This window comes from Canis lupus, chromosome 16 (genome assembly GCF_048164855.1).
Source record: "Canis lupus baileyi chromosome 16, mCanLup2.hap1, whole genome shotgun sequence".
NCBI lineage: Eukaryota > Metazoa > Chordata > Mammalia > Carnivora > Canidae > Canis > Canis lupus.
The window spans coordinates 23,572,487-23,639,465 of NC_132853.1; the positions used below are offsets into that span (position 1 = coordinate 23,572,487).

At 44.1% G+C, this 66,979-nt stretch overlaps 1 long non-coding RNA gene across 2 annotated transcripts; it reads right to left on the reverse strand.

Moving 5' to 3' along the window:
• Nucleotides 1-619: 619 nt before the first annotated feature.
• LOC140606339 (uncharacterized) lies at nt 620-33,532 on the reverse strand. Of its 2 annotated transcripts, XR_012008678.1 has the most exons (4): nt 32,046-33,532; nt 30,419-30,578; nt 4,049-4,211; nt 620-3,733 (listed from the first exon to the last, which is right to left on the reverse strand). It is a non-coding gene; the product is annotated as an uncharacterized lncRNA (long non-coding RNA). The 2 variants fall into 2 exon arrangements; XR_012008677.1 differs by having other exon boundaries at nt 620-4,211; nt 32,046-33,525.
• Between the last annotated feature and the right edge of the window lie 33,447 nt (nt 33,533-66,979).

Genomic DNA, 66,979 nt, shown 5'->3' on the forward strand with positions numbered 1-66,979 from the left:
CATAGAGATACTCATCACAACATTTGAATGGTCAAAAGTGGAAACAATCCAAGTGCCCAACAGTTGGGGAATGGTTAAATCCACTGTGGGGCTTTTCTGTGTTAAATACCTGACAGCCATTTAAAAGAATGTGTATAGGGATCCCTGGGTGGCTCAGCGGTTTAGCGCCTGCTTTCAGCCCAGAATGTGATCCTGGAGTCCCGGGATTGAGTCCTGCATCGGGTTCCCTGCATGGAGCCTGCTTCTCCCGCTCTCTCTCTCTCTCTCATGAATAAATAAAATATTAATAAGTAATGTATAAAGTTTAGAAGGATATTGGGACACACATGTACTGTAACACTAGGGAAATACAATTGGCTACAGAAATAAAATACATACATGGTAGTAACAGCTGCATTGGTGCACCAAGGAAGAAAAACTTACCAGTGCATTAGGAGTGGTGACTTGAGAGACAATGCATGGATTTTCATTCTATATGTTTTTCTATATTTTCTCCTTTTGTTCCACATGTTTTTCTATATTTCCAAGTTTTATACAGTAGTGATCAGGAAAAGGTAATCATTTATTTATTTTTTATTTATTTATTTTTATTTATTTATTTAAAAAAAGAGGAGCTCCTGGCTGGCTCAGTGGGTTAAGCATCCGACTCGATCTCAGTTCGGTCTTGATCTCAGGGTTGTAAGTTCAAGCCCTGCGTTGGGCTCCATGCTGGGTATGGTGCCTACTTTAAAAAGAGAGATAGAGAGACCTGAAGCTGAGTTACCTACTAAATCTAAATGAAGCACTATTGTGAAGTTCAGAGGAACCCCCCCCCTCATCTTACATTGGGGAATGCCTCCCTCCAGTGTTTCTAAACCCCAGGAAGCATCTGCTCTATGTTGTCATAAAGGGCATTACCTTATACATTATTACTTAATATTTTTATAGAAATTAACTGGTTTAACCTAAATGCATGTATTTTAAATTTTTCACTGCTCTAAATAGGAACATAATATCCCTTTCCATTAATTATCCACAAAAAAATGCAATTTAGCAAAATACCATTACCAAATTCTAGACTGGCAAAGTTTTCTGAGCCTCAGCCATTTTGAATCTGTTTAATAAAAAGTGGGGGTCAGAAGAGAATGTTGCCAGGGAGGAAGGGTTAGCAAAGATTTGAATATTAAGATGTCTTAACCCAACAATACACCCCTTAAAGGAATCAGAAAGATCAAAAGATAATTGAACATGATTTTCACACTAGAGGTTTTGATTCATGTTTAATGATTTGTGCATGTATCACCCAAACTGCCTACTCTGCCCCACTCTGGGAGGACAGGCTGTACATTACTCTAGAACTTGGGGCTGAGGGAGCGGGTGTTTCCTGAGTCTGTGGTCACTCACCCAGCTGGCTTTCCACTCAAAGGCAGGTGTTCCTACCATCAATGTAGGAACCTTTCCTCCTACCATTACAAAGTCCTGCTCTTATTCAAGACCTTGGTGTTACCATCATAAACTTGCTGCAGCTGTGCCAGTTCTGATCTGAAACAGGCCAGGCAAATTTAAAAGGGGCAAAAAGACACCACCAGTGTTGGAAAGTGGTGGAGGCCAGAGAAAAGCTTAGTGAACTTAAATTCACTCATTATACAGATCAGGAAACAGAGGCCCGACAGAAGGAAGGGGCTGATGATCAGTGACCGAATTGGGATAAAATCCAGGCACCTGAACCCCAGTCCAATGTCACCTCTCCTCTATACTCCACCTTAAATTTGCTCAGAACCAAAATCACTGTTGACTTTTAGCATGAGAGGTTTGCCTACTTTGGAATCTCTTTCTGGCTGCAGGATCAGACACTATAATCAGACCAAAAAGAAGAGAAAAAGTCTTCCTGCAGGTGTTTCTCTTCAGGTCCCTTAAATGCCAATGACCCCACTCCTCTTCTGACTAATACCCAGCTGTGGGCTTGCTTGGCTCAAGGAAGAATTATGGATCTCTGAGCTTCACCAGGAGGTAGGGACCCTATAGCACTCCTTTGACCTACATCTAAAGAGACTTTCCATTTGCTAGTGTTCTTGGTCCAACCACCTCATTTTTTAGAAAAGGCTGAGTCCCTGGGAGGAAAAATAACTCGCTTTAGATCACCCAGCTAGTAAGCAGCAGTGCTAAGACTGGAATAGGAGTCCCAAGGCCAGTGTTCATTTTAAAAATAAATTTTTTAAAATAAAATTCACTTGTAAACTTGGGCAAGCAGAACTATTATGCCAATAGGACCCTAAACAAAATTCATTTATTCAATCCATTCATTCAACAGATACTGATTGAATAGGAGAGGCCAATATATATTGACCAGGGATACATAGCATAACTGCCTGGCAGTACTAAGGAGCCTCTTGGGGTTTGAGGTTGTGAATTTAGTGTGTGAGCCACCAGCACGATTGCATGTTTGTCTCCAACCTGGTTCAGCTACATGGGGTTAGGCGTGAAGTGAGCTGAGTCAGATCTAACCAAGATTGTGGCTTTGCCAAAGGACCGTGATGAGGTGAAGGGCTCAGAGAGAGAGTTGAAGGTACACAAGGAAGGGGTTAAGGTAATAGAGGATTTAAAAGTGAATTTTATTTTAAAACCTTTTATTTTTTTTAACTTTGCAAAAATGAATTTTGAAGCCAGGCTGTGATGCTGGTTCAGGCTGAAGTGGAGAGAGTATCATCTTTGCCCAGAAGCTGTCTTGAGGCGGGTTTTACCTGGGCTCATTCAGCTTGTTGGGGGAGGTTCTACTTGACTTAAATTGTTGTTTGACCAGTGCTCAACCTGCGAGCTTCAGGACCTTCCTTCCTCTGGAAGGAGCCTTTTGAGACCAATCCCGGGGTCAGTCCAAAGCTCAGGAGCAGCAACTCAACTTATAAAGCCCTTTTATAGCATTACTTGCATAAGTAAAGAGTTGACTTCCTATTTCTGGAAAGGACATACTTGTTCTCAAGGCTGCCTATGTCCTGGGTGGAAAACACAACCGTTCCTCTCCCGATGCTGTTTGGAAACAGCAGGGCAGTTTGCATCCTTCAACCACAAAAGCCAACCGTGTGCCAAAGCTGCAATACAAGCCACGCTCGGTTTTGTATCCCGTCTGTCCCCTACCTCATCACAGTACTTACCGAGAGCCTGGCCTCCTTTCCACTCATTGTAGGTACCCATGCAGGTTTTCATTGATGTCAGCAGTGGTAATGATTAAGTGGAAACACCCCACCCCATTCAAACGTCTCCCTTTCCTGGCCGCTCCCCATTCTGAGTGAAAGTGCAGGTGCCATCCGACATTTCTCCTAGAACTGCAGCTAGAGAGTGCAAATGAGGTGAACCTGTAGAAAATAAGTCCTTTTGACTCGAATCATGCCACCACCCTTTCAGCGCCCCCCGACGTTGGCCTCTGCCCCACTCAGAAGCGGCAGGCCGTGGAAGAGCCCAGAACAGATCTTGCAACCACCAAGTGGTACTACAAACAGTAACTGAAGACACAAGGAAGCTGAAGTGCATTTATAAAAGCCCATCAGGATGTGCATTTCAGATGTGTGCCCCTTACTGTGTATAAACTCTAACCCAAAAGAAAACTTTTTGATAGAGCACAATTCTAGATCACGTTCTAACTGACATAGGATTTAGGGGAAGGGGCAAGCAAGGATGATGCCCTCACCCACTTTAAGGTCCCAATGTTCTGGGTTACATTTGACAAGAGGACATCCACACAGGGAAGAACAGGTGCCAACTGTTTAAAAAACAAACAAACAAACAATAAAAGGTCAGTAAGGCACCCCACCCCCTACTCTCACATTCTTAGTCCCTACAAGAGATTTTAAAAAGAAAAGCCCAGGAAATTCCAAGCACGAATACCTCCCCAGATAAGACAGAAATGGAAGAACACAAAACTTTTTAAAGTAAGCATTTTGATCTTCATGCAAACATGGAGTTAATCTTGGGGCAGCTGAGCACAATTACACAGATGAATTCATTGTGTGAAATGGTCATTGAGCGTCGAGAATGTTAGCGCCGGTTCAGAGTCCAAGCTCTGTAGGGGTCATACCTGAATCTGCTGAGCTGAGCACACGAAAACCTCAGTGTGCATTCAGGCTTGACCACTCTTTTTAATTTATTTCAGAGTCGCTCACAGGGTGGCTTCAGGAAATGCAAATCTTGAACGTCCATAGTGGTGTCTGAGGACATGCAGGGTTTTTATGTGTGTTAAGCTGCAAATATAAATAAAAAAATCTTTGGGCCTGTATTTACATATATTATTATCTTGAGATAATAGTATGATTTTTATAATCTTTATACTCTTCAAGTCGGCTCTTATTTGTACAGAGAGGATACAAGCTGGCTCCAGGTCCATCTCAAATTCTCCAGGAGTCCTGGGGTACTTCCCTCCTGGACCCTGGGCCTCCATACACCTATAAACTGAGGAGTTTGGACCACATGGTCTGGCTCTTAGTTCTGAGGCTACAATTCAGTGGAATTTGGAAATACCACTTTATCTCTAGGATTTTATTTTTTGCAAGCTGAATATACTTTTATAAGGTAAAATGCATATGACTCTATAGCGTGATTGGCCTCCCAAGCCCACAGACTTAGGGCCACGGTTGGAAAGAACTCAAATCTTTGTTTTTAACACCTGTCCCTGTTCCATCCAAAAAAAAAAAAAAATTCTAAACTCATCAGGTATCACTGGCCACAGCGAATGTGCAAAATTCAGCACTACAAAGGAAGTACATTTCTGAGCGTTTCCTTCTATATCTATTACAGCGAAATATGTGTGCTGAAAGAGGCCTTAGCAAGCATGGAGGCCCAGAGAGGTTAATCAACTTGCCCAGGATCACACAGCAGGAAGGGAAAGAGGAGCAAAACTTAAGTCTCTTCTCCCGGCCTGGTCAGGACTCCTACAGAAATGCTCAGGGGGTCAGAAACGCTCACCTTTTTGATTTCTCTCTCCATGTTTACCCACATCCTTCACAGGGCACGGAAATGTTGAATTTTGTTTTTTAGAGTTAGAGCTTGGTGAAACTCACTAGAGAAGTGGATACTGATGAAAAACTCACAGTTGCCTAATCAGTAGGAGAGTTTCACAAAAGAAATGAAAAGCCCACAAAACAAGGGCTTTGTTTGGAGCTGCCCCTTCCTTATCCCCAGAAGCGCAGTAACTAGGAGACAAGAGAAGGAAAGGCAGCCCGGACCCCTCAGGAGCCAAGCAGGAGCAGCCTCAGCTGGAGATGTCTGTGCCCACGTCCTAAGTTTGAATCAGAACAGGGCCCTGGCGTGCCAGTGGAGCCTGGGCCTTCGGAAAACAAGTTGGGGTAAAACCAAGCCTGGGTATGTCCCACAATGTCTCCTGATCTTTCATCTTTGGAAAAGGGACCCCCATTTCCAGCATTCTCAAATGCTTGAGCTGCCAACACATTTGTCTGCCAAAATCAGGGCTCGTGCACAAAGCACCATGCCCCTACTCAAAGGCACTTGAATTTGGGGATCGTGTCTGCTCCGTGTCCTCTGGGAAGGGAAGGCAGGGCCGGGAGGCAAGAAAAGGAACTGTCAGCTGGAGCTGCGGAACTTCTGTTGAGTCTCAGAGAAGCCGGCATGGCTTGGAGGATAGCACACCACCAGAAGAGCCCAGCTTCGTGGCTGCCAACCTGTCTGACCCTGGGCAGGAAACGTCTCCTGTTTCCTCATCTGTGAGTTGGGGAGGATCACACCTCATGAAAGCATTGCTGTGGGGATAAAAGGAGAAGGTTCTTTTCCTTCACCCCTTTTCTTAGCAGGCTCTCTATTGAGAGATGCTGTCATTTATTTGCTGAGCACTCATTAGCTCATCTTATCCTCACAACTGAAAGCGTTTCACCAAGAACGACCTAGAAAGATACAGTATCCAAAGTAGGATGCCCCTTTGACACCCAACCCTCCCGTACCCCAAACCGATTACCTCCATCACTTATGAAGCAGCCATGTGGCATGTGGTTCACTGTGCATTCTATGGTGTCTGTCAGATGGGCTTCCATCCTCCCTTACTTCCATTCCCAGTGTCCTCTCCTGTGCATGATGCTTATCTCTAACCCTCGTAAATAGGAAGAACAGCTTCCCATATCTGAAAGAGGAGGGGCCATGCTGGCCTCGGCCAGATTCCGTGTTTTAACCCTACACACCCACTTCTTGCCTTCCCCATACACACAGCCACCCAGTTTGCTTATACCATCTTCATACTGGACACGGTTAGCCACCAGCAAGGTTTGGGCGCAGAAGAAAGTACCTGTCAGGTGTCAACCTGGCTCCGCCACTCACTAAGTGAGTGAGTCCACCTTCTCTAAGCCTCAGTTTCCCCATTGGCAAAAGTGCTTCTCAAGGGCCACTCCAGCTCAAATCCTCTGTCTCTAGCGTGTGATGAGAGTTTTCTTCCACCTGAAAATGCTGCTTTTCCTAGCTCCCAAAGGTAACAAGGACCCTTCCACCCATTCTAGGTAGTTCGGACTTGCTTTAAAAAGATCTTTTTTTCCCAGGTTTCTGAGGCCCCCTGCCACTCAGAAGCCAAAATTAGCCCAATGTCAGCAGCTAAAAGCAAATCAGATCAAAAAGCATCCCTGTGTCTCATCTGAACACAATTTCTGCTTTGAACCTTATGCCAAGTCTAGGGCTTATCAGCCAGAGTGTGCATGATTACCATATGAAAGAACTCTCTTGGATCATATTTAAAAGAATCCTCTTTTCAATTTAGATAAGAAAAACACCCAGCCCTCCAGAAAATACATATAAATTCCTCTCTAAATGTCCAAACAGATTTATGCCCATAGAAGATGTAATTATCTCCTTCTAGGATAAAGGAATCTTCCAGCTATAAGGGAGAGCCAAGAAGTCAGAACGTTCTGCTTGAGATTGCAGCAGGGCCACCACAGAAGGTTGTCCAAGTTGTTCACTGCACAAGAGTGCTCCACTGATGAGGGGGAGGGAAGGTGACTTAAGTCCAGCCTGTACATCACCAGTCGAGCCTGGTGCCCAGTGCAAAATTATGTCAAAGTGAGGCGCATGTACGTTTATAATTCAGCAAGGGCACTGTACATGCTAGTAGGCAGCCCCCAGTATAAAGAAACAGGTCTTTCTTCTACTTATAAATACATGATCTCCCAAAGGCTCATAGCAAGAGTGGATAGCAGAAAAGTAGAAGTGAAAGCTGGGTCGTGGGGTAGGGGTAAGGAGAAGTTCCTATTGGAGACTATGTTGGTGTCTGGAGGGGCTTATTCCCTCAATGCCTCTCAGCTGGCGTCCAAAAGAGCATGGTTCTAAGACAATCCAGTAAGAGACTATTCCCTGCTTCTCTGTGTCCTTTAAACTCATTTAAAGTCCAGTCTGGCCTTCTCTGGCCTCCCAGCCTATGCCAGAGTGCCTGTTGCAGGGTTTCTGAGCAGCTTCACTTTTCCTTTCTAACATTCACATTGCACTTTGCAATAACACGTGTGTGGGTGATGTGATTTGCCTCTGCCTCCCAACTAGTCTGTAAGCGGTGTGAGGGTAGACCGTGGTCGGTTTTGTCTTATATCCCTAAGACCGTGTCTGGGACACAAGGCAGGAGCTATGAGTGGATGGAAACAGTATGAACTAAAGGGCATGGGTCTTGCACTTCTGCATCCTTTTCTGCCTAGGGGGTGTTTGGGCACAGTGACATGGGTCTCCATGACCTAACCCCTATGCCCAGGCCCAGGGGACACAGACTAAACAAGAGATACACAATCCTGGCCTGGCATCCAAAACACATGTGAAGGCTAATAAAACACATCTTCTCAAGCCCTGCTCCAAGAGATTCGGGCATCTAGGATTTGTATTTTTGACAAGGTCCTCCAGGCAATGCTGAATTGCCTATCAGGATTGGGAACCCATAGACATTGCTGCGATATATATATAAGGAACCTAAACACCAGAGAGAAGGAGCCCAGGGTCTAACCTGAGGGTTCATGGGAGGTTTTCTGTTGGAAGTGATGCCTCAGCCAGCAAATATGAGCTATGTGAAGAAAGGAGAGAAGGGCATTCTGGGTTGAAGGAACCACATGAACAAAAACAGAAATGGGATACTGCAAGGGCTGTACTTCTCAGGGAAGGGCAGGGAGATTGAGTCAAAATGACAAGGACTGGGCTCCTGGTGGGCAATCACACATAAATCACCCACATTTCAGCTGGACTCCCAGAACACTTTGGGTGGGAAGTCCGCATTTCAGCATCCCCACTTTTAATCTGGCCTCTTTCTTATTTTTGGTTCCATTTACCGTCTTGCTTTTTCTTATCTTCTTTCTCTAGTAAGACTATAGCCTCATGAAATAGCCTTCTGAACCCTGTGCCATCAAGGCCGTATTGCCAGGGGTTTCCTTGATAAATAGACTTGACTTCAGAATTCCAAACTGTCCTGGCTAGAAATACAAGCCTCCTAAAGCTGGCAAAACAGCAGCATCTGCAGATAACATCTATAGCTGTGCGCGTCCCATGTTGCAAGAAAGTGTCCTTATACTTGATACAAAAGCAATGTCTGGAGTATGACGTTCGGGACCCAGGAATTCATTTCTATCTTTTTTTTTAAAGATTTTATTTATTTATTCATGAGAGACACACACACAGAGAGGCAGAGACACAGGCTGGGAGCCCGACATGGGACTCCATCCCGGGTCTCCAGGATCACACCCTGGGCTGAAGGTGGCGCTAAACCGCTGAGCCACCAGGGCTGCCCTCATTTCTATCTTTTTGGGGCCCAGAATGGGATGCTCATGTTGGGAGTGACAGAGGGGATGCATGTGGGATGGGAGGGTAGATCCTCAAAGACCTGCCTTTACTTTAAGTGGAGTGGGAGCAGTCCATGAGCTAGGTGCTTCAGGCTGTAGGAACCATCTCTTACCACACAGCCCACTCCAGACTCCCAGCTCTCCTTCCACATCTTTCCATTGCCTCCTGTCTCCTTACTTGTCCCCTCCTGCCCTCCCCTCCCATACAGTTTAGCCAACGGGGCTGGGCTGCATTGGCAGGCTAATATTCCCTTCTAACTGGACTTTTCCAATAAGCTCAAATGTGTCTGGACAGGATTTCTAAGACCAGTGAGTATGCTACAGAGAGGAGAGTCCTTGGCACAGTTTCCCTCTCTTTTTTTGTCCAGGCAGCCTCTAGGAACTGGTGTGGATCTGAGGTTCTCAGCCTCTGCACCAAGGTGCAGACCAGGCGTCTTCTGAGCAATGCCCCATGCCACAGTTCAGTGCCACCCCACCGAAGCCTGAACTATCTTGTCTGCTATCCAGTTATAAATTAATCTCCTGTTATCAGTGATTAACTTATTCAAGCCATAGGAGCTGCTGAACCAAAACAGCCCCTTGGGGTGAAAGAGTCTCTAACATCGTGTGGCGTGTGGATCTGCCTGTGACCCTCATCACTCTGGCCCTTGTGCTGTGTCAGCAGGGGAGCAGGGACAGCCAGGACAGGGGTCCTGCTCCGGGCACTGCCGTTCTGGAGTGCTCACCGGATTCCTCCGAGTGGAGATCCTCATAGCAAACTTCTAGGTTTTGTTTTCTTTGTGTGTTTGTCTGCAGAGAAGGCTTTAAAAATGGGGTTGGGCGGGCATATTCTCTGGGGGGTAGGGAACATATGTCGTGTGAATCCAACCACCTGAGACTAATATGGAAGAAAAGGGAGCCAAACTCTGGAATGTGCTGGATGTTGTAGAGACTAAGGATCATCTCTTAGAACATAACTTGTTGTAGCAGGAAGAAACCTTGGAGGTGGGATCCCTGGGTGGCGCAGCGGTTTGGCGCCTGCCTTTGGCCCAGGGCGCGATCCTGGAGACCCGGGATCGAATCCCACGTCGGGCTCCCGGTGCATGGAGCCTGCTTCTCCCTCTGCCTATGTCTCTGCCTCTCTCTCTCTCTCTGTATGACTATCATAAAAAAAAAAAAAAAAATTAAAAAAAAAGAAACCTTGGAGGTGACTGGTTCCAACTTCCTATTCTATGGCACCAAGAGAGAGGGCTTGAATCACCCAAGATCACACCATAGAGCCAGGGGGAGAGAAAGAACAAATGTCAAGTTGTGTTTACATGTCAGATAAAGGCTTTCTTCACCACTCTGGGGATAGGGGACATACAACTCTCTTTGGGTAAAAGGCCAGGCGATCCTTCCATATACCACTTTTAGCACTTGAAAGTCTCAAAAGTAAAGTCTCTCTGTGGTGGTGTTTTGTTTTGTTTTGTTTTTTTCCTGAGTAATCCAGGCAGACTTGGTTTCACTTCTTAGTCTTAGGGCTTCTCACAGCAGTTTAAAAACGATGTCTTTACTTATCGCTGTGGCCATCCCCCTGTAACCCATAGCCCCAGTTTAACCAAAAGAAACACAAAAACAGACAAACTCCAACTGAGGGACATTCTGCAAAGAACCTGACCAGTACCCCTCAAAAAAAAAATGATCCTTGCTATGGGGCCTGTAGACCTTGGTAATATGATGCTACGTAAAAGAAGCCAGACACAAAGACCACATAGCCAGACACAAAATTAGAGACAGAGAAGCTCCTGTGCATTTGTACCTTCTCTGTAAAACAAATCAGGCCTCTGCGGATATACTGAGGATGAGAGATCCCATCCTTAAAATATCCCAAGCTTTAAAATGAAATCTGATTTCAAAGTCCATCTCTTACTAAGTCTTCAGCACTGTAAATATACTACTTAAAAGTAATGCCATGAGATACATAACACAAGATTCAATAGAACGAGAAGGAGAAAAAGAGAAGGAGGAAGGGGAAAGGGGGCACGAGAAAGGGGTAAGGCACAGGCATTGGTATTTTTAAAAACACCCCGAGTGATTCCAGCGTGCAGCCACTGGCTCATTGGATGGTACCGGTTCCCTTTGGCACCTAACCCCATACCCCTGGTAAACAGTAAACAGGAAATACTTGTTTCTCTGTGTCTCCGTATGGGCCCAGTTGGGTTTAGTAAAATTGCACCAGCCTGACTTATGTCTTACTAGATATTGCTGGCAGCCACGTGCTTATTGTAAAACAATTACTAGGAGCGCTGGAAGCCCCAATAGATCAAGGACAAGGCTGCACGTTCTCATTTATGTGTTAATGGGGGAGCCCAAGGCCTCAGGTGGGTGAGTGTTGCCCTTTAAACACTGGATGACTTACAAGGAATTTCAGATATTTGCTGGACACTTTAAGCTGTTGATTTGGTCACAGGCACTACATCGAAAGAAAGAAAGGAAGAAAGGAAGGAAAAAGAAAGGAAGAAAGGAAAAAGAAAGAAAAATTTCAAGAATCTTACAAATGAAAGCAGAGTTGTTTCTTTACGGTGTTCTCGCATAGCTGTTTTCAAGTGATTTCCTGGTTTTTTTCCCCCCGTTGGTGTGGCCACTAGATGGCACACAGTACAAAACATTAGCCCTGATGGGGCTGCATTTATTCTCTCTGCAAAGGGAATCCCAGGGAGGGGTGCCAGACGAAGCAAATAAAAATGGAAGACTCCCAATTAAACTTAATTTCAGACAAACATGTATTTCATGGGACACCACATTTACACTGAAAAATAACTTGCCGTTTATCTGAAATTCAAATTTAAACAGGTGTTCTGTATTTTATCTGGCAATCTCAATCAGAGGGGACTTTAGGGAATAAGTAGATAATCCAGTGGCTCTCAGCTTCTCCAGATACTAGAATTTTTGGTGGCATGCTTGAAGGAATCAAAGATTCAGAGCAACAAGAAACAAGCCAGCAATTATTATAACACAATCACAATTATAGGGTAACAGAGTTTTCTGTCCAAACCCCCTGACAGTTAACCCTTTACTCCTTGGTTTACCTAAGCCATTGTGTGAGTCCAGCTATCCCTGCCCTGATCACATCTCAAGTAATCAAAGCAAGTCCTGGAATACTCCAGCAATCACTCTTGCTTTCTCAGCAATGGCTTGAGTGTGACTTTGCCCAATGCCTCCTTGCTCTTAAAGTAAGCTGGACCTACATTACTTTGAGAAATAGGATCAATGTTCAGTTTGACAGAGAATGGCATAAAGAACCATGTGTAAGGAAAGCAAATGTTACATGTTGAACAAAATTTGGTGGCATACATGTAAAGGTTGGTGCTGTGCCTCCTGTTAAGCTGACATCCCTCATGGAGATGACCCTCATTGGCCAGCCTCACGTTCAATCCCTCATGGAGAAGAAAAAGCAGAAACACCAGCATCCTGAGCTCTTTCTTGATGTGAATTGGCGAATCTCCCTACTTGACCACGAGCTTTCTCCAGGAAAGGACTATACTTATAGCTTCCTGCACAGAGAAACCTGAAAGCTAACCTCAATCTCAGGGCTCTGTACCTCAGATCAGTGTTGTACTCAACACACTTTTTAGACAGATTGGTTGCCCCAGTTTTGTGGTCCAAGTTCTGTCTACCTGTGGGACAACTGGGTCCTGAGAAGGAGAAAAAGGCAGAACGAAGGGAAAGAGAAAAGCAAAAGTTAGCAATAGTTTAAAAAGTTAACCTGAAAGATGACCCAGCTAGAACCCACTGTGATAACTGACTTCTTTCTACTGAGTGGGGAGAGGAAGGCCTGGTGGTCAGAAATCCTAACCCACTGTTAGGATCTTGATTCTTTCTCCTGCAGAATGAATGCTTATAGTAGGAGATATGTGAGAGAACACAATCCAGTCTCTTTTTTCTCCCCACCCCAACTTCCCCTAGATCTATTTCTTTCTAACACCTTTATTGAGCTCTGATTCACACATCTCAAGTGTAAAATCAATGGGTTTTGATATATTCACAGAGTTGTGCAACCAACAGTACAATCAATTTTACAATGTTTTCATCATCCCAAAAAGAAACCCTACACCCATTAGTGGCCACTCTGCATTACTCCCCAGCCACCACCCCCAGCCCTAAGCAACCACTAACCTGCTTTGATCCCTATAAATTGGCCTACTCTGGACATTTCATATACGTGGAATCATATAGTATGTGGTCTTTTGTGTCTGGCTTTTATCACTGAGTGTAATGTCAAGATTCATCCAGGTTGTAGCATGTGTCAGTACTTCATTCTTTTTTCTGCTAATTAATATTTCCATTGTAAGGATATACCATATTCTATGTAACCATTTATCAGTTGATGGACATTTGGGTTGTTTTTGCTTTTTGGCTATTATGAATAAGGCTGCTGTGAACCTTCGTGTACCAGTTCACAATCCATTCTGTGACTCTGCTCCAGGTCTTGTAAACACATTGAGAAGGATCAACTCTCTTGCTTCTAGAAACTCAGTTACAGTAGAGCAGCCCCATGGGGATGCTGCCGCCACCATAAGAACAAAAAAAGAATATTCGTTTAACTGGGGGAGAGGAAACACCTGTTGGGGCTGCTGAAGACCTCTTTTGGGCAGACTTTTGACAAGTTATGTGAGTTCTTGGGCTCAGAGGAGTTTAGAGAAGATTACAAGGTTTTCCATCTGCAGAATGGGTACATGATCCCTTTGCCTCCTCCAGACAGTCTATAACTACCACATCTACACCTAAGAAAATTTGGGTCATAAAGTAACATCATGGTTAGATAGTTTTGTAAGAATGATCAGACAATGATATGTTTGGGAAATTCTTACCTTCTGAGATATCCTGAATGCCTTAGGTGAACACATGGATAAACATGAAAAAGAAAAGAGCCTGCATTTTTCAGATTTTCCCCCACCACCCTCAAGGCATAACGGTCCTTGAGAGGAAGCCGAGCACTCCTTCTTGGGAGGGGAGGGGAGGAATCAATCATGAAGTGAGTCATCCTTACTCCCCTGCTGAGAGGCTCTTACCCTGGGAACTGTGCACATCTGCATGGATTCATTCCACACAACTTACGGAGCACTTTCTGTGTGCCAAGTGCTGCAGATAAAAATACCTCATCACTTTGCAAGTGAGGAAATTGAGACTCAGAGTTCCCAAGATAACATAGTAAATGATGTAGCTGAGATTTTACCCAAGTCTGACCACAGAGAAGCCATCATAGAAACTTCAACAACTTCAATCAGTTCCAGGGCACCTGAGTGACTCAGCTGGTGAAGTGTCTGACTCTTGATCTCAGCTCAGGTCTTGCTGTCAGCATCATGAGTTCAAGCCCTGCATTGGGCTCCATGCTGGGTATGAAACCTACATTTAAAAAAGTGGGGAATCCCTGGGTGGCTCAGCGGTTTAGCACTTGCCTTCAGCCCAGGGCGTGACCCTGGAGTCCTGGGATCAAGTCCCACAACAGGCTCCTTGCATGGAGCCTGCTTCTCCCTCTGCCTGTGTCTCTGCCTCTCTCTCTCTCTGTCTCTGTCTCTCTCTCTCTCTGTCTCTGTCTTTCATGAATAAATAACAAATCTTTTTTTTTTTTTAAATGCATTCCCTACCCTCAAGATTAGAATCTAGGAGGAGAACAGATAAATAAGAAAATGCAAGGAGACAGAGTGGTACTAGAGGTGAGAAGCATAAGAAATCATGGGGTAAAACCAAGGGCACTGAAGCCAATGATGGATAGGAGAGCATGAGTTTTCCCCCAAGAAGATGAAGTTTGCAAGACAAGGAAGAAATCTTCCAGAGAAAGGCAGGGAAAAGGGGCTTGCTTCTAGAGAGAGAGAGAGAGAGCAGCAGCAGCAGCTACAAAGGCTTCATGGTGGCAGGGAGCTTTAAGAAGTCTGTTAAAAGATCAGTGATTGGAGGAGAGGGTATGAGTGGCCATCCAGAGTGGTGACAGATGGTCAGAGGTCACTAACAAAGGGCCTTTTATATCACACTGAAAGTTGGATTTTATTCTGAAACTTACAGGGAGCCATTTAAGGCTTTTAAACTGAGAAGGGAGGTAATCTAAAATTTTACTGAGGGGCACCTGGCTGGCTCAGTGGTTGAGTGTTTGCCTTTGGCTCAGGGCATAGTCCCAGGGTCCTGGGATTGAGCCCCAACTCCAGCCCCTCCACGAGCCTGCTTCTCCCTCTGCCTGTGTCTCTGCCTTTCTCTGTGTGTCTCTCATGAATAAATAAACAAGGTCTTTGAAAAAAATAAAATAAAATTTTACCAAGTTTACTTGTGGAAAATGGATTAGAAGGAGCATAGGTAAAAGCTAAAAATACTCAAAACCTCTTCCAAACCTGCTCCATGCCGAACCACCTGTTGTCCAGGAGAGATGCCCTGCTCTCACAGGGGCACTGGCTTCACTATCCTCCTGGTTAGGCTCCTACCTCTTCTTGCCCTCACCCCACTGGAGTAGACCACCATGTAAAAACCCTAAGGAGAGTTGCTTCGTAGATAAGGTTTCTGGATTCTTGTAAGTCTGAAATGTCTTCATTCTGCCCTCACTCTTAATGGAAAGAATTCCAGGTTGAAAAACAGTTCCCTTCCAAACTTTGCATGGCTTTGTCATCTTGTGGTGACACCAGTCCGGTTGTCCTTCCTTTAATTTCCCATTTGAAAGAATCATCTGTGCTTCACATCCTCTTAGACATCATCCTTTGGTTGTACTGGCCTTCTTGTAGTTTCTTTGACTATCAAGCTCGCATATTCTTGCTCCTTTCCTCTTCCTGAAATTTCCTTCCCCAACTCTGCTCACGGCTGGTGTCATTTCATTCAGGTCCGAGTTCAAGTGTCTGCTCTCAGAGAGGCGTCCCTTTAGCAACCTAGCGAGACTAGTAAACACTAGATGTGCCAAAAATATTTATCGCATTAATTTAAAATAGTTATTTATAATTAGGATTCTTTGGGAATATTTCAGAAGGTAGGTAGTATTTGGACTAGACCAAATTCACAATCGAATTCATTTTTGGCTATTTGTATGGAAAAAAGGTGAATTTCAAATCCCTACTTCATATAATACATAGAAATGTATTCAGATTTATTTATTCAGATTCCTTATAAATCTGAGTGTAAAAGAAAAACTAGTAAATAGAATAAAACAAAAAGTCGTCATCACCTTAGAGGATGGCAGATTCTTGAATAGGACACTAAAATAAAACAGTAAATTGGGTCACCTGGGTAGCACAGTTGGTTAAGCATCCAAATCTTGGTTTCAGCCCAGGTCATGATCTCAGGGTTGTAAGATTGAGCCCTGCTTTGCACGGGCTCCACGCTCAGCAGGGAATCTGCTTAAAACTTTCTCTCCCTTTCCCTCTGCCCCTCCTCCCAGTTCTCTTGCTCTTGCAAATAAATAAATCAATATTTAAAAATAAAACCCAGTAAACTCGACTAGATTAAAATTTTAAAACTTCTATTCATCAAAAGACATCATTAAGACAGTGAAAAGGCAAGTGAGAAAAGATATTTACAATATACAGTACTCAGACTCATTTTCAGAATAAAGAACTTTCACAATTAATAAGAAAAAAGGAAGACAACACAATGGAAGAATGAGCAAAATATTTAAACAGACATTGCCCAAAAGAAGATATCCAAGCAGCCAATAAATGTATGAAAATAGTGCACAATTTCACTGTTCCCCAAAGATGCAAATTAAAGGCACAATGCAGTACCACTACACCTTCACTGCCTCAGTCTATATGTGCTGCTATAACAAAACACCGTAGACAGAGTGGCTTATAGACAGCAGACAATCATTTCTCATAGTTCTGGAGGCTGGGAAGTCCCACAAGGTGGGCGTGTATGGTGAGGACGCACTTTCTGTTTCATAGATTGTGCTTTCTAGCTGTAACATTGACAAAGGATCTCTCTGGGGCCTTTTATAAGGGCACCAATCCATCATCATCTCCTAAAGCCCTCATCATCTATATACATCAAATTCGGGATTAGGTTTCAACATCTGAATTTGATGGGATGTATTCAAACCATATTCACCAAACATAGCTGAAATGAAAAAGAGAAACAGTGCCAAATGTGGGCAAGTGGTGGTATCTCCTAGGGCTCTCATATTCTGTGGTGGGTGTATATTTATCAACCCCTTTGGAAGTAGCAATTGAAGCTAAATATATACATACTTATGGCTTAGCAATCCTACTCCTGGGTAAATACCAATAGAATTGTGTGCATATATCCATCAAATGATCTTTAACAAAAGTATGCTCACAGCAGAACTATTAGTAATAGCTGAAAGCGGGAAACTGCCAAAATCTCCCTCAACAGTGGAATGGATAAATAAATTGTGATATAGTCATAAAATGGAGTACTATTTAGCAATGCTAATAAATAAACTATTATTACATGTGAAAACATGAATGAACCTCATAAACATATATTTAGTAAAAGAAGCGATACACAAAAGATTTTATATTTTTTTATTCCATTTATATAAAATTCAAAAAACAGGCAAAACTAATCTATGAGTTTAAAGTCAAGGTATTAGTTATCATTGCTTTCTACTGGGTGTTGGTGGGGAATGAGGGACTGGATAGCAGTGGGAGAGGGCACCCAGGGGATTTCTGGAGTGCTGATGTTTTAGCTTTTTATCTAGATGCTGGTCAGGTAGGTGTATTCAGTTTGTGAAAATGCATCAATGTGTACACTTAGGATTTGTGCACTTAACTGTATGCATGTTATATTTAAATTAAATATCAAAAAATTGTTGTGGTGATTAACTAAGTTAATAAATTACTAAGTTCAGTGACTATTATGTGGCAAACACCCACTATATGTTGACTTAAATTTCATAGCATAGTGACCAGTGATCATATAAGTCAAAGTGAGATACTCATTTAGCAGCACAAAAAGTAGATTTAAAAAACTGGGTCATGGGGGTGCCTGGGTAGCTCAGTCGGTTAAATGTCTGACTCTTGGTTTCAACTTGGATCATGATCTCAGGCTCATGCTGAGTGTGGAGTCTGCTAAAGATTCTCTCTCTCTGGGGATCCCTGGTGGCTCAGTGGTTTAGCGCCTGCCTTCGGCCCAGGGCATGATCCTGGAGTCCCAGGATCAAGTCCCATGTCAGGTTCCCTACATGGAGCCTGCTTCTCCCTCTGTCTGTGTCTCTGCATCTCTCTCTCTCTCTCTCTCTGTCTCTCTGTCTCTCATGAATAAATAAATAAAATCTTTTAAAAAAAAAAAGATTCTCTCTCTCCTTTTCTCTCTCCACCTCACCTCCTCTCTTAAAAAAAAAATGACTAGGTCACGCCCAGTAGGATGGCTATCATCAAAAACAAAAACAAACCAAAAAACTAGAAAATAAGTGTTGGCAAGGACGTGGAGAAATTGGAAATCTTGTACAATGCTGATGGTAATGTAAAATGGTGCGGCCATTGTGGAAAGTGGATGGCAGATTCTCAAAAAATTTTAATGGAATTAGCAAATGGCCCAGCAATTTCACTTCTGAGTATATACTTGAAAGAACTGAAAACAGGAACTTGAACAGAAATTTGTACACCAAAATGCAAAGCATCATGGTTCACAGTCACCAAAAGCTAGAAATAACACCACCAGTGGATGTCCCCCAGTGGATGAATGGATAAACAAAATGTGGTACATACAGACAATGGAATAGTATTCAGCCTTAAAAATGAATGAAATGTTGACACCTACTACAGCATGGATGAATCTTGAAGATGCTGTGCTAAGTGAGATAAGCAAGACACAAAAGGATAAATATTATTACCAAAAAAAGCCCTTTCTGCACTGCTGTGCAATATTGTCTTTGTCATAAATTAGTATGTTAAGTGACCTATATATGTCAGTCTATTTTCACACTCTTCCTTTACCTATTTGTCTATCCTTGCGTCAAAAACCACACTGTTTTAAGGGCTGTAGCCTTATAATATATCATGTTATATGGTAGTGTGACCCTTCTAGCTCTGTTCTTTGACATTATCTTGGCCTTTTATATTTCCTATATATTTTAGGTTCATTCTGCTTATCAACTTCCATTTTTAAAAAATATTTATTAGAGAGAGAAGGAGTGGGGGAGGGGCAGAGAGGGAGAAGCAGACTCCCCTGCTGAGCAGAAAGCCCGACTTAAGGCTTGAGGCTTGTGGCTGGATCCCAGGACCCCAGGATCACTACCTGAGCTGAAAGCAGACACTTAACCAACTGAGCCCCCAGGTGCCCCTCAATTTCCAGTTTTAAAAAAAATGCTGGGAGTTTGATTGGAGTTACGTGAAATCTATTCATCGATTTAAGGAGAAGAGCCAGCCTTTCAAGGAGGAACTATTATTACCTCCATTATTGAAATGAGAAAACTAAGATTTGGAGAGAGTCCGTTACTGGCCCAAGGTCACACAGCCAGGGTTCAAATCCAGCGCTGCACTTTTGTACCTCTGATTTCAGAGCTTTTGCATCAAACTGTTCCTTCCAAGTAGACTGAAGTATTTCTACAACTTCTGTCACGACTCGGACATTAAGCCTCGAGGATGGAGATGAGGCCACCCATGTTTGTATCTCCTCAGCTCCTAAACCGTGCCCAGGACCAGAGTGCTCAGTAAATATCCATTACGTGGTTTGTTAAATCAGTGAATGAGTAAGGGGATGAATCGCTAGCTTCTGAGAACACAACTGAATGCTGACAGCTAAATGTATTTGTATTTACCCCTTAGATACAAACACCTGAAACAAACAAGCAAAGAAAGCTAACACCAAACAAACAAAATTTTGTTTTGTTACATTTTAACTCCCAAGTGCCTAAGTCTTACCACAGTAAATTAGACCCAATGTGGAATTCTATCCCTGAAGGTGACATCCAAGGGCATGTGTTGGCTGGGAAGGTCCTTCATCCCTAACATCCACCTAACTGCTGGAGATTTCCTCCAGACCTCCATCCAGCGTGTTATCACTCTGATCCAGCTGCCAGGACCCAGTTGTCACAGCTACAGAGGCCATGTGATCAGTGTTGCTGGGTGGAAGGGGAGTTTGTAGGATATGGACTGCTCTGCATCCACTTCTCCTCCTAAACAGCAGTCTTGTTTCCTTTATTGGAATGATCTCTTCTGCACCAAGCATAGTCTTGTGGGGCCTACCTATCCCCAGGTGGGCAAGTGACCCACGCCTGACCAGTCTGATGTTCATTGCCTGGGAATAGGATCTTGAGCAGAGAGCAAACAAGCAGGGACTGGCTGCAGCAGTGCCCAGGCAGCTCCTCCAAGGGGATCACTGTTGACATTCCTCAACCATAATCCCCGGGCTCCAGTCAGTTCTCTGAGCCCCCAGTGGCCTTCCAATACATTTCTCTTCTTCTTAAGTTAGGTTGAGTCACAACCAAAAGAATCCTAACTGATATAGAATCTAATACTAGAAGTGGGCTGATACAAGGCTAAACTGAGATGTTTGGATGAAGGAGAGAATTTTTTTTTTAAGATTTTATTCATCTATTCATGAGAGACACAGAGAGAAGCAGAGACATAGGCAGAGGGAGAAGCAGGCTCCCTGTAGGGAGCCCGATAAGGGACTTGATCCTAGGACCTAAGGATCACGACCTGAGCCAAAGGCAGACGCTCAACCACGGAACCACCCAGATGTCCCAGAAAGAATTGATGCAAGAATTTAGCGGTCCTTTTTTATGTTCTATAACCCTGTTACCTGTTAAGCCTTGAGACTCATACTATGTGCTTCCTGAGTCTTTAACAATAAAAGATATTGTAAGAAAATTTCAAATTTTGGAGTGTGCTAGTAACTTTTTCAGCAAGGTCTTCCAAGAATGATTAAACTGAACCTGATCCATCTAAAAGTAAGAGAGGGGAAAAAAATACAGATTCACTAAGAGTTGCCTTTTTGCCAATGGTTTGTAGTTACAATTGTCTGCGAGTCTGAGAAAATCTCAATTCTCTACCCTCAAATCAAAGCAGAAGAAAGTTATTTAGAAGAAAGTGAGAAGAAGTTCTGTAGTTGGACCAGAGACACAAAGCAGAAAGTAAGATTAAGGCCTGGGGGAGACCCCTTCCCAGGTACCTCCTGTGATGCCTGGAACAAAGAAGTCAATGCACCCCTTGGGGAGGTGCAACAGGAGGTAGCCAGGGAGCAGCAAAGAGGAGCAGTTAGTCTCCACTAGGACTGTGGAACCAGCCTGCCTGTGTGTGCGTCGCTGCTCCACCGCTTGGGAACAGATTCTTTACTGCCCCATGACCCTTGTTTGCAAAGGGGGGGACAGCTCCTGTCTCATACGGTTGCTGTGAGGCTTAAGTCTACATAAAGCCTTTAGAACAGTGCCCACCCCATAGTAAGCAATCAGTAAAGGTTGCTCCTATTATTTTTGTTGTTATTGTGAGGAAAGGGGTACTTCTATGAGTCATTCCCACCTAGCTTGTTGTTTTAGATGATTCTCAAGTAGAGGCCAAGATAGAAATTAAAGCCTAGCCAGAGCATCTGGGCCTATTGCCAGGCCATGGCTGTCCTAGACAGGTCTAGTTCAAAGACTAAGACATGATAAGATGCCAGACTCTCGTTACTATCCATGGCATTAGCAAATAGTAGCAAATAAACCAAGATCCCATTTGATTTTTAAGGGCATCATTTTGCCAGAGAAACCTCAGACCTGGTCCACATGGTCTACGATAATGATTTCTACTCCTGAGCTCATAGCAGTAGGAAGAGAGCTGTTAAAACAGTGTAGCCCCCAAAAAGGCCATCCTCCTCCATGGACTTGTCATATGTCCATGAAAGACAACAAAGAAGGGATTTTCCCAAAGAGACGGGCAGGGGCCACAGAGGGCAAAGGGCAAAGGGAAGCCTTCTGGAGGACAGCACTGGGGAGGATAGATGCTTGGTGCTAAGGAAGGATGTCCATGTGATTTCTGGCAGGGAATGACATGGTGACTGCCGAGAGTTGTATCCTCTCCTTTCCTTTTCCAAATGAGAACTTTTAATGCAATTACCCTGTTCTCCCTCCATTACTGCTTATTGACTGTATCAGTGGGGATTCAATTTACCATTTAGCCTCACTGGACTGTAGAGGACCATAGCAGCTCCCCACACGAGGACCACAAATCACCCAGAGAACCAGACCACACGAAGTCCTGGCTTGTCTCTTTGGGAAAAAGAGGTTGACTGTGTTTGTTTAGAGAGTGGAGTTTTTGAAGATATATTTATAGGGATACAGGCAAGTGTGGGTATTGGTCATTTCAAGGGCATGGGCTGTACTGGTTGGATGTTTGTGCAACTCAGCATTTACTCACTCTTCTTCTGATAAAGTGACCCCTCCAAATGTGGTTTGGTTAGCATCATGATCCTGCCTCCAGATCTAGGGATGGTCTGTGATTCTCTTCAGCCAGTCAGCATATCTGATCCCGTGGCTATGTGAAGAGAACCAATGAAATTGGACACATATGCTAAGTCTGGAAAAAGAAGAGTCCTTCCCATCTCTCCCTTCATCTCTTTAATGGAAGTTGGAGGAGAGGACCTACCTTCTTCTGGATGCTGTCTTGTCAAGATGTGAGACGGGTGATCACTGTGGGTGATGGGAAAAGGATGGGATCCATCCTTTTCAGTTACGTAACTCAGTTGTGGTTTAAGGCAGTTTGAATTAGGTTTTTTTTGTCACTTACAGCATAAGGAGTTCTAACAAGTGCACTAGCAGAGTCAGTGCTTTTATCTTTTAATAAGAAGAACTGTTATTTATCCAGAGCTGTATGGTTTACAAAGCATTTGCACAGACAATTCTCTTGATTTTGTCATCTCCTCTGCGGGGTAGGCAGACTGTGCATTATCATCTTTCTCGTACTACATGAGGAGACTGGGGTGGAGGGATCCTACTTTGCCCAAAGACACCCAGCCAGTAATTGGAGGAGCTGGGGCTCGATCCCAGGTGTGACTCCAGGAAAAAGTCTCCTGTTGCAACAGGGTTGCACAGAAGCCATCACAAAACACAGCAAGTCAGAAGAGATATAGACACACATCCAACCCACCTGATTTCTAACTTAGCCTCAGATTCTCAATCTCAGTGCCTGGGTTTCAAATCCTGAGCCCCAGTACAGCTGCTTCTGCGGGAGGGGAAGTGACTCCATTTGAGATATCTCTGGTGCAGTCAAGCGAGAGGTCATTTTCCCTTGTGGTTTCATTGATTTTTATGAGGAGGGAGTCTGTGATCTTAGTTGGAAATATTTATGCTTTAAGGAGAGAAATTTAGGGGGCTCAGTGATATCTGTAGGCCAGTCACTCCCAAGGACCTTCTTAATTTGGTGATTCCTCCCCGTGGGCCCCCTCCCTCTGTCTGTGTTCCAGGGCGGGATTGAGCAGCCAACGTATTTATGAGACTGGCACTCCAGAGCCCACGTGGAGGAGTAAATCACAAGTGAATGCACCGCCGGGATGGGGCAGCCTCCCTTGTCCTGGCGGCACTTCAAAGCTTCCTGAGCCATCCCTAAGAACAGCCCGTCTCAGGAGAGCTCCGTGCAACCCTCTGATGACTCTGGCCCCATATTCTCCAAGATGTGCAGGCTCTCCGTCCTTTATGTCTACACCCCTCTCCGGCGGTTAGCCATGCCTGTTGGCAGAAGGAGACACTGGGGCACAGGGAGGCTGAGGTTGCAAACTTAACAGGAGCTGGGCCCATCCTCCAGATGTCGGTCTGGGGTTTCATCTACCTGTGCTACAGACCTGAAGGGCCAGGACTTGTCTTGTCCCTCTGGGTAATCCCCATCTCTAGCACATATCCAGTAATAGCTAGCATTCGGTACCTTTTTGCGGAGAGAGTGGACAATTTTGCTGTCCCAGTGTTTATCCCAAATTTTATTAAAGCCCAGTTTGAATTTCCAATTCATTTAGACCACAGAGAACAAAGAATTTAAGATTCTCATCAACACTGCATATGTCCAAACTGATTCCTTAGTGATTTCTTAGGCACCAAATAAAAACATTTGATGTTAGTATAATTGCTTTGTTGTTAATAGACAGCAACCCATGACACTGGCCTAGCTATGCCCATCTCAGAGATGAAGAAACTGATACACGGAGAGGCTGGGTAATTTACCAAAGTCCCGCAGTTAAGTGACAAAGACAGGACTAAAACCCGGGTCTTTTCATTCGGAGTCCAGTATTCTTCTCACCCAAGGGTGTGTTTTTGTCCTGGCCTTCTGAGGGGCGCTGGAGAGGCTTCTGTGGAAGAAGATGGAACGAAGGAGGAGAAATCTCTGACTTTGAGGAAATGAAGCAGGAAAATGAGGGTTGCCTATGCTTATCCCATTTCCTGAGCACCTGCTGCACACCAGCCTCATGCTTCCAGGGGAAGACTGCCAAGGGAGTGGAAGCTTCCAGAGCCTCCCTAATGCAGATCTTCCCAAGAGCTTAGGGTAATGGGTGCCATCAGTTCACTACATGGAAGTATTTGAAACTCTAAGCTCATATATTAAGTATCTGATGGAGGTTTTCCAAATTTGACAACAACCCTGAAAAGGTGCCTGACATGTTGAATAATGAGTTGTAAAACTGAATAATACACTTTCAATAATCAAAATCAAATTTTGATCAGCCATGCTAAGAAAAGACCAAATTATCTCTCTCCTCTGGCTGGAAGATATATTTTTTTTAAGATTTTGTTCTTAAGTAATCTCTAGACCCAACGTGGGGCTTGAACTCATGACCCCAATATCAAGAGTTGCATGCTCTACCAACTCAGCCAGCCAGGCGCCCCTGACTATGGAAAATATTGCAAAATCTTTGTCATGTTGACAAGTGATCAAAAAGTATGCAGTTAAAATGTAGGAAAGAATGTATTTTAAAGAGGTATGGTTAGGTGACTTTTTTAATTGTCATTTTTCTGAATTTTGTGATATTTGTGGTATTTACCAGCTTTTAAAATGTTTGGGGTTTTTGACATTTCTAATTCTAAATAAATGTTCATTTTGTGCCTAATTTATCCTTGTAATTTTGCATTCTCCTTTCATAAAGAGGGCCCTGTCAAGTTGTGAAGGTGTCAGGCCCTATGCAATTTGAGTCTGTCCCTGCTTGGGTCATCTCATTTAAATTATAATAACTCTTTGGAAGAATTATTATTGTTATTTTCATTTTACAGATGAAGAAACTAAGGTTTAGAGATGATCATTTTGCCCCAGATCCCAGAAAATGGAAGAGATCAAAGCCTGGTTTCAAACTCAGATTTGTCTCAAAGCCCTTGCTCTTCCTCCTACGTTCCTATCTGAACCAACTCATTTGTGGAAACTCCTTGCCAATCCAGCCACTTTAATGCTTTGGGAATCCATGGTTTTAAAGTGTGTACACAAACCCTTTGATTCTTTTCCCTCCCTAACTCCCCTCCCCTAGAGGGCAGGGTGGACTTTCTTCTAACAAATAGAATATGGAAGAAACAATGGTGCCTGGTGGGGTCTTAAACTGCGCTGTGGCTTCCTTCTTGCTTTCTCTCTCTTGGATCGCTTACCACAGGGGGAAGCTAACTATTGTGTCAGGAAGACACTCAAGAAGCCCTACAGAGAGGTCCTCAGGTGAGAAATAGGCCTCCAGTCAACAGATATGTGATGAGCTATCTTGGAAGCAAACGCTCCAAGCCCCAGGCAAGCCTTCAGATTACTGTGGTCCAGCCAACATCTTTACCACAGTCTCATGGGAGACCCTGATCCATGAAAGGAGGAATCCAGCCTGAAAGCCAAATGCCCACAGCCCTGATGGGCCCTCGTGTTCACCTACTAGGTGTGGAGACAGCTGCACTGTATCCTCTGTGACCAGAAACTCGATCTGCATGTGGTGGGCCAATCCCATGAGGTCTGTGGACACCCCAAGAACAAAAAACACCTGGTCTGAGGAAAGGGGACAACTGCAGAGGCTTTGAGTGGCCACTCCACGTGTCCCAGAGGAACTCTCGTGCCTAGGCTACTCCCTTGTGTGGGGACACCCACAGGGCTCTGTGGATGCAGATTTGACAGTGACGTGGGGATGCAGGAACTACCCTGTGGGGTCTTTTGGGGGATCCAATTCTGACCCAAAGTGAGGGACATTATAGGAAGGATGCCAACACATGCATTTTCTGGCTTGTCCGGTGGCCCCTATCTGAAAGTCTTCTCTGTGCCCTCCCATTTCCTTCTTGTCAGATCAGGGGTTCCCAGCTGGGTACACCTCTCCCTGCAGGGTCTTCAGGTCCTCACTTGCTAATAGTGAGCAAAGGGGGAATCAAGTCTCCTTGATTTGTCATTGGCATTCCCAGGATATGGGGTTTTTGATGCCAAAATGGGGACAATCCTGGGCAAATGGGAGAGTTGGTCACCTGCTGTCTTTTAAATAAGCAGGAAGCCTGATAAACCCGGATGGTTGTTTTAAATAAAAAATTAATGATAATATTTATTATTCACCTTCAAGAGAGCTTATCTTAACAATAAATAAAGCCTTTTTGTACTGCATTTCTTCAGGAAAGTCCATACCTCTTTCAGTAGGAGGAAATGGAAGGGAAAAAGAAAACAGAGTTCTGTTTCCTAGACTTGTCCTCTCTTTCTTAAAGTTCAGTTCTTCTTCTTTTAGAAGTGCTTTCTTTAGAAGCACTTGCAAATGATAACTCACCTGAAAAACTGTGCTTTTCTATAAAAACAAGTAAGGTGAGAGGTTAAGTTGTCCTGGGAATAAACATGCATACAAGCAAGAAAGCTATTTAATTTAAAATGCTAGCTATTTAATTTAAAATGTCTTCACAGGACATCTAATTTTTACAGGCTTGCCCTCTTCTTGACTATTCAGTATCAGCCTACAAAATCCATCGGGCAAGAAAAGTAATTTTTTTTTTTTTAAGTGCTTAGCGTAATTTCTATCAGGAGTCTCCACTGTATCATGGTGGTGGGAATTCCATCCTAGCCAATTCTGGAGTCCTCAACTTTTCTTCAAGGTTGCATCTGAATTCAGGTTTGGGAGACCTAACATATCGCTGAGGTACAGGGCAAGGATCAGGGCAACTGCTCATACTATGAGCAAATTCTTACTGAGCACCTGTGCTACGTCAGACACTAAGTGCTTTATGCATTCTCTCTTTTGATCTCAGATCAGTATTGATCTGCACCATTTTAATGCCCATTTTACACATGAGGCACAGAGAAAAGACTTACCCAGGTAGTAAGAGGCAGAGCTGAGATTTGAAACGTAACAGCCTGGTTCTAGAGGCAACCCACCTAAGGTCATTCATTTAACAAATATTGATCAATCACCTATTACCTGACCCAGGCCCACAGGCTGGAGCAGTGAATTAAATCGAACAGACACCACCCCCTCCACCCCCCCATCAAGGAGTTCCCATCCTGGTCTCTATGCCCCGCTGCCTCTTTGCAGCAGCCGTGAGACATCCACATCCCAATGCTGATCCCCTAGGCAGCCTTTCTCCTTGTTCCCATTCTAGAGGACCCTTCAGACCTAGGGACCCTCTTTTTACTTCCATACCCCTCCTAGGGAGATGAGCATTCATTGTGCTGTGTGCACCGTGCTGGCCAGAGGGGGACTTTGCAGGGCTAAGACCTCTTCTATGTGCAACTGCTTTCAAACCCAGGGCATTGGGCTCTCTCACCATGTTAATGCCCAGGGAACAAGTCAACAAGTCCAGGGCCATGTCAGGCACCTCTGACCTGCACACCTGCTATCTGATTGCACAACTTGCCAGACATCTAGCTCAAAGGAGGAACAAGGTCCGGTGCTCCATTTCTCAGGGGGTCTAGCACACCTCTTTCCTCCCCCTATCTCCTTTCCTAGAGGCAGGAAAACTGGCTCTAACTCACCTGGTTTGCTCTACATGCTGAGTTTCTTCACAGCCACAGATTTTTGAGTTTCAAAACCCTAAAGCCTTCTTTGCTCTCTACAGAAAATGCCTCCAACTGGCTGTGTGTGACTGATTCCAAGTGGCAGAGGGGTCAAACAGGGAATAACAGAAATATCAAGGGGAATGAAACCACCAGTCAATGTTGCATGACATTTCTGCCTATCATAATTTCTGCATATCAGGCCCTGTAAATAAATACTTTTCATGCATTATTAATGTTCACAATAGCTCTGACACACACCTCTTTGTGCCTCAGTTTACTCACTTGTAAAGTAGGAATAAAAATAGTACCCACTTCATAGGTGGCTGAGAAGAATGAGCAAAAAAGTTTCCAAGTGCCCTGAATGATTTCTGGCAAAGAGAAAGTGCCGCATAAAATGTTAGTCATTAATATTATTGTAATAATTTCTTGTCATGTTCATTTTGCCCTTTACACACATTATAGGGCGAGGACGTATTTTAAAAGCGTGTGTCTCTATCCTTCGCATGTGCCAGGGTCTGGCACATATTCAGTATATGCTGAATTTTAATTGAATGAACAAAATGTTGTGCTTTGTGTTCTGTCTCTTAAAAAAATCAGATTTGCTGTGGTTAAGTCACTTGACTTCCCCCTGCCTTCCACCCTCCACCATCCCTTGTAGGAGATTGTATTTCTTAGAGTTGTCAGAGCTGGAAAAGACCTGGGAGATCCTGTGGTCTAACCTCAGTTTACAGAGAAGGGTTTTGAGCCCCAGGAAGGGAAAGGGAAGTGCCTGTGGTCACTCGGTTAGTACCAAAGGAAGGAGTTATAATCCAGCAGACTGGAGAAGTCTAACCACATCTTGTTCATGGCCATTCTCTGACAAATAGAGCTCATCCCTTCCTTGTACTCATTACTCACTGACAACACTTCATGGACACCCACCCTATTACATGCCTCAGGGGGGCCTGGATGACTCAGTTGGTAGAGCATGCCACCCTTGATCTTGGAGTCAGGAGTTCGAGGCCCATGTTGGGTGTGGAACCCACCTCTTAAAAAAATAAATAAAATATTTTTTAAAAAAATGGATAGAGGCCTCAGTGCTACCTAGGTCAGGGTTTAAATCCCAGGTGCATCATTTCGAGGTGCACCTTAATTTACCTTTTAGATAAACTAAGCCTTCATTTTGTTGGTTTCTAATGGGGGTAATAATAGTGTGTAGGAGCTCTGTGAGGGTGAGATGAGCTAATGTGTTAATGTCTCTAGCACATCATAGAAATGCTTGTTTCCTCCCTGTCTTCCCCACCCCCTGTTCTGATAGCAAACCAGAGAAATGGAAGACAGGACCCTTCTTCCAGGAGGCTATCATCAAAGATATCACCGTATATCTTTCCAAGAATGAAGAAGCTGGAGCAGAGTTGAGCTGAAGGGAACATCAGTGCAGGTGGAAAGTTAATAGGGGATGTCTTACAGAAGAGGCAATCCTATAGTTCCAAAAGAGAGAAATAAGGTGGATGGCCAGAGGGCAGCATAAAGTTTATCCAGTGTGCTTTCCTGAGAGACCATCTGTATAAAGTAGCCTTCCCTCACTCTCTCCTGCATACCCTATCTTTTTTTATCCACGGCACTTACATTGCTGGCTCACGCATTCATGTTTCTGGAGTGGTCTGCATTCCCAACTAGAATGTATGCTCCGTGAGAACAGAGACTTCTGTCTTACGTTCAGCGCTCCAGATCCTAGAACAACATCTAACGTATAATAGCTGTTCAGAAAATATTTGTTGAATGAGTAAGGAGTGACAAGTTACAAAGGTGGGAACTGAACTATCTTGGGAGGAAAGGAAAGAGTCTATGTTTAAACTATTGAGAAATACCGTGGATGGTGGTAAGGTACTCAGTGCTGAGACGTGATCACTTCCTATGGCAAAGGGTGACCTGTGCTGTGGAGCTGGTGGAGTAGCTTCGCTCTCTAGAAGGCCCACATTCCTGACCTTTGGCCAGCTCCTCTCACTCTCCTACCAGCTGGTGAGCCTAGAGAGATAACCTCCCCCCTGCCCAAGACTCCAGGTGCCTTCAGGTTAGCCCTTTACGCAGGGGTCATCTGTAGTCACTGCATTTGACTTGGCTGAGTGTTGGCCCAGTGAGAGCAAAGCGTTGGAAAGACCAGATCCTCAGAACCCACAAAGAACATAACCGAATCACCAAGCATCTTGTTTGTGTTGGGGGGTGAGGTAAACTCTAGGAGCCTTCACCCATAAAACTGTCTGCAGTATTGAAAACATGCTTCATAAAAACTCCCTGGTGACCAGGAATGTACCCTTCTCACGTGGGATGGAACTAAAAACATCTCGAAAACCTGAATTACGGCGGCTCGCCTAGTTTTGCTGGTGTACAGCAGGGGGCGCGGTTGCTACAAATGTTAGTAGTTAAACATTGACTCCCTCATAACCTGATTACCAGCTCACCGTGTTTACAGCTTTGCACAGACACTTGGCCCTGGTTCTTAACACTGAATAGTTAACAGGTGTGCCAGGAGAAGAACCTGGCTTACTCAAACCGTTTGAAGGATAACACTCTCCTGGTTGGCATCCTCTTGACCATAACTAGTTCTCTTTTTACAAAAATGTTTTCATCTGTATCCGTTCTCACCAGGTAAGATAAGCTTTCCTCCCAAAGAGCTTATTTATCCCAAGGATTAATGTTTGGTGCCCTGAGAATCCCTGGGTTAGAAGAATGCCCTACTGCCCGAAATGAGGAGGCCTAAGTCCCGCCCACTGGCTCGAAGAAAATCTGGACAATACTTCTGGATCAAGCCCAGTCCTCCCAAGAACTGACCTTATTAGGGCTGCAAGGGAAGTTGTCTGGGGAAACTGCTCCTTGGCTTCCCTTGGAAGTGATACACAGTCATTGGAAGAAGAAGGCTGTCCCCTGGAGATCCCAAAATCTCATGGGTGGATGAGAGCTTCTGAAGGCCAGCTGTGGCAGGGATGGTCACCTGTTTAGGGACCGGACCACAGATTTGCATTTCTAAGAGTGCAGAGCTTACAGAATAAGGAGTGAACAAAGGGTGCCCTCCTTACCTCCAACCCTTCACCCTCTCCTAAAGCAACAAGCAAGCCCCCAAGGCTGGCTCAGCTTCACCAGATCCTGCTTGGATGGCCTTGGGATGCTTAAGTCGCCACATGAGTCAGGAGAGTACCAAGACTGGGGACATGCAGATACTTTGCTCTTTTCTGGAGTCTTGGACCTTCACTGTTTCCAACAAGCTTGCGCCTAGTTCTTCTAGCAAAGGAGGGCAGTGAGCTCCCAAGAAGTTCTAGTGCTCCTCATGGCTCAAGGACATGGAGACCCCACATCCAGGCCGACTCGGGATCTTAGGACCAAGCAAAGGGAGCAGCCAGGAGGTCCCTTCTGGCCCCTCACCTCCCTCTCCCTTCTTCCACACGACTCCAGAGGATGGAGGTGCCAGAGAGAGAGAGGCTGGGAAACAAAGGTGGCTTTCACCCAGAGCCAGCTGAAAAGGGACAACTGTGGCAGGATCTGCAGCCCTGAAGCAGGGTGCCGTCCTGTGACTCTGAGCTCAAAAATGTGTGAAATTTCTTTTTGCTGGGTATTGTACATCAAGCGGAACCTGTTCTCAGAGAAACATTCCATTTCACAGACCCTAATGGCTTTCCTCTGTGCTGATGCATTAATGAGGCTCCGGCTCGTTCTAATCAGAAGGAAGCCATGCAGATAATTGCCTGAATTTTTAATTCAGGGTTATGATAGGGGAATCAAAGTCACACTGCAGTTGCTGAGGCTGCCTCTAGTTCCGGGCCATTGACTTTTGCAATTTTCTTTGATTTCCCCCCCTCCGTCTCTTTTTCCCCGCCCCCACTGAGTCTCTCTCTCTCTCTCTTTCTCTCTCTCTCTCTCTCTCTCTCTCTCTCAGGCTTGGTAGAGACTGACAGTTTCGGGGTGGGGCAGGGTGGAGGAATAGGGACAGCCCTTGGGGTCTCCTGTACAGTCTCTCTTCCTCCTCCTTCACTTTTTAAATCCCCACCCCCACCCCATGAAAGAGTGGATGCGGCCTGCACCTGTCACCCCAGGGCTGGTTCTGGGAGAGTGCTCTGCAACTAGCCCCCCCACTCAGGGTCTCCATGCCCGTAAGCAAAGACAGGAAATTTGCCCCAGGAGAGGATCTCCCTTGGCAATTTACTTCTCATTTCATTTCAGTTCTTTGGGGGCAGGGGAGAGAAATGGAAAAGGAACAGGGGAAGAAACCAGGTGACCGGAGCAGCTAGCTCAGTGTCTTCCAGTTCCCTGCACAGGTGATTGCTCTAGGTTGGTGCTGGGACCAAGGGCAGATGAGAAGCTGGCGGGATCCACATGCGGGGTTTTTCCTAAATTACCTATCCCCCGACCTAGCAATCACTGAGAGCTAGAATTTCAAAGAATTTGCAGAACTCTGAGAACTTACAGGTGGTGGAAAGAGGTGAATTCAAACTGGTTGTAATGATACGCCACCAACCAGCACATAAACAAGAAACCAGACGCTGGTACCGAAAGAGGCCCGCTGATGTTGGCCACTTTTTCCAGTCTCCTGGACCTTGGAGTGACAGAGAATTTGCCAGGGCGAGAGTCAGCCTTTCTGGCTCAACTCCAACCAGGCAAGCTGGCTTTTCCAGGAGAGCGACTGTTCCTCCAAGGGAAAGCTCTTCCAGCACCTCTTGGGCTGTCGATAGCAACACTTAGAAGTACACGTTTATACTTCAAGCCAGTAGTAGTAGTAGAGTGGGTCTTCCCCTTCCAGACTGGGCAGCTGAAGCGCTGGGCACCAGTCATGTGCCTCTAAGAGCAGAATCTATTTCCACATCTCTGATTCTTTGTAGGTTCCGGATTCCTCCATTTGGGAGAAAGATAAGGCACTTGGGCTGTGACTGAGCATCTTCTAGCCAACAAAAGACTTGATGCCATCTTGTTCCACTTAATCCTGCCAAGTGCCTTGTGAAGGAGAGGTGACTGCCTCGACTTTACAGATCAGGAAAATCAGGTTCACTGGAGAGAAACAGAAATGGTACCCCCATCTGTACCTCACCTTCCAGTGGAAGCTTTCTTCTGTAGAATCCTGAAGTGTCTTTAAAGATGCGTTCTCGGGGCTTGGGTGATGCTATTGCTAACACAGTCTTTCCAACTGCTGGCTGCAGCCTTCCGAAATTATAAGGAGCAGTTGCCTTTAATATGCTGGTGGAATTTGCCCTCCATGAGGTTTTTGTTTCCTCAATAAAATCTCACCTCATGCTTGAATAGCACCTCTCTCCCAAGAATGCCAAAGCAACTGTAAATATGCTCTGCAGTCATCCAAACACTAAGTGATAAAGGGGAGAAGACTGAACTCCTTAAGAACATTCCATCTCTGTCCAGCTTGTGATATTTTAAGATGCTACAGAGTGTCTCAAAGGATGTTTGTGAACTTCTGTTGAACTAATGCGAAGTCACTGTCTATTTCTTTTAATCAAATGAGCGCACAAACAGAAAAGACTTGTGCTTTGGGACACCTGTAGGCAGAGTTAGGGTCTCACTTATTCATCCAGTCAGCAAACTGGTTGGATATGCGTACCTATTATTTGCCAGGCACTGAGGTCACTGAGATGAAAGATGGAGTCCTGCCCTCCTGGAGGCCACAATTTATGGGGTAGATGGAAGAGTAAAAAATTTCCGTGCCGTGTAGGGGTTATGGCAGAGGGAATTAACAATATCCTATGAGCACTAAAAGGAAATCCTGAATTCAAGCTAATAAGATGATGGTGAAACTACAACAAAATTGAGAGAAACAGCATAATCCCTTTTTCCTGATCCCATTCTAAACTTTGGTCTCTTCCCATCTCAAGAACCATCTTTCTCTTAGTGCCTGGGAGACGCAGGCCACCCCCTAGGTCCTGTGCATTCCAGCTTCAGTCCTGTGAACTTGAGAGTTAATGATTAAACTGGGCATTGGTGCCATGGCTTCCTTGGGGTAAACTGGGCTGCTCAGTCCTGGAAACTACCAAGTTCCTGGCTCTGCCCCAGCCCAGGATAGGCTAGAGACAGATCCAGTCCCTATACCCACATGCAGCTCATTTTCAAAGCTGGCTGTGGTCTCAACGTGCAGTCACGAAGCCTCCTGTTAGAAGGATGGAGTGCTGTGGTATAGTAGAAAGGGAGGTGGAAAAGAAGAGAGGGGTCTTGGGTACAAATCCTGGTTGTGTTGACTAATCAGCTGAGTGACCTTCAGACAGTCTCCTTACCTTTCCTGGGTTTCACGTTCCCCCTCCATAACAGAAGGTTGGACCAGCATGTGCCTCACTCTCTCCCATCTGCCTGCCTTTGCACATGTTGTTACCTTTGCCTGGTACACCCTTCCTGGCACTCTTGCCTTCCTACTCATCCTTCAGCTTACTCACCCTTACTCAGCCTTCAGCCTTCCTCAGGAAGCCTTCCTCTCCCTGCAGGCCGAGCTGGGTGTCCCTCTCTTAATTCCCTTTGTCATGACACTCAGCCTTATTATTGCTTTGTTTTCTCCCTTCCCCTCCCCCAAGGAGACCATGAACTTCCTGAAGACAGAAGCTGTAGTTTATCTATTTTTGTATCCCCGACACATTGCACAGTGCCTGGTATCAAGTGTATGTTCAGAAATGTCAGCTTTCATCCAATTAGAGTCACTGTGATTTGTGAACTTGTTTCTGCCATTTTGCTTCGTGTTTTCCTTTTTTTATCTTTACTTTTTATTTTCTCTCTCTCTCTCTCTTTTTTTTTTTTTTTGGTTCTATGAAATTGACTGTATTTTCCTTATTTGTTTGGAGGCTTCACATTGTTTTCCTTATTTTAGTGGGAAACTTTAAATTTTAACATAAAGTCCTGTATTAATAACTATAAAGTTAATAATACCTCTGATCTCTTTTCCCTAAATACAAAAACTTTATAACACTTTAACTTGTCGTTCCCCATCCCTATTGTGTCTTAGTACTTTAATTTTATTTTATTTTTAGACCCATCAAAATTACTTTTTAAAAAAGATTTTATTTATTCATGAGAGACACACAGAGAGAGGCAGAGACACAGACAGAGGGAGAAGCAGGCTCCTTAAGGGAAGCCTGATGCAGGACCCGATCCCCAGACCCCAGGATCATGACCTGAGCCAAAGGCAGATGCTCAACCACTGAGCCCACCAAGATGCCCTCAAAATTACTTTAAAAAAGTTTATAGCCAGTGGTTATTAAGATATAACAGTATATATAACAATTTAAATATTTAATTTATCTTGTCTTGCTTCTTGCAACATTACTCCTTCCACCTGGGCTCGGTTCTCTTCTTGAAGCACATCCTTTAGTAACCCTCTTACAAAGGGTTTGTGTCAGTCTGTCTTTGCCTGAAAATACTATTAAATACTATTTTGAATGCTAAATACTAACTAGTATTTTAGCTGGGTCAAATAGAAATTTCCATCAATGCTTAATCTTCCTGTGCATTTTGAAGACTATTTCCACTGTGTTCTGGTGTCTTTGGTTGCTGATGAAAGATCTTGTTCAGTCTGCCATTCTTGATTAGGAAGTGTTTGTATTTATCTCTGGTAGCTTCTAATGTTTTTGTGGGGTTTTTTGTGTTTTGTTCTGTATTATTTCTGCAGCTTTATTATGCTGATGTATCTGAGTATATAGTAATTTGGTTTATCTTGCATGGGACTCCTAAGGACTCATATCTCTTTTCAAATTTGGAAGCTGGGATCTCCTTAAATACTGCCATTTTTACATTTGCTCCAGACACTCTTTAAAATCTCTACTAAAAGTATGCCGGAACTTTCCATTCTATATTTTATATCTCCTAGTCTCCTTCCATGATGTGTCTATTTATCCAGGTTTCATTTCAGATGACTTCCTTAGATCTGTATTTTGTATCCCCAATTCTCTATTTGTAGCTATCTTATCATCCAGCTGACCCATTAAGTTTTAGGTTTCAATTATTGTATTTTTCATTTTTCAAAATTCCACTTTTTCAGATTATTCATTTTTAGTATGCCATTCTTGACCTTTTACCTCTATAAGTATTTTAAACACATATTTTATGATCTCTTTCAGAATGTCCTATTATCTACACTTTTGTGGGTACTAAGGTTCCTTCTTGTTTCTGTTAACTCTCCTTCATGGCACTTCCTAGCATAGTTTGTAACTTTCCTTCATGGCACTTCCTAGCATAGTTTGTAACTTTCATCATGGGCTCATCTTCAGAAAGGATTATGTTTTGTGCAGTTTTATACATGCCTCTCCTAGGGTTCTGGTGATTTGACTGGTTTAAACTGGTTCTTACACTTTCTCACCTGGATATTGTAAATCCAGACTCCATAATGACCTATGACACAAGCTTTGGCTTACAATTTTTCACAGGTGCCTCTTTTCCCACCTACAGTCCCAGGAGGGTATTAAGGCTCCTTGTAAATTCCCTGGGTGGGGAGCAGCTTTCTCATCCCATTCATGAACAGGGGAACCCTTAGAATCCACCCCACTTGCTCATGTCTCCCTGTCTTCAGAGTTTCTGTTCCGTGCCCATTTAGTATTGAAATGTAACCTTGGGCACTTAGCACCTGTCTCTGAATCTGAGACCCCTAACAGTCATCAGGGTCTGAGCGCTTACTGAGCACTCCAGCTTTGAATCCTCTTCTTTCTTACAAACTCAACAATGTATTTGGAAAAATAATTTTTTGTTCTACTTAATCCAGATTGTCTATGAATTTTTAGAGAAACAAATCCATGCCAGCCTGTCTCATTAACCAGAAGTCTCCAGAAACTTCTTTATGATGAATGAATGAATGAATGAATAATATCCAAAGTTTCTTCATGTCAAAAGTTTGTCATTTGAAGTGTACTCAGAGGAGAAGCTTAACATCAGAAATAGAAACCCAAGTACCCTGTGCATCTTTCCATATCTCTCTGTGGAAATGGACAAAGAGTCTGACTCCAGTTGATGCATGTTTTAGCACATAAACTAAGATTTGCTCCCAGTTACCTTTGGTGATAACAGACAGAAAATTTGCCTAGCTTTTTTGTTCTTTAAAATGGAAGTGATTCTATTCACCCAATTTGTGGAGTATTAAAAGACCATCTTAAAGAGCTTTACAAATAAAATTCTATGTATTCTAATTTATTCCCAACAAGGCTAACAGTCATGTGTCTAGGAACTTCCCTGAAAAGTTCTTCCTCATGGGATTGGAAATACTCAAGTCTTGGGGCACCTGGTGAACCCCTTCAGTGGAGCAGCTGACTCTTGATCTCAGAGTCATGAGTTTGAGCCCCATGTTGGGTGTAGAGCTTACTTTTAAAAAAAATACAGAAATGCCCAGGTCTTACTGGAGGGAGACTAAGACATGGTCCTCAGGAAATTCCCACTCATGCCTGAGCAACTGAAGGAAATACTTTCTAGTATCTGCCTATCTAGGATGAAGACAAGATAATAATTTGCTACATCATAGGATTTTGTGTATTCTGCCTTGAAACTGCCAAGAGAAGGCTATGTTTCTCCTCCCCAGGGTATGCTTGTCTTGCCCATGAAAATCATCACTGTTTGGTTCAATGCTACAAACGTTTATTGAGCTCTTGGTCTGGACCCCACAGCAGGCCACATCATGAGAGCACAGAGATGAACAGGATGAGTCCCCTGCCCTTCTAATCCTAACAGTCTGGATAATACTGAGCATGGATGGGAAATAAGAGTTTTTCCGTGATTTTTAAAATTCATTTTCCTTTATTTTATTTTAATTTCATTTATTCACCTACCTAGAATCTTTGACCTGGATCCAGTCTACAGGCAGTTGAGGCCCAAGGCTCTTAAACTGCTTGCTAACAATTGCTCACTGAAATAATGGCAAAAGAAATGATAGTAGCACTGGTAGGACCCATGTCTCTTGATTCTCCCTGCCATCCACTCGGCAAATATCTCTTCTCCTATTCAGGGCTTTGCTGACTTTAATGTGCCATGATCCACCAGGCAGCTTTTTAAAATGCAGATCTTGCCTGGGGAGACATGGGCTGGGGCCTGAGGTTCTGCCTTTCTAACAGGGTCCCTGGTGGTGATGCCAGGAGAGCTGACATAGACCACACTCTGACCAGCGAGGGTCTAATACAAGCCAAATACTGTGCTGATGTACACAGGCCATGGGAGGTGAGGGGTTGGAAAAGACCAAAAAGTTTAAGAAAGAAAGACCTAGCTTCTCAAAGCTCAGAGCTCAGAAGCTATTGGGAACTACAGACAAGAAATACCGGGTGGTTGTGAGGATCTGTCTGTGCACACAGCACCTTAGATGTATAGGGAAAAGGAGGAGCCAATAATTTCCCTGGGTTAACCACAGAGAAAGAACTCTAATATATTTACTTGCAGGGCAGTCACTTCCATCTCTGGTGACTAATGCCAAGGATATTTTTTTCCCAAAGTCTTCAAGCAACACTCTCAAGGCAGCCTCCCTCAGCCATGCTCACTCAGGAGCCCAGGGACCCCCTCCTCTCTCATACCCCAGATGCCACTGCAGCTTTTGTGCCATAACCAGAACAGATCATTCAGTCCAATGTCATTGGTGCAGATGTCAGCCCCTCTGGCTCCTCTGAGCCCACCTACTTTATAGAAACTGTCCTAGACAGGCTGTGGATGGCTGAATTCTTCGGATGGTGTTTGGAAGAGGGAGGAAATGTGGTAAGGGCTGACCATCTATTTGGTTGTTTGTATTTACACCTTTAGCTGGTGGCATTCTAGAGCAAGAGCCTCTCCACTCTGCTACTCTGACTCCACAAAACTATTGGGACTTTTTTCTTAAGGGGGGAGGGGAATGGGGAGAAAAAAACTTGTTCCAGTAATCATCTCATCTATATTTAATTACATGGCCCTGGGCATTTTTCTCTCACTGGCAATGAAAGTGGCCCATAAACAATGTCTAGGGCCCCCAGGCCATAGTCACTTCCTACAAGAGAAACTCAGAGGGGCTCCCCTGAGCCAGCCCATGACTGCCTGGGGACTCAGAGTCTGCACTGTTCCCCACTGCGATGGGCACGCCACCTCTGGCAGTGAGTTCCCCAAGTGGCTCTTCAAGGAGGGCCAGGAAAGATACAAACATGAGGGAGGAAGGAAATTCCTTGAAGGGGCCCCTCCATTTTGTTGCCAAGAAAGATGCAAAGGGCCCAGCTCTCCAGCCCTGTATATTGAATGCTTTCTTTCTTAAAGATTAACAGGGGAAAAGCAGCTAAACTGAGCGGAGTGCCACAAAGTCCACAGGCCTTGAGTGCATGGTCAGAGGCAGAGCACAAAGGTGCTGCGTCAACCTTCACCATGCATGTGGGGGGTCGGGGCCCACTTCCAGAGACAAGGACCTGAGCAGTTGCCAAAATCAACCCCCTCATTTACAAATGGTGAGACTAAGGCCCAGCTAAAGGAAAGGATGCCCCAAAGTCACTGTCCAAATACCCCTAGGGTATTTTTTTAATTTTTTTTTAAGATTTATTTATTTATTTATTCATGAGAAACAGAGAGAGAGAGAGAGAGAGGCAGAGACACAGGCAGAGGGAGAAGCAGGCTCCATGCAAGGAGCCCGACGTGGGACTCGATCCCAGGTCTCCAGGATCTCACCCTGGGCTGCAGGCGGCGCTAAACCGCTGCGCCACCGGGGCTGCTCTCCTAGGGTATTTTAAATGCACTTATTAAAATATACAGATACAAAAAAATAAAAAATAAAAAATAAATAAAATAAAATATACAGATACATTCTTTTATTAAAATCCCTTGGCACTTTGTTGTGGCTCCTGCATGGCTCAGTTGGTTGAGCCTCCAACTCTTGATTTCAGCTCAGGTCATGATTTCAGGATCATGGGATCGAATCCCACCTTGGTCTCACCGCTCAGTGGTAGTCTGCTTCTCTCTCCCTCTGCTCCTCCCTCCCCACTTGTTCTCTCACTCTCTCAAATGAATTTAAGATTTTATTTATTTATTCATGAGAGACAGAGACATAGAGGAAGAAGCAGGCTCCCTGCAGGGGAGCCTGATGGGGAACTAGATCTCAGGAACCCAGGATCACCACCTGAGCCAAAGGCAGATGCTCCTCCTCACTGAAAGATAATATTGAGGTGCCCCTCAAATAAATAAATTTTATTTATTAAAAAATATTTATTTGAGTGGGAGGGAGCATGTGGAAAGAGGCGCAGAAGGAGAGAGAGAATCTCAAGCAGACTCCCCGCTGAGAGCGGAGCCCAGAGCCCCATGTGGGTTTATAATCTCATGACCCTGAGATTATGATCTGAACTGAAATCAAGACTCCACCCACTTAACTGACTGAACAATCCAGGTGCCCTAAATAAATATATCTTTAAAAAAATAGTAATCCTGGGACTCCTGGGTGGCACAGTGGTTGGGCTTCTGCCTTCAGCTCAGGGTGTGATCCCAGGCCCGGAGACCAAGTCCCGCATTAGGCTCCCTGCATGGAGCCTGCTTCTCCCTCTGTCTGTCTCTGCCTCTCTCTGTGTTCCCTCATGAAAAAATAGAATCTTTAAAGAAAAAAAAAAAAATCTCTCGGCACATTGTCATCCAGAACTTCAGAGCAGTTTATGAAAGCTCAAAAGCTGTATAAAGGAAAGTCAACTTTAACTTTCTCTGATACTATTAGGACACCCTGAATTCGTCTGAGGGAAAAAAGTACCAAATTCATGAAAAATGCATAAAACCATGTAAGTCAGGGATAGGCAAACTACAGCCTGGTCTTTCATATATCCTGTAAGTTGAGAGTGGTCTGTACATTTTTTTGAATGCCTGAAAAAAAAAGGAAGGAAAAATAACATTTCATGACATGTGAAAAATCACATGAAATTCAAATTTCAGTGTCCATAAGTAAAATGTTATTGGTATATAGCCACATTCATTCGTTTACATATTAACCATGGCTGCTTTTGCACTACACCGGCAGGGTCCAGTAGTCAGACAGACAATAGAGCGCTCAAAGCCAAAAATATTTACCATCTTGCTTTTTACAGAGAGAGCTTGCAGGCCCTTTAAGTAGAGAAGAAAGATTTGGAGCAGGATTTTGGAAGTGATCCCAGGTTGTGCCATGTAAAGCTGAAAACTTGCAAGGGGGAATATATTACTCATGAAGAAAACTCCCTGGCAACTCAGAGGACTATGTGTTGAGAGGGCAAAAAATATCCCCCTGTGTATAGAAAATTGGGGTCATGTCTCTGTGAGTTCTCTCTTCTGCACCTTCCCCACGATCAACAAGCTGTATTAGCCCCAAAGGTCCCCATTAGAGCCTTCTGCTGGTTCCCCTGACATGTCCCTTTAAGACCATTGCACTTCCTGTGTAGGTGTCACAGATATTCCTCCAACCTGAGACCCTTTGCAGTAGGGTGTTAAGAATCGACAATCAGAAACGAAGATGTCCAGATCAGGGATTTGTGTTTTGATCTGTTATTAATGGTAATAGAAGAGAAATGAAAGTTATCCTTAAAGCCTTTAGAATGTCCTCTGGGGTGCTGCCCCTGACTCCCTTGGGAAGACTTAACGACAGCTACCTCTGAGTGCCTTTGGACCTTGAGCTACGCTTAGCTTGCATTGCAGGTACCATATTGCATTGTAAGTGGTTATTTGGATTATCTGTCTCCAGGGAGACAGGGACCTGATCTTTTCATCTCTGGATCCCCTTGGACCTGGGACCATACCTGGACCATATCGTAGATATATTAGTGTGCTAGGGCTTCTTCTATAATGAAATATCACAGACTGAGTAGCTTAAGGGACAGAAGTTAATTTTCTCACAGTTCTGGAGACTAGAAGCTGGATATCAGTGTGTCAGCAGGTTTGGTTTCTCCCGAGGCCTCTTCTTGGCTTTAGACAGCTGCCTCCTGCCTGTGTCTTCATGTGGCCCATTCTCTGTGTGCACATGTTCCATGTTCCAGGTGACACTTCCTCTTCTTTTAAGGGAACCTTCCCTATTGGATTAAGATCCCATTCTTAGGACCTCATTTAACCGTAATTACCTCTTTAAAAGCCCTAACTCCAAATATAGTCATCTTGGGAGTTAGAGCCTCAATATGTGAATTGGGAGGGAGCATGATTTAATCCATAACATTGGGTGCCTAATAAATAATTTTTTGGAAAGAAGGAAGGAAGGATGGATCCTGAGCACCAAAACATTGACAAACGGTAGGGCATGATACAAACGTAATTAGAATGTCATGCAGGAGAAAAAAACATCCTCTCTTTAACTTCCTCTCTCCTCCTGAAACTGACTCACAAGCCACCAGACACCAATTTTGTTGAGTTTCATGTGCTGAACAGAGAGAAGACCCTTTGCTATTCTGGTCTCCCCATGACTCTTGACCTTGAAGCAACAGACAGACTCTATAGACTCTACAGTCATCTCAGGTTCTTAGGCCACTAAGAAATATGTTTTACATCATAACCTGTTATGTATGTTTCACAAAACAATGACATTACTTTGCATTACAATCTGGCATTTTTAATTATATTCTTTTAAAAAATTTCTCTTCATGAGCCAATAAATTGATTTTATGACCCACTAAGGGCTCAGGAGCCAGTTTGAAACATATGCTATTTTCCTTATAAAAGAAAGCAGAGAAGGGCTCCTTTTTCCCCTCAGTTATCCACCTTCCATGGAACACTTAACATTTTACAGAAGAGTTCTACAGACGTCTTCTCATTAGACCTTACAACAATCCTGAGAGGTACATTTTATAACATGAAAAAAATGAAGGTTAGAAAGTCTTTTTTTTTTTTAAGGTCTATTTATTTAGAGAGAGAGAGAGACAGAGACACAGAGGGAGAAGCAGGCTCCATGCAGGGAGCCCGACATGGGACTCGATCCTGGGTCTCCAGGATCACACCCCGGGCTGCAGGCAGTGCTAAACCGCTGGGCCACCCGGGCTGCCCTGAATGTTAGAAATTCTAATGGGATTTGAACCCATGTTCTCTGACTCCTGTTCAAAACTCACGTATCATCCTGTTCCATTTTGTCAAAAAGGGAAATATTTGCCCATTTTTTCTATATACTGATTTGACTATTGACTATTCTTACATTACTTTCTTACATTACTTTCTAATATAAGAAAGTTTTATTTATTTTTTTAAAGATTTTATTTATTCATAGACACACAGAGAGAGGCAGAGACACAGGGAGAGGGAGAAGCAGGCTCCATGCAGGGAACTTGACATGGGACTCGATCCTGGGGCTCCAGCATCACGCCCTGGGCTGAAGGAAGCGCCAAACCGCTATAAGAAAGTTTTAAATGTGGGGGTCATTTGATTCCTAGTTAGATTAGAGCGGTTTTCAATTTTTTTTATAAAGTTGCAACATTTTTATAAAACCTGAGTAAAAATATTTTTTCAGATTATAAAAAAAAAGAAATAAATTACATAAAATTTGAAAAAATACAGAGAAGTTGAAAAAAAGAAAATCACCCAAAATCTGAATACCTAGAGAAAAGCATGTCATTTCAGTATTTCCTTCTAGTTTTTTTTTCTCTATACACAGCTATATTTTCATTACTTAATTGATATCGTGCTTGATTTTATCACTGAACATTATCCCAGAAGTCTTTTCCACATTATTTCAAATTCTCATATTTTTAATGGCCACAAAAACACTTTGTGATGTGAATGTGCCACGATTTACTTCACCATCCCCTTCCTGTCTGACAACTGTTGGACAATCGGTTTGTTTCCAGTTATCATCTTTGTAAATCAAAGTCAAGAAATATTCACCTAAGTACTTTTCAGTGCCCAAGTGTTTCTCCTGGATCAATTCCAACATTCACTAAATCTTTTCTGGAAATAAGAGGTAGATGTGGATTTCTGCAGGGGTTACATGACCGTACAGCTAGATGATGGACAGAGCAGAGTCATGCCCTCCAACTGGGAAACCAGAAAATCTTAACACTTCAAAATGAAAAATAAGAAGACCCTGGGCCAAGGGCTATATTCTCATCATCAAGGAGTCTCCAAGGACGAAGGCCTCAGGGTTTGGAGAAGGGAAAGTGATTTGCCTCAAATGACACAGTGAGATGATGAGAGAACCAAGCCCTGGATCAAGCAATTCTCCACTTTGTGTGCTCCTCACCCCCCAGGAGAGGTGTGGTACGAATCATAAAGTATAAATGAGAATATCACAGCACTGAATGTCACGCCCTCCAAATGGGAAAATAGTACTCGAGCACTCCAGTTTACTGTTTGGCTAAGTGGGATATAAAAACCAGCAAAGCAACAGCTTCGACATATCATACAAATCAAGAAGACATGAGTGGAGCAATTTGTTTTTAACAGTTTAATAAACTCTCTAAGATAAGAACTCTCGGTGTTAACCATAAATGCAAGACTTAGGCAGAAGTTTTGTTTTAGGCTTTAAACTAGAAATAAATTTGGGAAGAGTCACATTTTAATATCAAATACTTTGAGCTTTCCCAAAGCACAAGCTTTAAGGAACACCCAGATGGCAACTCTCTGCCTTTGATTAGTCTGTAACTATGCCCAGCCTGATTCCCATCACCTCCATCCCATCTTGCAAAGTCCTGACTTCCATCATCCACTTACTGCAGCATCTTGGTTGCTTAGAGAACCTGCCTATTGCTGAGCTGCATGACTAACATTATTCATCCCCACACCTCCTTTGGCTGCTGCTTTAAGACAAATACAGGTTACGTTGCCAACAACCATGTGAATTGGTGTCAGCTTTCTTAGAAGGCAAATTGGCATCACATATCAAAAGCCACAAAAACTCTTGGGCAAACTAATCCCACTCCTGGGACTCTTCCCCAAAAGAGAAGTTAAAAAGGAGAAGGACATTTGTCACAAATGTCCCTCGTAGTGTTAGAACTATCCAACAATAAGGTAAACAACAGCACATCTCTGTTGACAGCTGCCTTTTACTGAAGAAATTCTCTGACAGGTCTCGACATGTTTCTAAAACCTCACAGCAGCTGTACCAAGGATGTGGTGACCGAGGCACAGAGCACAAGGTGGTCACTGAATCCAGGTCACATGGCTGGCAAATGGCAGAACCAAAGCTTGAACCAAAGACTCTGGGACTGTTCCACTCATCCCTAGGATTGCTTAGGACCAAGACCCTGGAGCAGCCAGTCTCAGGAAGGAGCCACGATGCAGCAGCCCCCATGATAAGCATGAAGACACTGCAGCAGGGTAGAAAAGGCCTTCCTGAAATAACAGTAAGGGGAAAAGAGGAGCACTCCAAATTAACCCCTGCGGTGTGATTATAATTTTCATTAAAAATGTGGGTAAAAACGGAAAGCAGTCACATAGAAAAATAGTTGAGCTAGCATTCAGGGGGAAACATGGCTGGGTGCTTTATTCTATTTATAGTTCCTTGAATGTTACAGCAATGTCTAAGCAGCAGGCCTCAGAAATTTAAAAAAAAAAATTTTTTTTTAAACACAAAACACAAGACCTGCCTCGACCACTGATTTGGGGTTAAACGAGTGCACAGGGATGTTTTTCTCTGTCCCCTACCTTTGAGTAACTCCTCCACCCTGCCAGCTCTCTCTCTCGGTTTCATGATGCCTGCTCCATGCTGAAACCACAACTTCCCCCCTGGGGATTGCTGAGCACCCAGCAGGGAATCACAAGTAGGTCTTTTTTCAGCAGAGGTGAGAGAGTATTGGAATATGACATCATTATTCAAATGGTAAAGAAGAGAGGGAGAGCACCAAACAAATTCACATGCCAAGGAGAAAACCAGTGGGCTTTTATGGCTCTGTTTATGGGAAGTGCCTTGCCTACTGAAAGATCAGGAGCTGACGTGTCTGGTGGCACTGGAGCATTGCATGAAATTGCAAAAATAGAATCCTATAAAAATTCATAAGCTCATGAAACACCCACTTGACTTACAGGTTAGGGGTATAGTGGCCAGGATTTCGGCAGGTCTTGGGGAAAAAGGAAGCATGATAGCTGCATCTGAAGCACCAGCACGTCCCTGCACGTCGCTGCCCTAGGCCCTTCTTAATAACTAATATGCAGGGGGGCACCAGGGTGGCTCAACCCGTTAAAGCCTCTGTCTTCAGCTCGGGTCATAATCTCGGTCTCCTGGGGTTGAATCTTGTGTGGGGCTCCCTGTTCAACGGGAGCTTCTCCCTCTCCTCCCCATTGGTGTTCTCTGTCGCTGTTTCTGTCTGTCTGTCTCTCTCTCAAATAAAATCTTAAAAAAAAAAAAAAAACCTAATATGCATGAGGGCTTCCCAAATATATGCATTGGGTGGAACACCTCTTGTTTTAACTGATTGAATCCTACAGTAGATACTACTGGTTTATCTTTGCAGAGGAGGAAACTGAGATTTTTAAGAACTTAGAAAAACTTGCCCAGCTGAGATTCAAGGCCAATGCCACTGGACACCTAGCCCTGGCCTGTGCGGCCTCTCAGTTTGCCACCCTGTCCAAAGGCTCTTGATCCATTCTTATCAATGGCCCTGTATGGCACCGACTACTGCATCCTTTATGTGGAGGACACTGCCTTTCCTTTGGGGCACAGGAAGCACTGCACCAGACAGAGGCCCCCTCCCCTGGGTGAAAGTTCAGATTCGAATGATCTGAAAGTTCACTGGGCTTCCTGCCTTTTCAGGAAGAGAAAGAAACAACGTGTCCTGTGATCAAGAGTGTGCCCTTTGGAACAAAATGGATCCAGGTTTGTATCCTGGCTTCCACATTTAGTAACTCGAATGAGTCACGAGTGCCAGCGAGCCTCAATTCTCTCACCTGTGAATAGGGGCCCATTTGCAGATAACAAAGAGTGTGGTCCAGCACAGTGCTGGGCATGTGGTGGAAGGATTTTCCCCCTGGTTCATAATCTGTCCCTTAATGATCCTAGAGGAACTTTGAATGTCCCCTTCTTCAGTGAAACTGCTGTGAAAGAATTGGTCAGTGCCCTCGATGACAAGGCACCAATGACCTGCAGTGCCCCTCGGCTGCTACCTGTGGCCATTGTGTTTCCCTTTGTACTGATGCTACCGAGCTCTGTCTTATTGGCCCACTGATGGGATTTCTCTTTCTCTGATAGGAGTCCTCTCCTTTCCGACTCTCCATTCTCTGATCTCTAAGACATTAATCTTTGTTGTACCTAGTTGTTGGTGTCCTTGTTTTGCTTTTCTTTCCAAGTTCACTAGATGCTACATGTCTTTCTTGTCCACACTGTATTTGGCACACCCAATAGTCTGCACACTTTGCAAGGGCTCTCTCGCCCTTTTATCCCCCGGGGTCCAAGCACTATACCTGGCATATAGCTGGTGCTCAATGATTGTGTGATAAATGAATGAACAAACAAATGATTAGCAGGGACTTAACGTGGCCTGAGAATGGGTCATCCTACAAATGTATACAGAACACCTGCTGTTGGCTATAGGAGGAGAGTCACAAGACGGAAGATCTGCTAGGCTCCCTGGGAGTCAGGTGAACTATGACAGCTTCTCTGTTACGTATTTTATTTTATTTTTTTTTTTTTTTTTTTTTTTTTTTTTTTTATTTATTTATGATAGTCACAGAGAGAGAGAGAGAGAGGCAGAGACACAGGCAGAGGGAGAAGCAGGCTCCATGCACTGGGAGCCTGATGTGGGATTCGATCCCGGGTCTCCAGGATCGCGCCCTGGGCCAAAGGCAGGCGCCAAACCGCTGCGCCACCCAGGGATCCCTCTGTTACGTATTTTATATATTCATTTAATCCTAAAGAAATCCTACACATGTGAGTGGACACTCCACTTTATTTTATTTTTTTTTAAAGATTTTATTTATTTATTGATGAGAGACACAGAGAGAGACAGAGGCAGAGACACAGGCAGAGGGAGAAGCAGGCCCCATGCAGGGAGTCCCGACATGGGACTCGATCCTGGGACTCCGGGATCATGCCCTGGACTGAAGGTGGACTAAACTGCTGAGCCACCCGGGCTGCCTGACACTCCATTTTATAGATAAGACTAACTCACCTGGCTACCCGGCTCTCCCTGACTCCAAAGCCAATATCACCTCCTGATGCTGGAAGACCATTTAGCATAGTGGTCAAGTGCATGGGCTCTGGCGTCAGGCAATCTGGACTCATTTCCTGACTTGCCTCTTACTAGCAGTGGGAATTCTGACAAATCATGGACCCCGCCAAGGCTTAGTCTGTCAAGTAGGGATAACAATAGTTTCTACTTCAAGGGTTGTTGTGAGAATTAAATGAGACAATTTAAGTGATTTCCCATGAGCAAAGCACACAGCAAATCTTTGACAGCAGCAGTAGCAGCAACAGCGATATTAGTAGTGGTGCGGGTGGTGACAGCGGTGGTATGAACAGTGGTAGTAGTGGTGAGAGCAGTAGCAATGGTAGTGGTAGTGGTGTTAATAGAGGTTGTAGCTGCAGTGTTGGTGGTGGTAGTAGTATCAGGGTAATCTTAATTTTAATGTACCCAGAAGTCAAGGTCGTAATTTAAGGAGGTCAAAAGGGCTTGTCAACCTGATGTGCCTCCACACAAAACTAGAAGACTAAGTCAAGTGCAGAAGTAGAAGAATCGATTTGAAATCCAGCACCTATATGCTCAGGGCTAGTTGTCCTCATGCCCTAGATAGCAGAACAGGGGAGCTGCAGTTCCCAGGAATAACCACAAGGTGGAGCAGCGATTTGCGCCCAATGTCTGAACCCCACTTAGGACAAAATAACTGGGTGAGGACCTGGGAGTATGAGTTGGCTCCCCAAGCTTTAGAGGTGATTTTTGTCCCTGTCATTTAAGACAGACCTCAGGAAGGCACAGTTAAACACAGGAAAGCAGGAAGGGCAGGGACAAAGTGGGAACAGAGCAAAAGGGCTGACCATGAACAGTGGTTCTCTATCCACCTGACTGATAATGTTGTGACAAGGTTTGCTTGTGCCTCTCCCTCCCAGCTGGGGTGGAAGCATACAGGCCACAGGTTACAAGCAGTTCCCCTTTCTTTCTCACTCATCTAGACTCTATTAGGTGAGTTGGAGAACTGCTGGTCTGGGCCATCCTTGGTGGCAGGAGGATGAGGGGAGTTTAAAAGGTCTTGAAGGCATAATTAAGGAAACTCCTTACACCTGGAGGCCTAGAGTGGGGCAGAAGGCTAAGTGTGGGCAAGATGGGCCAGGGTTCAAATTCTGCCTCTACACTATAGCTATGTGACCTTGGGCAAGGGAATATTAGTACCAACCTGGTGGAGTCGTTGTGCAGATTAAATGAGACAATACCTGTCAAGTGCTTGGCATGTGCCCGGTAGTAAGCACAGTAACTGCCCAAAGAAGGGCAGCTATTATTTTACTATTACTATTATGTTGGTATGATGATGGAAAAGATTGCTATGACGTCCACTCCCACAATCCTATCGAGGTCATACAGTCTCACATGCCAATGGCATCGTATTTTACTCAGTTTGTATCGCATGTGATAGAACTGACTTCCCAATGAGAGCCCAAGGCCCCTGAGGGTAGGACTCAAAAACACCGATGTCTCTTGACCATTCCACAGGGTAGTTGAGTGATCAAGAATCTTGTCCATTGGTCAGTTGTGAAACTGATAACCTACAGGTTTTCCAGCATGGCACCTAAGGAGGCAATCCGACAACCGTTTGCTAAGCACCTGCTGTATGCCAAGAACACTAGGATTGTCTGCTTTGAGGAGAATGTCCTGAGCATTCCTTTTCTCTCATTGCCAAACTGTGGCTCTGGGGGAGTCCATGTACCTCTTCCCCCTGGACAGAAACACTGGCATGGAACAGAAGGAACAGTACAAAAAACTAACTTAGTTCAGTGCATTTAGGCCTTTGTTTTTCAAGGTCATAAGGCCACTTCCTCAGGGACTAGATGAAGCTGATGTGTAAGTTACTGTGACATTGAAGGAAAGGAAGGCAGAGCTGAAAGTCCTACTTACATAAACTCAAGAGAATCTGAAGGGGCAAAGGTTCATTCTAAATATCTTCTCTGGCCTCCTAAGTTCTCCTCGGCCTCATTGCTCTTTCTGCCTTACTGGTCTCTGTTTCCTCAACTGGAAAATGAGAGTATGTGACCAGCAGGTCACAAGGTCATTTGAGGACCCTGGACGTAGCCCCGGGTAGAAGCTCAAGGTGGGAGAGCTCTGGCCCCTTTCCAGTCACCAACTCTCCATGTGACCAGGGGTCATTCTCTGCTTTGCACCTCAGCTTCTCAGTGTGCAAATGACCTCTGAAGTCTCTCTAGATGACCTCTGGGGACCACTCTAGCTGGGTGTCTGATGCTACTTCTAAGGTTATTCCCAGATTTGCCTGCTCTGTTCTCACCCCTGATTCAACAGTGTTGGGGGCTTGAGTAGTAGGTGAGTTTCACTTCTTCCTCTCAATGGCGAGTAACTTTCATGATGACATATGTCTCCAGAGACAGTCTCGGGACTCTTCAGGTAGGTGGAGGCAAACATGACTGTCCCTTGACATGAGGGGTAGGGTTGATTGGGTTGCTGTTGTTCTTGGAGAACCATGACCCTCCTTGTGTGGCTGTTTCCTCATTCTTAAAATGGGAGCATATGCTTTGTTTTTAATCAGCAACATTATCCCTAAAGAAATTTTGAATGGCAATTCTATCATTAAATATCTCAAACCTTGATAAGTGACTTCTTTCTTTGCAAGTTATAAAATGAACAGTCTTGCCTCTCCTCCTTTGCTCCTGTCCTCTCTTCAATCCAGAAATCCAGAGGCTATTTTGAGGGTGTTCACTTGCCCCTGTAGAGAGGGGGGAAAGCCAGGCATCATTATGGGCTTTCTCCCTTGCCCTGATTCATCCTCATCTTGTTACTGGCTGCACATTTTCCCATATGACCAGGCACCTCACAATAATTAATATTCAATAAGCTGAATGATTTGACTTTCACCAGCTGGGTGACTCCTAAAAATGAGAATGTTGTACATGAACGCACTATCTTCTGGAGGAGTTCAGGATGGCACTGGAGTAAGTGTCTCTCGTTAAATTCACAGAATGTGGGGTTAGGTCAGAAGCCACCATGACTGCAGCACATCTCCCAAACAAGCCTCTTTGGAGAACTTCTTAGGTAGAAGCTGGGTTCAGGTGAAGAGGCTGAGATAAATGAACCATACCTCAGAAGAATGGCCAGGAGATTGTGGTAAAAATGCTGTGTTCCGCAGATCACAAAAAGATGAGGCCCAGCAGGGCTGAAATTCAAATACTGTCAGGGACCAGAGAAGTTTCATTCATTCATTCATTAAAAAAAAAAAAAAAAAAAAAAAAAAAACATCATTGAGACCTACTAAGTGCTAAGCATTGCTCTAGATGCTGGAGAAGATGAGAAGTCAGTAGAGACTTGAGGGAGATGAAGGGTAAGCTGTAAAGGTATCTGGGGAAAGAGTGTCCCAGGGCAGGGAAACAACAAGTGCAAAGGTCCTTAGGCAGGAATGTGCAAGGTGTGTTCCATGAACGGTGAGGAGGCTCAAGTACCTCGTGCAGGGCTTTTGCTCTGAATGAGAAAGGATGCCATTGAGTTCTTGTTTGGGGCACGAGCTTGTGGAAAGATGGAGTCGCCATTCATGGAATTGGGAGAGATTGCAGAAAAGGCAAGGTTGGGGAAGGAAGTAGGAAGCTGTGTATAAACAATAAAGGGAGCGACCTGTGGCTTGCCCCTCCCTTGCCCCATCTTGGGGAAGTTGGTATCCAAAAATTTTACAAAACAAGTCCACCACAGAGTGCCGCACAAGCGATATTGTGCAGTGGGGAAAGCCCTGGTTTTTTTGAGTCAGCGCACCTGGTTTCCAGCCCCACATTTGCCACCCTCTAGCCAAGGGATTCGGGGCTCATCACTTAAGCACTCTGTGCTCCGACCTACTCATCTTCATAATCTGGCTGTAGAGATGTGCTTTATAAAATGCAAAACATCACCCCCAGAGGTGGAGGTACAGTTCCGGGACAATGGGCTCTGAAACTGAGGGGAGCTGGATTTGGAGCCTCTTGCTATAAATATGATGTGTGTAAAAGGGGGATAACACTGCCCACCTTACAAGATTGCAATGAGGATTCCTAAGTCAAAGTTTTTAAAACATCTCACAGAGAGCCTGGCCCTCTGCCAGCCTGGCCCAGTGACTGCAACTAAGACGTTCTCTCAACAGACAGGACTGAAGACAAGGACCTTCGAGATCATTTTGCTCAATCTCCTCATCTCAAAACTAATACCAGAGCTCAGAGAGGGCTAGTGATCTCCCGAAGTGATCCAGCAAGAGAGTAGCAGAGCTAGGGCTGGTAGCCAGTGTTCCCAACTGGTAGGTTGGTTTTCCAGGGTACCTCTCCTGGATGAATGAAAGCAGTGGTGAAATCAGAATCTTTTTCTCGGCTTGGACCCTTTCTGGTCTCCTCAGTGGGCTGGCTCATCCAGCCTGACAAAGTTTCCGAGGGCTTCCTGGGAGTGACAACAGGACAGAGCAGGGGTTCTTGAATGGTCCTTTTGAGCCTCTTGGATTTCTCTGGGGCCCACAGTGTTTGCACTGGTCTAGACATTTTCCACCAAACCTCCCGGCAAATATTTGAGGGCCTCGATACAATGCCACACAAATAACCATATCTAAAGCTCTCCCTCAGGTAAACAGCCTGAAGTCCTTACTCAGCCAGCAGTGATCAGAGGAAAAAAAACAAAACCAAAACTTGGCAGCTCCTCAAAACAGTTTTTAGAAAGTAAACCTCAGAGACCACCTAAAAGGTGACACATTTTTGTTGTGGCTAAAGTCCCAATTGTTTTGTATACCATTCATTGAAAACACTGTGTGTGTGTGTGTGTGTGTGTGTGTGTTTAAACAGCTTTTCCTTGATACAGAAAAAATTCCCTGTGGTAGCAAATGCTGTTTTAAAAAATAACTTCTGACCTTCAAAAACCAGTGTATATGCCTCTTGTTTGGTCCCAAGTATCAAGTGTAGAACATTTAATAATCTCTTTATCTGACAATGGTAGGAAAAGGCTTTAGAATCAGAGTAAATGGACAAACTTCTTTGCTCTGGAATGATGAGATGGATCCCATAATAAGTTTCCTGTCATTGGCAGAGGGGGGAGAAAAAGGTACTATTCCTCACACATTAGCCAATCTAGCAGTAACCCTCAAGCATCTTTGGACAGGGAGATGCGGAGAAAGTCACGTGAAATCTCAGGAATCATGGTTAAAGTTTAGACCAGAGAAGCCACAGTGGGTCCACTACCCCCGACCTTCGAAGTGTCTTCATACAATCATCCTTTCTTCTGCTCTACATTCACACCTGGTAAATTGAGACTCCTAGTATCTAAAACCATCTACGTTATTTATCTCAGCTCATCATGGGTTAATCAGATCAACTACCCATTGGTAATCAGTAAGCAAGTTCTTTGCAGATGCAAGGAATGAAATTACTTATTTAATGTATTCTTACTGACGATAATAGCAACTAATGTGACATTGCTGTGCATTATCTAATTTAATCTTCACTAAAACCATGAATTTACACTATATTAACCTCATTTTACCCATGTAGAACCTAGGTCCTAACTAGAACCCTATTCTAGTTTAAATACGAAAGCCTCTTTAGAAATAATGGATAGAATTTCAGAATTATAAAAGCCCTAAAAGATCATATGATCTTAATGTAGTGTCTTGTATGTTTATTATCATCACTGATACTTGACTAATAGAACTTTATAAGCTATAAATAGGATCACACTATAAAAATGTTTGAAACCTTTTTTTCACTTCATGTATTGAGATATCTTTAAATCAATAAATAAGGATGAAGAAGTATCAACAGCACTGAGTTTAACGAAACTGATGTTTTCTCATTTTGCTTTAATTTCTGTAATAATTAGGGATCCCTGGGTGGCGCAGCGGTTTGGCGCCTGCCTTTGGCCCAGGGCGCGATCCTGGAGACCCGGGATCGAATCCCACATCGGGCTCCCGGTGCATGGAGCCTGCTTCTCCCTCTGCCTGTGTCTCTGCCTCTCTCTCTCTCTGTGACTATCATGAATAAATAAATAAAATCTTAAAAAAAAAAAATTTCTGTAATAATTATATATTATGAGGAACAAAAAAAGCAAGTTATTTCCATTCCCAAAAAAACAAAATAAGATTCCAGTACTGTATCAGCCTGTGTGGCAGGACATTGGCACAAATCCGTTGATACAAAAAAATCAGTAACAATCATTTGCACCTGTTTAGAGCTTTACGGTTTGCAAAGCACGTTTACAAACCTTAAATCCTCATGCTAATCTTGTAAGATTTACCTTAATCCTCATACTAATCTCACATGATATGCAATATAATGCCAACTTTCTGGACAAGGAAACTGAGGCTCAAAGAGTTTATAATATGCATGACTCAAGGTTACACAAAACCATAAGGTAGACGTTGGACTCAGGTCTCTTGATGCCAAGTGGAGCACATATTCCACTCCCCCAGTATCTTTCTTTTTTATTTTTTTTCCCTAAAGACTTTATTTATTTACTTGAGGGAGGAGAGAGAGACAGAGAGAGAGAGAGAGGCAATGAGCAGGGGGAGGGGAAGAGGGAGAAGCAGTCTCCCTGCTGAGCAGGGAGCCCAACACAGGGCTCAGTTCCAGGACCCTGGGATTATGACCTGAGCTGAAAACAGACACTTAACCCACTGAGCGACCCGAGCACCCCCTATGGTTACCTATCCATGTAACCTGGGTCCTAAGTATTTTCTGGATTCTGCTCTGTCACCTGTTCTTAAAAGTTCACATTATGAGTTTTCACTCTGAGGATCTATTGTTTTGAAAAGGACATCTATATATTAAAGCTTCTCTTGACTGCTGAAAAGATAAAGGTAGTGCCTTCTTAATCACTTGTTCTTAGCCAGCCCCTCTGTGGAAAGATGTACTCACATTGCAAGTACAACCATATCACCTCCCAGGGGGTGCTACCTCCCTCCCTTGCTGTGGACTTCCTTGAGCCCTGACTGTTCGCAGAGCCCAGGTCATAGAGGAAGCTACCAGAGAACAACCACAGTCAGCCTTTATTGTATGTTTTCCATGTGCTAAGCATCTGCCACACTTCTTCTTAAGTCCTGACAATAATAGCATACCCATTTTCATGCCAAGAAACCAAGATTCGGGAAGGTAAAGTCACTAGCCCATGGTCATAGACAGTAAAGGGTGGAATGGAAATTCATACCCAGCCATGTGTTCCCCACTGCCCATGTGCTTCCTCTTGGTGGAGGAGTGAGTACACAGTGGAAAAGAAGGAATCAGAAATCCTATTTTGGTTTTTAAAAGTATACAACTTGATCATTTGTAAATGTACAGTTCAGCAGTATTAACTATATTCACACTCTTGTGCAACCATCACCACTGTCCATCTCTAGAATTTTTTTCACCTTGCAAAACTGAAACGCTACACCCATTAAACACTAACTCCCCATCCCTCCCACCCCTGCAAACATCATTCTACTTTGTCTCTATGAATTTGACTAGAGTCAGTATCTCATACAAGTGGAGTAATACAGCATTTGTCTTCTGTGACTCACTTATGTCACTCAGCATAATGTCCTCAAGGTTCATCTATGTTATAGCATGTGTCCGTATTTCCTTCCTTTGTAAGGCTGAATAATATTCCATGGTATGTACATAGCACATTTTGCCTATCCATCTATCCATTGATGGACACTTGGGTTGCTTCCCCCTTTTGGCTGTTGGGGATAATGCTGCTGTGAAGATGGATGTACAAATGTCTCGTTGAGACCCTGATTTTGATTCTTTGGGGTATAAATCTAGAAGTGGAATTGTTGGATCATACGGTTATGTTTGTAAGTTTTATAATTTAAAAAATAAGTGTCTTTTTTTAAGTGAACACTCACATAGATTAAAAAATGTTTAATAATGAGGCATGAATGACAATAGTGAATAAAGATGATGGGCTTAGGGGTCCCTGAGGTCATCACGGACTCTAGGAGACCTTTTGGGTTGTATGATTCCTGAGGGCAGAGGCCAGTTTTGCAGCTTCATGCTTCACCCCACCTCATGCCCAGCACCATGCCTGTCTTCTCATGGATGCATAATATAAATGGACTAAAGGAATGACTTGCCCAGAGCATCTAGGCAAGTGGCAGATTTTCCCAAATGTAACAAAAAGACTGCATGGGGGCACCTAGGTGGTTCAGTGGTTGAGTGTCTGCCTTTGGCTCAGGGTGTGATCCCTAGGTCCTGGGTTTGAGTTCCACATCAGGCTCCCTGTAGGGAGCATGCTTCTCCTCTGCCTGTGTCTCTGCCTCTCTCTCTCTGTGTCTCTCATGAATAAATAAAATCTTTAAAAAAAAAGGACTGCCTGGAAGCAGTGACCTTGTGACAATGGAGGACAGGACTCTGTCACCTGCTTACTCTGTGCATGGACCTTGGGCACTCAACTCCTTGGGCCTTCGTTACCTTGTATCATCACAGGATTATTGTGAAAATTTGCCATTCATTTATTCAACAAATATTGCATGCCTCCTGGCCCAGGGCTAGATCAAATTTGAAATAAGCTTTTGATGAGCATTGCTTGAGTTTTCATTTTGTGTAAGTTTGTATGGTGGTTTTGTATTCTTTGATTAGTTCTACACTCAAGTACCTTGTCTAGTTCCATTGTCTTCAAAGCAAGACTCTAAAAAGAAAGTGCTCAGAGCTCTCTGGGAGCTTCCAACATGACTTTCTTCCATTAGCTCTATAAACCAGAAGATTGTCCACCCTGTCCTGCAGGAGCCAACCCTAGATCAGGAGCTTCTGGGAAACTGTGCATTCTTCTGCTCTCTGAAGAACCCATCAGCTTGCCCAATGCATAACAAGCACCTCCAGCTACAAGGAGAAGTTAAGGAGGTGTGCGGGACAGTGATGGGAAAAGTCAACCTCTCCATCACTCCTGACACCACTGCTAAGTGAAGGCCACAGAAGGGAACTGACCATAGGGTAAGCGAGAAGGACCAGAAAATAACACCCACTTCATTAGCTGGTGATTCTGAATGTGGGCAAAAGGGCCAAGGTCCAGCCTATGAACTGTGACAGGATGTTCTTACAACGCTATGAGGTCTGGGCAAAGGCCGGCCTGAGAACATCCATGCCGTCTCTATCCAGTGGCATCTTGGGGACATTTTGCCTTTACCCTTTACCTGTCCGCCTCCCCCACACCTACCTTCCTTCCTTTCTCTTTTCCTTCTTTCCTTCCTTCCTCTTTCCTTCTTTCCCTCCCTTTTATCTTTCCTCCTTTCCCTTTAAAATTGTATCAGTCTTCTCTCTTTTTCTCACTATCCTCCTCTTCTTCCTTTGAATCTTTCTCTCATCCTATGCCTCCAATCAATTTCCCCTTTTTTTTCCAAATCTTAAAAAATTCCTGAGAGGCAGACATCTGGTGATCTCTAGCCAGGCTTTCCCTATTTTAAAATAAAATTTAAAAATAAAATTAAAAAAATAAAATAAAATTAATAGAATAGAATAGAATAGAATGTAGCACTCTAATGCATTGGAACAGGGGTCCCAGAGCAGAGCATGCAGGGTAGTACATTGCAGGGATGGGATGAAAACATGAAGTCTTGCTTTCATGTTTGTGTTAACTCCTGCGGTCTTTTTAATGTTCCTATTTGCTTTGTAATGAGCATGAAGTATTAGTAGAGTAGTGCATGTAGTGAGCATATGAATTGCTTAATACCAATAATAGGATTGAGGTGCTTGAATTTTTTTAGTTTAATTGAGAGGAATAATCGGGAGAACCATGTACAGATGACTGCTTTAAAGAAATTCCTCTTGAGGTACCTGGGGGGCTCAGTGGTTGAGCATCTGCCTTTGGATCAGGTCATGGTCCCGGGGTCCTGGGAGGAGTCCCGCATCAGGCTCCCTGCAGGGATCCTGCTTCTGCCTCTGCCTATGTCTCTGCCTCTCTCTGTGTGTCTCTGATGAATAATTAAATAAAATCTTAAAAAAAAAAAACATCTTAACAACTAACACTTTATTCAACTCATTCCTATTAACAGTCACTGCCTCTGACTGCACTCAGAGGGCATTTCTGGGCAGCCAGGGCCTGAGCTGAGAGGGTGCTGCCAAAGCTGAGAAACTACACGGAGCCCGATTTTTAGCTCTATGCCACTTACTTGAAAAGTCTTCCCTGGGAAGACCTCTCATTACCAAGTGTCTCCCGCATACCCTTTCACTTTGCTGCCCTTTGATCTTTCTCCATTGGGGCCCTCCCGAGACCTGTGTTGCACCTGCTCATTGTTGGTTGTGCTGTCAGTCTCCCGCCCCCGCAGGAGAAATGTGCCCCCACACAGACAGGTACCAGCAGGCAAACAAAGTGCCACCAATGCCGGTGAGACCCAACACAGCTTGAGGGCATTCCCTGAGAAACAGGGTCATGGATCGGCTCTCTTTTCTGTTGTATCATTATCAGTCTTCTGAAGGCTAATTTCACAGAAACTGTGCTGTGTAATGACACTGAGTTAGAAGATTCTCTGACTCCCTGGCCGGTCTGAACGCCTTAAGGGTAGGAGCTATGCCTTTGACATCTTTTAACTCCCAGCAGTTCACGTAGAGTAAGCTCTTGATAGACGCTTGCTGAATGAATAAGTGAATGTGGTCCGGGCCTTGGACAGGCAGAGAGGTGGAATCGGTTAGTAAGCAAGCGCTTTCCGGAGGGCCAGTCGCATACTGGGCTCATTCTCAACGCCACTGAGCAGCCCGCAAGGGTTAGAAAGTTCTTGTTTTTGTTTTTTTCTTTTTTTCAATTTTATAAATATTTTTAAAAATACATAAAAATACAACATCCAATGTCTGAATAAATATATTTAACAAGTTGCAAGATAATACCTTATTTTACACAAAATTTTCAGCTTTAGAAATCTTGTTAAATAACTTCATTGTTGTTATATATTTCATTTTTGTCTTTTTGTAACAAAATAAAAACTCTGAAATTACATAGAAAAAAGACAAAATAAAAAAAAAATAAAAAAAAATAAAAAAAAAAAAAGAAAAAAGACAAAATATTTTTGTCAAGGGATAAGATAGTCCACTGAAAACTTATTCACAATTCCACTGTTCCATTAATAAACATTAAAATATTTGCATAGTTGTGTGCTCAAAAATCCTATAAAAAGTGGAAGACTTATTACAACTGTAGTTTTCAGTCAACTACACTTCCTTTCACAATTTATTTTGTCCCATTTACACCTTTAAGCCTGGGCACACTGCTGAACATACATTTTGGCAGTTCTAAATAGCAAGTGCTTCCACAAAATTAAAAAACAACAATAAAAAAAAAAACACAACATAAACCCCCTACACACCAAGTGTTCAAATACATCTTAGTGAAAGTGCAGCAGACACTATTCAGCTGGATAATATTTTGATGTTTTTCATGTACACTTGCTTATCTATGATTTCTATAACAGTTGAAAGCTTTATTATACAAATTCAGATTTGCTAAGTGCCCTTTTTCTATCTTCACAAAAAAATGAAAAAATATTTAAGAGGAAAAATTATGACAAACATGGCAGGCTGCCTAACCTTCAATTATTAATCAGCTTACTTTTTGCAACAGAAAAAAGAAAAGAGGGGGGAATAGATACAGTCCAGCCTGGAAAGGTATACAGGATATATTTAGCAATGTCAAACCAGTTGAGTGCTTTCTGTGGTTGTATTTCAGGGTTTTGGGATTTATGTCCATGGCAGCAAACTGCTGGGAAGGCAGAGAAACTTTCTAACCCCAGAAAGTCCTGTAGTTTTAGATACTTGCGATCCACTTAGAGGAGATGAAGCAGAATCACTTAGTGCCTCTGAAGAGCTAAAAGTGCCTTCATGCTTCCAACAAACGCATAAATGGCAGGTTAAAAAAAAAAAAAAAAAAAGGCAGGTTAAATGAGAGAAGGTAAGACTCCGATGGTCAGCCCAGTTCATGAGTGCTGACAACCTAGTAAGTGCTGACATGGCCTTAGGACCTGGCAACACAAAGATAAATAAAAATGCAACCCTCCCTCTGAGGAGCCCCTGCTGCCCCATCTAGACAGCTGCTGAGGTCATTTCAACCACATGGACAAAGAGCTGAGAGGCACAGAGGATACCAGAAGCAGAAAGAACCAACAAATAGCCCAGGGTTCCAAATCTTGGCACTGTTGACTTTGGGGGTCAGATAATTCTTTGTTGAAGAGGCTGTCCTGTGCATTACAGGGTGTTTGGCAGCATCCTGGTCTCTACCCTCCAGATGCTATAGCAGCCTCTAGCTGTGACAATACAAAACCTCTTTAGACTACTGACATGGTGGGGCTTGGTGCAAAATGAAAACGGGGGAAGTTTCGTTCAAAAAAGCAGGGGGAAGAAGTGTTATTAAAGATACTAAAATAGGGCACCTGGGTGGCTCAGTGGTTGAGCATCTACCTTTGGTTCAGGTGATCCTAGAGTCCTGGGATCAAGTCCCACATTGGGCTCCCCAATGTCCCATTGAGCCTGCTTCCCCCTCTTTGGCCTGTGTCTCTGCCACTCTCTGTGTGTCTCTCATGAATAAATAAATAAAATCTTTTTTTAAAAAATAAAAATACTAAAATATAAAGATTTTCAATTCTTCAGTGATCTATTCTCTTTCCTCCCCTCCCCATTTTTATTTGCTACTTCACATCACATTTCCTGGGGAACAGAGGTGCTAGTAGGGACTGCTCTGTGACTTAGTGTGCACACATGTACTCAGCCCACCAGCTGTCAGTTTCCCTCTGAGCAGCCACCGGCCCAGAGCACTGTGCCCCAGCTCAGAGCATGGAAATCAAGCCACCCATGTGCCCTTCCCCCTGCTGCTGCTCCAGGTCATCGCAGATGGGCAACTCCCAGAGGTGCCACAACGATGTGGGTTGGTGAAGGCCTGTCCTAGGCGTCTGCCTAATACTCCATGGCACTGCCAGCTTGTGTCAGGGGTGGCCACTGTGTCATGCCCCGCCCCCAGACACCATAGAGCTGCAGCAGCCTATTCCAACCTCCTCGTGCCCATAGGTCCCCAAAAGGCACAGAGGGCAGCAACAGCTGCCTGGTGGGACTGGGGGAGAGAGGCCTGGTGGGCCGGGACATCGGGTTGTACAGGAGCTAGAGTGAAAATTCCATCTCAGAAAGTCAGGGAGGCGACAGGATCTGGTGAGCTGAGGCTCCAAGCCCTGGGAGGCAGGCAAGCTCCAGGTCCAGCAGTCCTCACTTACAAATAGAAATTTTTAAGATTACTAAGAATTTTAGGACAGTGACTAGAGAGCATTAAACCCGAAGCACATTCCATCCACGAAGCCAGCCCTGCCAGACAATGACAGATCTCCCCTAGGCGTCCAGACCAGCCTCAATTGGGAACCACTGAATTCATTCCCAGGTTAGTGGGGTTTCCTAAGGGAGTGAGCCCTCGGCTGGTCCCAGAAGGTTGGGGGCGGGGAGCGGGAATCGCTGGAAGGGATAGGACAAATCAGGAAAGCTTCCTGTGGCTCAGGAATTTTAAAACAAGTTTGCAGGGAAGTTGCAAAATCTGGTTTGGGCTTTAAGCCTTTGCTCAGCACTTCTTTCTGCCTGAAATGTTCTCTGACTTCTTGTTGTCGAAATCCTACTTGTCCTTCCAGGGTTTTGAGCCCCCATAGAACTTTGTCGGTTCCCCTAAATTCCCCCAAATTATCAGCCCTCGCTTCTGTTAATTAATTGTGCCAGACGGTTTACATATATTCTCTTTCCTGCTAAATCCTACCCTGTTTCCTTTTTTATAGAAGAGGAAACTGAGGTCAGAGTGGCACCTTACCCAAGGTCACACCTAGGAAGTGGCAGAGACAGATTTCGAACCCAGATCAGCCTGACTGTAAGCCCATGCGGATTCCCCTGCGGCGTCTGCCTGCCCCTTGGCGAGTACCCGTGCTGGAAGCCAGACAGTGCTGCTTTGATTTTCAGCTTGGTATGGGCAACAACAGGCTCTCTGCAGCTCAACCTCTGGGAGCATCAGCTGAGAACACTGGAAGTAGGAATGATAATACTGTCTCCCGGGGCTGTTACAAAGCGCAAAGGAGAAGTTTTCTGTAAAGCAGTCAGCACAGTGTCTATTAGTAAGCCTGCTCCGTACTAACTGGAAATGGGAGGGTTTCCACATCTCTATTTCCCACTATATAAACAACTCCTTTAGAGCAGGTACTGAATCTTGCTCCTCTCAGCGGCAGGACACCCACTGCAGAGCCTGGCATGTAGTGAGTGCCCAGTAAATGTTTGCCAAATTGACTCAGCAACCCTGCAGCGCTCTTTACCCCCAGGCCTACGAGCAGGGACAATGTCTAGTCACCAGAGCATTAAAGGGTACCATCCCTTAGCGTGGGGCCCCAGTGATCACTCTCATGCCCAAGGTGCATTGCATGGATGGCACTCCTGCCCTAACACAGCAGGCAAAGCAAGCACGGGGCCCACCACGGGAGCAGAGGAGACGAGGCGGTGGGGGTGCAGGGAGGCACAGGGTAAGACCAAGTGGGTAGCAAGACCAGCCTGATGCCTTTCCCGGCACCTTTTCAGCTTTTCCATCCCTCAAGCATGACATCAGGAGTGGAAATGGGAGTCTCCAGTCGGGTCTTACTCCTGGGTTTTGTACCCGCTCCCGGGCTGCACTCCATGCTCATCTTGTCGTTATACAAACACGGTGTTGTGGAGGAAACACTGGCATCCGGATTCAGAAGACCTGGGTCAAGAGATTGTGCTTCTGGCATCTTCGGGCCTCATTTTTCCTTTCTGAGCCTCAGCTTCCTCATCTGTGAAATGCAAAGAGTAATGCCTGCCTTGCCTGCTTTATGGGACTATTGTTTGGATCAAATGAAAGGAGAGAGCTCTTTGCACACCATAAAACCCTGTTCAAATATTAAAGTTCTTCACGTGGCAGAGATCTCCTTGGACAGGAAAGACTGACCTGTGTCTCTCACACACACAATCACAAGATCTCTCTCTGTGCCGAGACTGGTCGGGGTGCTTCTGTGTGTTCCCTCCCCTGTCTGGGTGGCTAGGGGGCTTGGAAGCTGCCAGAAAGAGCCAGGATGGAGGCACCTAACATAGGATTAGGCAGTCTGCCATTCAAGTCCCACGTTCCGTTCCTTAACTATTTGTGGGTCACTGGGCCAATCCTTCCCTCCCAGAGTGTCCATTTGTTCATCATTAAAGTGGGGATGATGCTGCCTGTCTCATAGGTTTGTGAGAAGCGAAGAGGACAATATAGCAAAGCACTTCACTAACACTTACTTGAATATTAATCTGAAAACAGATTCCAAGAAATTTTAGTAAAGATTATTACGCTTTTTTATTTTTTCCCTTTCTAAATACCATATCCTAGCCCACATCGTTTATCCAACAAATATTTATGGAGTACCTGCTGGGTGCTGGGCTCACTGCCAATCACTTTTCATGGCTGTGGGAGGAGGAGGAATAGATTATTACTCTGGGGTGAAGGCTCTCCATGCTTAGGTGTAGTATTTATTAGTTTAATATCGTACTAGGTTGCTAGTTTTTAATTTAATCTTTTACAAGGTACTGGGAACACCCTATTTCTAAAAATGACCCTGTAAAAGGGTGTGTGTTGTTGAATTGAAATGAGAGAAATCTCCTCTACCCTTAGGAGTTTCCCTGACGAAGATCATCTGATAGCATGTTTGGGAAATAAAAGCACAGAGCTGAAAGGGATTTCTAGAAAGAAAGCTGAGGGCTGGTAGGATATGAGATCTTCCCATATCCATTTGTTATTAGCTCACAGCTCTCCCCAGATGACTTCACACGTAGCAAACACTTGGTAGGATTTGTCAAGGAACTCAAACCAGAAGCTGCGCATATTTGGGGTGGGGGGGGGGGCAGGGAAAGAGAGGCAGGAAGGCCATGAGTCATGTCCTCTGACTGAGGAAGTACTTGTCTTGTTGGTAAGTCCTGCTTGTGCCAGCTCCCATATGAGGTGTTCTCCTGTGTCATCTAATTTAATTCTTCCATTAGCCCTATAAGGTATAAATTCCATTATTATCACCATCTATATACAGTGATAATATAAAGGCTCAAAGAAATTAAGTAACTTGCCCAAAGCCATACCCCTACCCCTACTCCCTCACCCCACCCCAGAGAGCAGCTGGTCTGTTTGGCTCCAATGCTATGATTTCTTCTGTGCAATGTGCTGTATCTCTTGGGAAAGTCATTTCCTCTTCCTGAATCTGCTTCCCCAACCTGAAAATATGACACGGGATGACTACAAGATCTCTTCAGATCTTTGGATTTCTACTTGCAGAAGTGCTTTATCCAAGGGTTGACAAACTGTGGCCCGCAGGCCAAATCCAACCAGCCAGTTTGTGGGGTTTTTTTAAAAAGTATTTTATTTATTTATACACGAGAGAACAAAGGCACAGACACAGGCAGAGGGAGAAGCAGGCTCCCTGTGGGGAGTCCAATGCAGGACTTGATCCCAGGGCCCGGGGATCACGCCCTGAACCAAAGGTAAATGCTCATCCACTGAGCCACCCAGGTGCTCCCAACCAGTTGTTTTTATAAATAGTTTCATCAGAACACAGCCACTCATAGTAATTTATGTCTCATCTGTAACAGCAGATCTGAGTAGTTGTGACAGAGACCATAAGGCCACAAAGCCTAAAGTATTTACTGTCTGGCCCTTTATAGAAAAAGTTTGCCAGCCCCTGGAAGATACCTATCTGTAGATTTTAACAGTGAGAAACTGTACATGGTGAATGGAAAAGAATCCCTAGGGCCACACAAGAATTGTAAAGAGTTGGGGAGCAGTGAGACTTCCATTGTTTATTTGTTACACTCTGCAATCATTTATTTTACTTTTCACTAGGTTATAACTTACAACAACATGCACAAGTCCTAGATGTGTGGCCTGATGCTGTGACCACCATTCCCATGTCAAGATAGAGAACTTTCCTAGCACACCAGAAAGCCCCCTCATTGCCTATCCCTGTGAATGCATTCCCCAGAGCAACCTCAGTGTTACCCTCTATGACCATAGATTGCTTCTTCTGTTTAATTTCATGTAAATGGAATCACACAGTGCTTATACCCTTTTGTGTCTGGGAATGGCATTTAGTTTTATTTATTTTTATTTAAAATTTTATTTATTGGGGATCCCTGGGTGGCTCAGTGGTTTGGTGCCTGCCTTTGGCCCAGGAGTCCCGGGATCGAGTCCTGACGTCAGGCTCCCAGATTTAATATATCTTTAAAAAAAATAAAACAAAATTTTATTTATTTATTCATGAGAGACACACAGAGAGAGAGAGGCAGAGACACAGGCAGAGGGAGAAGCAGACTCCATGCAGGGAGCCCAAAGCGGGACTCGATCCCAGGTCTCCAGGACCACACCCTGAGCTGAAGGCGACACTAAACAGCTGAGCCACCCGGGCTGTCCTGGTATTTAGTTTTAAACTACAACTTCATTGCTGACAATTTGGAAAATTGAGCAGTACACATAAGGAAACAAAGATCTTCCTTCTTGGTGTCATCCAGAGATGATCACTTGTTCATTTATTCAATTGGTATTTTATTGAACAGATGCTTTGTATCAGGCATTTCTCCTGGCATTGAGGAGGAAGACATGAGATAGTCCCTGTCCTCAAGGAAACTCCTGTCTGTGGTGCAGTTTTTCAAGGGCTGCTCAAAAGTCCCATAGCTTAGCATTGAACAGAGGTCTAGACCGAGCTCTTAAGCCAGCTGCCCAAAGGCCTGGAAATGGACACCCTGGTAGTATGGAACCATTAAAAATGTCAAGTCAAAGAGCTAGGGAATTCAAATGGTCATATGTACTAACTGGTCTTTTTTTTCTCTTAAGAAATGCTTTTATGAATAAGAGAATTCATGAGATTATTGAAGAGAAATCTTCTCATTTTGCGGAGGCATTTTATTTTCTTTGAATTAATAAGTAGCATCTCAATGTCCATTTTTTAGCATAAAATTTATTGGGGTCCAGTGGGAAATGTGCTATTTCCTCCTGGTTGGGTGCAGTGAAGCCCACATGGAATAGTCTGATAATCTTCTCATTCCACTATCGCAGAGCATCGTAAGAACTTAGAATTTAGACATGATTCCAAGATTAGACTTTCATTGAACTTTTTGAGACCTTAGAAAAAAAATTATTATGGGAAATTTGAAACATACAAATAGAAGAGTACAATACCCCATATATGTCATCATTTAGTGTCAGAGATTATAAACAGTTAGCCAGTTGTGTTTCATGTATTCCCTCACATTTTATGGGGTGAGGGTGCTAACTGGCCATTTCTCAAAGGCAGAATCATAAGCCCAGAGAAGGGTGCTCACTAAAGCCGTTAGGAAGGTGAAGAGCCCTCCAGAAAGGAGTATTGTATCCAGAACTAGGATCTTAGGCTCTAATCCTACAGTCTAGAATGTTCTCTAGGCTGTGACAGTGCTAACAGTAAGGCCCCCACACTCCTTAAGACCAGGATAGAACAGTACTTATGTTTTACTCTAGATGTGATTTCATTTTAAGGCCTTCTAGAGACTGCCAGTTCAATGGGTGAGCCTTAGAGAGTGGAATGGCACAGGGTGGAGAGGACCAGGCTCTCGCTGCTATAAGCAAAGCAGCATGTGGGAAGTGGGGGGAAGATGGTGTGCCCAAGAGCGGGAAAAGAATATCACTTATGCTATGAAGTTACAGGAGAGTTGAGTCCACTGGAACCACGTTTGCCATTCTGTGGAATTTCCAAGATAGTGCTCAGAAGGTCTTCATAGAGTAATAAGTCAACTGAATTTTAAATGATCTTACACCAGGGCCTGCACTTCGCCCAGCAAATCTTGGGATTTGACCTGCAGGTGCATCATTTGAGTAGAAGAACTTAATATAACCTCTTTAAAATCAGTAACTCTTTAAAAAAAAAGCTGGGAATGAAAGATCCCAAAGAGATCAGCTGCCTGACTTCTTTGCCTGTTTTCATGGTGTGCTGCTTCTTTCTAAACATGAGCGAGCTGGTCATCCTCGGAAACCTGCAGTTACTTACTCATTTAATCCTCACACAAAACCCAGCAGGGTGTATTGTTATCATTTTTCACATAAGAAAACTGAGGGTCAGAATGATTATGTAAAGTGCCCAAATCCCAGTGCTGGTTCAGCAGATCTGAGACTCACATTTAGATCTGTTTGATTTCAGCATCTACCATCTATTTCTCTTCTGTGCATCCTTCGCTTCTGCCTCCTAGAAGCCCAGATTTCAGCTTCCCATCTCCCAAACAGTAAAAGTTGGAGACTTCCCTTCCATCCTAAAGCCCTGCTCACAAGTCCTGAGCCTCACCCCAGCCCCTCACTTATTCCAGGAGCTGTGAACCACTGCCTCAAAGGGCCCTTTTTTTTTTTTTTTAATTTATTCATGAGAGACAGAGAGAGAGGCAGAGACATAGGCAGAGGGAGAAGC